The 63,027-nt window shown below is 41.2% G+C and overlaps 2 protein-coding genes across 4 annotated transcripts in view; one reads left to right on the top strand and one right to left on the bottom strand.

Annotated features, from left to right (window-relative positions):
* The first annotated feature begins 10,299 nt into the window (after positions 1-10,299).
* Positions 10,300-51,267, top strand: peli1b (pellino E3 ubiquitin protein ligase 1b). Its single transcript, XM_015944994.3, has 7 exons — positions 10,300-10,520; positions 36,776-37,055; positions 44,447-44,576; positions 45,396-45,497; positions 47,846-48,043; positions 48,299-48,487; positions 50,475-51,267. Exons 2-7 carry the CDS (start codon positions 36,973-36,975, stop codon positions 51,051-51,053), a joined length of 1,281 nt encoding a protein of 426 aa, XP_015800480.3. The 5' UTR covers positions 10,300-10,520; positions 36,776-36,972; the 3' UTR covers positions 51,054-51,267.
* Positions 51,268-54,482: 3,215 nt separating this feature from the next.
* ugp2b (UDP-glucose pyrophosphorylase 2b) overlaps positions 54,483-63,027 on the bottom strand; it is a 21,164-nt gene continuing 12,619 nt past the window's right edge. For all 3 annotated transcript variants that reach the window (XM_015944993.3, XM_015944992.3, XM_015944991.3), the window contains exons 5-10: positions 61,061-61,194; positions 58,805-59,102; positions 58,521-58,718; positions 56,382-56,624; positions 54,934-55,038; positions 54,483-54,751 (exon numbers count right to left, since the gene is read on the bottom strand). In XM_015944993.3, the coding sequence (XP_015800479.1) occupies positions 54,644-54,751; positions 54,934-55,038; positions 56,382-56,624; positions 58,521-58,718; positions 58,805-59,102; positions 61,061-61,194 (1,086 nt within the window). In that variant the 3' untranslated portion in view covers positions 54,483-54,643. The remainder of the gene's footprint in view (positions 54,752-54,933; positions 55,039-56,381; positions 56,625-58,520; positions 58,719-58,804; positions 59,103-61,060; positions 61,195-63,027) is intronic.

Genomic DNA, 63,027 nt, shown 5'->3' with positions numbered 1-63,027 from the left:
GACAAGGTTACAGTGGTGGATGGATGGGTGGATTGTATCTTTTGTGTGTTAGTACATTTTAGTTTTAGTTTATAAATTTCTGATCTGTTTTTGTGATTGTATTAAAGAGACAATATGTAGTTTTTACTGTTAATCTCTGGAAATCCATTGAAATGTCAAATGAATTAAATTATGTCCAGTTGTTGAAAAATTTAGGCGGCTTTGTAAATTATAACCATAAAAATCAGGTCTAGAATACATGGGAGCAGGTCTAAGGGTGTTTCTCAACATCAAGGCGCCTTGCTTACGAGGACACTGTCCTTCCTTGGTTAAAGAAAACGGTTACAGACTTGCATCACATGACCACGGCGGTCACGTAATGTCACGTGACATGGGAGAAAACGTTATATTTTATACGTATTAGTTTCAGTATAAATATTTAACGAACCTTTTTATTTTTTAATTTGTGTATAAATTTGTTAAATTAAATATATAAGCGAGTTACTACCTGGTAACCACCGAAGCTGCAACTAACAAAACATAGATAACTTCTTTGGATCTAAAAAAAAAACATTTTAAATTAGTTGACTTATTTTAAAACTTGAAATTTGCCCCCGAAGTAGCTGCCAGCATCTGATCCGCCATCCTTTTAAGAATACTACGGTGCATTCTGGGTAATTTTTGGCCAAGGCTAGGCTCCAAGACACCTCCCGTATATCCTTGCTCAGGTAGCTAAACGGCTAACAAATGGAGAACACACGTCTAGGTAGAACATGAACATTGGAACACGTCTTGGCGGCTCCTGATGACGTATCTCCTAGGCAACCAGGGCGGGGCCAAGACGTCAAGGCAAGGTTCCTTGGCATTGAGAAACACTCTGTCTCTCGCTGATGCCATAGTAGATACCATGTTTACGAGAGCCCATGAGGACAAAATGCATTTACTGATTTGTTACCGTTACAAAGATTTCACCATTCATAAATGTTGTTTTATTCCATCGACATATAAAGAAGCTGGCGTAATCCCGCGCATTGTGTTGTGGGGGGCAGGTTTGAAACCAAATATTTTCCCACCACCACCATTTTGGCCATGTCACACATCTCGTCATCCAAAAATGGGAATAGAGGTGGAGTTGAGGGTGGGACTGTTACGGTTGGAACAGGTTGGAACAAATGAGCCAATGTAGTTACTAGCTAGCTTAGCTAACCCAAGAAGCTAAGAAGGGGCTCCGGTGTAGTCGACTTACATGGCCACTTGGCTTCTGTGCAAGGTTGTAGTCATGCTGGTTGCATGTGGATCTCTAATATAGACTGAAAATACAAATAGAGCCTCCTATCGCTGCGACCAGAGCTGGGCTCCCTGGCCGTTCACGTGAGGTCATGCTCCACCTTGGTCCGAGCAGGTTGAAGATCAGCTGGAGATTAGCTAACTCATGCTAAAGGAGGTTTTACATGTGCTTTTAGCAAGAGAAGCAAGGTAAAGCAACTCTAAAATCAACTCAAATAGCAGCTGTGTTTTTGTAATCTACCTTAGAGAGGTTCACAAGTGAGCAGCACAACTAAAGTCTAGCATGGAAGCCAGGGCGTGGCACGTCTCAGCCAACTTGAAAGATGGGAGCTTGTGGCCGCCTGCGTGTAGCAGCTGTTCCTGGCTGGCTGAGATACAGGAGAAGCCGGGTGCCCGCCTCGCTGGGCTTCCTCTGCTAGGATGAAGCAGCACATTCCCAGATCTCTTTACGGTTGGGTTTTCCAAAAGAAGTTAACCAAATGGATGACGACTCAAATGAAGATTTACATTTTTCAAGATGTCCAGGACACTTGCCGAATTGCTCTGCTCTACTCGTTATTTAAGTGGGATTGAGATGTTTCAAATTAATTTACTGTATTGTTGTAGTCACCTGAGCAAGGGCATTTTGCTGCACTTTATTTTTACAAACTATTTATGGCAGCCTATGTTAAGTACCTAAGCTGTAAGTGGAACTTGGATGGCACTTTTCTTTCTTATACTGTACAGTCAGTGTTTTGCATTTTACTTTTGTCCAAAATGTTAAACTGAAGCTGACCTTTAATTATCTGTAAGATTTAGATTTTATGGGATTTACAACAATAATGGTAATGCTTATTAATGAAATTAGTCTTAAAAGGTTAACTTGAGTTACTTGTTAAAATATATTTCAGCTTTACAAATTTCAACAGAAAAGGCAACCTATTGGATCAGGATTCGAAATGGGACCAGATTTGAAGTTAAAAGATCCGATTGGGATCAGAAGAAAAAAATGCTGATGGGGACATCCCTGAGTTCAACCCATTTTGTCCAAGCAGAGTGATGTTAAATGCAGCATTTCCCTCTTTTCAGCCAGCGAAATAAAGTACAGAAATTTATTTTTACTTACTGGTAAAAGAGAAGCAGGAACTACTTGGATAATCTGTTAGTGCAGTCAATAATCACAGCTTGCCCTTTTTGTCCAAATGATTCTATGGTTAACATCCAAACACAAACACACAGAGGACACAGCTAAAGTATAGAGAGTCAAAATGGCTGAATATCCATTATGAGGCCCAGGCCTTTCCCTGGAGCTAGCTCCTATCATTAGCTCGTGGCTCTAATGTTAATTTATTATTCATATTTTCAATTTAATTTCATTTAATTACGCTTAAACTGAAGTAAAAAAAAAAACAATTCACCCCACAGAGTTGTCATGAATGTAAACTAGATCATCCATCCATCCATCTTCTGAACCCGCTTGTCCATGTAGGGTTGTGGGGGGGGGTGCTGCTGGTGCCTATCTCCAGCAGTCAACGGGCAATCAGGCGGGGTACACCCTGGACAGAGAGCCAGTCCATCGCAGGGCTACACAGAGACACACAGGACAAACAGTCACGCACACACACACTCACACCTAAGGACAATTTATTAACCTAACAGTCATGTTTTTGGACTGTGGGAGGAAGCCGGAGTACCCGGAGAGAACATGCAAACTCCATGCAGAAAGATCCCAGGCCGGGACACGAACCCAGGACCTTCTTGCTGCAAGGCAACAGCTCTAACCACTGCGCCACTGTGCAGGCTGTAAACCTAAAATGGTTTTTTGAACCAGGTTGTAAACATGTTTATTTCTGCTGTGAAATTGGCTTTTTTAACATAGGAGTCATTGGAAACTTGCTCTGTTTTGGAGCCAGCCCCTAGTAGATGAGAGTGGAACTGCAATTTTTGGCACTTCACTCGTTGCCAGTGATGTGTTTGTCATTTAGCTGGAGGTTGCACTCCAAGGGATTTTTGACCCTAATGGCCATCCGTTGGAAGGTCTTCCTTGAACACTAAAATACTGCTTGCTTGCAATGATTTAGGTATGTTCTGCCCCTTATTGCCAGGGAAAATACACATTGTCACTTTAAGCAGTTTAATTTTAGTAATTTCATTGTGCCACGAATGGGAAATTAGCATATCACTCCTCACTCACTTGGGCGTGGCCAGCTGCAGCTTGTTTTCTTAAAGTGACAGAGCTCTGAAATGGCTCATTCTGGAAGGTCCTGAAACTGTCAAGAATAAAACTGCTGAAATTACTTCATGTGAGAAGAATTTAGTGCGAAGAACTTTATTAAAAAATTTCGATACCGTAGAACAATTATCACTTAACATAAAAAGTCATATAATGTCCCATTTAGTGTAAATTTAATTTAATTTCTGCATTCTTTTATACATGTTTTGAGAAAATATCTTTAGAGCAACAGAACCAACTATCATTGTCTGCCTGTTTGTTGTCAAAATGTTTATCATTAAATAAAGAATTTGTGATTGAATAAAACCTCTCTGGAAAAAATCAGGTCTAACCAGTTTCAGAGGCAAACAAACGTTTGTGCTATAGAGAGAATTTTGGGTAAGAGGAATATTCTAATAAATGATCATGTTTGCTGTTCTTTGTGTTCTATGACGTAGATTTCAAAGTGTTTTACAAATTATGTAAGAGATGCTATATTTACATTGAAAAGAAAATAGTTTTAAAAATACTCTGGCACCAAAATGAAGTGGGACAAACTCTCCTTTACACAAACATCAGCGTAGATTTCTTCTGATCCTCAGGATCAGTCAGAAATGGGAGTCTGGTTGTCTGTTCAGTCAGTCACTGTTGTTTGCGAGCTTGGTGACAGCACCGTACCAAATTACAGTAAATTATGCTGTAATTATATGCAATGACACCCAAGAGTCTCAGGGGATTGTATTCCTGCATGCTCATGTTGTATGATGATGCAACACGGACAGAATGCACAAATAAGTTACAACAATGGGAGTTATACAGATTAAACCAACCCATGTGTTCACCACACTCTAATTTATGGGAATTCTGCAGTTAAATGCAATTTACAGCTGTCCACATCTGGCTTACATCATCCTCGACCATTTCAAGTGATGTCATGTTCTTTTTGTCGTCTTGAAAACATGTGTTGGGTTAGAGTGGCGCAAAATTAATTTATGTTCCATAAACAATGAGGCAGGAAACATAAAAAGTAAGTGTGTGTGTGTGTGTGTGTGTGTGTGTGTGTGTGTGTCAAGTGACACGCACACAAATGTTCATTACTTTAAAAATGTGTGTGTGTGGTTCACATGGTGGCAAACATTATAATGGACAGTGTTATAGGGATGATTTTATCCACTGAACATGAACCTCAAACTCAAGAGAAACCAAATTAAAGGGTTTATAGTGGCATCAGTCCTTGTAGATTTCAAGTAAACATCCAGCATTCTAGCATCCTGTATTGTTTTTATCCAATCCAATTTTATTTATAAAGCGCATTCACAAGGCATTACAACCAAACAAGGCGCTGTACACTTATCATATCATGCTATCATCTCATATTGTGGTATCAGAGGCCATAACATGTACAGTATCCAAATATGAAGACAAATATCAACTGAATATATCAACTAAAGAAAACCCTGTCGTGTAATAATGGTAGAGCTGAACAGGGAAACAAGGCCTTTTGAGGGCAATAAATGAATGAAGTGTTGCCAGTTCTAGTAAACATTAAAGTTTAATCTTACTTGTGGCACATGCAAAAGGGAATTCAAATAAAATTAAAAGATTCAGGAAACAAAGTTGCATTCTTGTGTGCTCAAACAATAACTGCCCTTAAAAAAATATCTAAAAGTGCCATATAATACTATTGGAAGATGAGTGGATTTGCAATTTACAAGCACAGTTTCTGAAATGAACAAATAAACAAATCAAAAAATTGACTTTTCCTCTGTTGAACCACATCTTGTTTAATTTCAAGAAAATAAATGAGTTAACTCATCTACCCACAAGCTCAAACTGGCTTACCCTCTCTAATCAACAAAATTTTCATTTAGTCATTACTAATGTACTATTTGTAGTTTTATTATTATTATTATTATTATTATTATTATTATTTTCTTTGTCCTGTAATAAAACATTTTTTCCACTTTAAGAAAAATAAAAAGGTTTGCCAGCTTTGAATGGCACCACCATGATTCATAGCAGCTGTCACAACGAAAGTTGGCCTACTTCAAACGTTGGTACAGCTTACCCATACTGCTGATTATCTAGTAAAAATCCACCTCTCATTTTGCAGTTACAATATTTTCATCAATAGCATAAACAGAAACATAGGTTTAGACCTATTTTAATACGATAAATGAGTAAAATAAAAATTCTGATTGCTGGTGCACAACTTGACCAAACTGTCACTGCAGAGAAAGTTGTCAAACTATTATCTGAAACTGCTCATGAACTCATCAGATATTTTAAGAGCTGAAAGACGTCCATGGTGGTCTGCATTTAACGTTCTGATGCTCGCAGGAAGTCGTAGGTATTTTGAAATCACATCAAGAAAGAGGCTGTGTTCCACACATCCCTCCTTCTGCAGAGGGATTGACCAGTGCAGCATAGCCGCCCTTTTTTTGTTTCTAGCAAAGCAGCATCTGAAGTAGGTTAGGATGCATGATCTAATACACATTCTGACTAATTAGAAAACATTATGCGTTAATCATCATTATTAGAGGCTTGTACTTTAGGGGAAAAGGCAACAGTGACAGCTCTACAGATTGTTACCAAAGCAGGATACACATAGAAAACAAATGCTGAAAACTGCCAGTTTACTCAGTCTAACACATACACACACTTACTTTTGATTAATTTGGTCTAGCCGCCCTGTGTGTCTGCTTTGTGATACACTAAACATTCTGTAAACATTAGCAGGGCATGGTTACCATCACCATGGCAGCATGACAACACTGCTCCGCTGGGCCCCTCTAACACGGGACAGTAGGGTTATTTAATATTTTGCTACTCATGAGCACAGCATGTTTGTATCACATAATCCTGTCACACCAGCAAAGGCTTTCTCTACGCGGCCCTCGCGGCTTCCTCGTGCTGCCGAGCACAGCCTAGCTGTTGCTATGTTTTGGTGTTATCGCACAACAACAACAGAGGCTAAAGTGTTGGCCGAGAACAGGTTGCCCTTCGTGCGATCTCTTCACACAATCACCCTGGCCACCGTCAGCATCACATGGGACAAAAGCAGATGCAGCTGCCGAGATTGAGAACAATTTCATAATTTTAAGAAAGTTTGAGGGAAAGCAGAGAAAAACAGATCTTTTGTGTGCATGATGAAATTGAGGATATTAGATATAAGGTTTTGTTATCTGCATTGTTTCAAAATCAGTGAAATCTCAGTGCTTATAAGTTTTTAATGACAAGTTGGTGTCTTTGAGCTGCTAAATGAAAGAAAATAGATGCGTGAGTCTCTGCAGTTAAAAGCAAACTTACACAAACGTTGCAACATGCATGTTAACATTACACGTAATGTTACTGTGCAATTTCAGGATGAAGACAAGAACATTTATTGTAGTTTTTGTGTGTTTTCACCTCTGCATCCATAAACAACATTAGTTCTGCCAAAATCCAGCAGGTGTGAGTAATATTGCCTTTTCATTATTCACATGAAATCAATCTTTGCACAATATTAATGCATCATTTTTCAGAATTACTGATGTTATTATGATAGGATCCTGCATTACAAGTCATTTTTGCTGGCTCATGAAAGAATAGTTTGTGTCTTCTCTTGCAAATGGACCTGGAAGATTCCTCATCAACAATCATTTTAATTCATGACAGAAAAAAGTTACCGAACAAGTTCCTTTAAAGCATTAATGCACCTCTTGGCTTTTTTGGAGGATTATTTCTGCATTGCTTCAAAAGAAAACTTTTAGTTCTTTTAAATGTTTTAATGTAAATTTGATGCGTCAGAGGTGTGTTTAGTAAATTTTAAATGCGTATTTATTTATTTGCTTTGCAGCAAAATGCAGAATTGATGAGACTGTTGAAAGAAATGAAGCTTATGACAACAACATCTATGTAAAAAGGAGGCATCTCAACAGTGTGTAAAGGCTCCACTGTGGAGCAGAGGTTTGTAGGAAGTGAGTGTAAAGCTGTCTGTGTTGCAGTTTCCTGATCCTTCTCACTGACGATAAATTTGTCAGAAATAGAACCACTTGTCCAAACATCCATCAGCGGGGAAGTGAACTGGCGGCAGAGCCTTCACCCATGCAATCAAAGGAAGGTGTGTCTGCAGCTTCCAGCCTTGGAAATGGCCAAGAACGGTGTTGAAACCATGGTAACGTAAACAGAATGATCCAAACACTGATTAATGTGCAAAGATTATGCAACACATGTGCTGGGAGGAGGTGCGTGCATGTCACAGTTATAAATGCAGACTCTCCTTTAAGTCTTTGCAGCTGGTTGAAAACCACTTGAACCTGTAACGACCACTACTCGCTCCTGGCAGCAGCATAGCAGCAGGCGTGTATTTTATTAGCAGATGTAAGTGTGTGCTTTACAACATCTCCACGGTATAAAAATAATCCTGTCTCCATGTGGCGGTATGAGTCTGAGATGTGTGAGCACCGTAAGGAGGGAAGATGAGATCTGTCTAATCTGTTCTTGGCATCGACTGATTTTTCCACTCATTCTCACGCTGAAGTGGATTTATCTGTATAAATACACATAATGCTTCTGTATAATTTATAATCTGACATAGCTACTTTTACTTTTGTACAACTGTCTTAAAATCTACTTCAAAATGTGCATAAGGTTCCTTATGTTTCACATGTTACAATTTTATTTGAATGTAAGTTAACACTGCATATACATTTTTTTTATTTCAAAGCAGATATAAGTGTGATGTATTTGGAATTACTTTATGGTTAAATAATTTTTATATGAAGAAAACTGCCTAGTAATTTTCCTGGTGGAGATTTCTACATCTTTTTGCTCCTGTCTAATTAAATATATGATCACTATCAGAATGCATAAAAGGAATGTCTCAACGTTTCCTCCGTGAACAACTAAACACAAAAATAACAGAGAATTAAAAAAAACTGCTTGAAAAGTAATTAAAGAAATACATTTCATGAAAATTTATGCTAACTCTTCATGCATTTCTTCAGGAGGGTGCAGACCAACTTCAGGTTGTCGCTTAAAACCTGCTAAAGTGATACAAATGGTTGCTAGAATACAAATCCTTCCAAACAGCTCCAAACCAGCATACAGTACGTGCCCACCCACATGATCTGGAGAAACAAAAAGAAAGTGGACATGTGCGGCATTACGGAGATGAAGATAAAAGATCAAGACAGCACAGTCAGTTACACAAGCCTGGTCTCATTCCTGTCAGGTCCACCCAGACTCGTGGTATGTAAGCTGTTTGTTAAAGCAGAAGGGAGTCCAACATGTCTGTCAGGCATGCATCTCACACACACACACACACACATAAAAGTGGAGCAGAGGAGCTGATGAAGGCCGTGCTGCTGTGTGTCATATCTAAACACTTTGAACAGATGTAACCTCTGATTTCACAGACTCACATTACAACGTGCCCTATAGGTTAACAATTGTGCATCGCTTTGGCAGTGGCGTGTCCAGATCTTTGAAAATGGGGTGGCCCAGGTGAGGCACAACTTTGTGCAAGGGTGGCACCAATGGTTATGCTTTTATTGTTTTACCCCCAAGTCTTTTGTAGACAAGGAAAAGCCTACTTAAAGGTAAATTAGTGTGGTGGCACCTGGGGTGGCCAATCAGATTCCAAGGGTGGCATGTGCTACCCCAGGCCACTCCCTGGACACACCCCTGCGCTTTGGATAACAGCATCTGTCAAATAAATAAACACAAACAGTGGCACTTAATGTTAATAAAAAATGTAACTTTGGCCACACCAAAATGCTACAAGGATTGCAATATAGTTTCTGTCCATGGAGTAAAATATTAACTAATTTAAGCAATATACAGTAAAGAAATCAAACAGGGTGCACAAGGCACAGACAGAAACAAGTTACTTATAAATGTCTGTGATAAATATGCCAGGCTACAGAAAACAAGACACAGACACACAAAAGAGACACACACATTACTGAACAATTTCATTTTATTTCAACCATCAAATTACTTCCAATGTGATTTGGATGTGGAGCTTTAACAGAAAGCTTTTACTTGTACACCAGGCTATGGGCAATTCTATCATGTCTGCTTTTATTATGTTTTATTGTAGGAATATATCCAGTTTCATGATGTTTAAATGCAATTTGGGTTATATAGGAAAGGAAGGACTGGAGCAAAAATCTAATTTCTAAAAGAAAGCACAAAATTCTAAAAGCCAAAAAGTTTTTAAACCATCAGGATCAGGATAGTCCACAGTTTTGAGGTTTCATGAATAATGTTTTTCCCTCAGATGATGGAAAATTTGCCCTTTATTTAATTAAATCAGGTGCTCAAGAAGTGGAATTATCTTGAAACATTTCATTTTGTCTGTTTGAAGCTTCCTACTGATAATGATCAAACAATAATGTCAGTGAGGCACTTTTAAATATTTAGATCTCATTACAAGAAAAAAAATCTACCCTTGCTCATACAAAAAAATAAAAATTCCAAAGGTTACAATAATAGCCTAAAGACAAGCAAGTAAATATCATACTGGTGATTTATTTACCTAGGGTACACTGGAAGAAAAAAGTGTTGTTTTATTTTATTTTACTTTATTTTATTATTTTATTTTATTTTATTTATTTTCTGACTGGGAATTTGGAGTTCCCAGCGCCAGCAGATAAAACGTCAACTCCCAGCATGCTTTGCCGCGTTCCCTCCCTAGAGCGCAGGCTCGCGCTCAGAACGGCTGCTCGGCTCTGTGTTTACGTTGAGATGCTCACAACAAAGGACAGCGCAGCGCCGAGACCTTGTCAGTGAAAATAACGTAACGTGGATACATTTTCTCTCACGAACAGCCTTTGTAACTCATTTCTCCAACAAGAGGAGAACAATTTACTCAAACCTCGCGTGTCTTCCGTTATTTATTTTTATTACGTGATTCGGTGTACATTTTTATTCCTGTACCAGGTTAGACGCGGAGAAATTTGCTGTGAAATATCATTTTGTTATTTTTTTGAGCTCGTGGGACGTTAGCTAGCCTGTTACCTTCAGCAAGTTGGTTGGAAATCTCGCAGCACCGGAGGACTTCATCATTTATATCGCAGTGAGTACGTGTTTACAATATAACCTGAATTATCTTAAAATAAAAACAGTCATTGGTGAGTGAAAACGGCTTATATTTCCTTCTTACTATCCAAATGTCACCTGCTTTGTCCTGCCAGCTGCTCTGAGACTGTGCCATTTAATAACGCTGTCTTACCTCATTTGGTAATGTCCTACCACACTGCTGGTAAGTCATCACAGCCAGCGCTGCTGCTGCAAAGTACTGGTCATGTGTTCGGCACGCACGCGCACACACGCACCTGCTTTGACTATTATTTATCAGTGGAAATCGTAATGCCCAGAGATAAAACGTCTATTCGGGATTGTGTCTTTGCGTGTGTGCTTATCTCCCATCCATCCTCTGGGTGCTGGCCGCCGCAGAGAGAGGGATGGGGCAGAAAGGAGCAAACACTGAGCAGGAATTAAAGCAAATGCATGGGCCAAAGCTTGATTTACAGTTAACGACACCTCCACCCCACCCACTTGCATCTCTGTCTTCCATCTCATTTCAGTGCTCCCACCCTCCTCCTCTCCCTCTCTACCTGCTACTTCCTCTGTCTGGTTCAGTCTGGTAAAGCATGACGATCTGATAAGTAAAGCTGATAGATCTCACTGCTTTCATTCCCCATGTTTGAAATGTCACCACCCCAGTGGTTGGGTTTTATTCCTGCTTGTATTCTGCAAAACCATCTGAAAGCTGTGATCTTTAAAATGCTTTTGTGATGCTGTTACTGTCATGCATCACTTTAATTACTTAAGAATAACAATAAATAAAAGGTGGAATTTAAATAAAAAGTAGACAAAAACAAGTTGTGTATTATTATAGTATTATTATAATTATTATAAAATCATTTGATGCATGTTCAGTCAGTTATATTGGCAAAAATAGTAAAATATGAAAAACATTTGACCATTTTCTACATTTAATGAAAAATGTTTTTAAAAGTCCTTTGGCATGGAAATTTTTTTTTCTGCAAACATAACTCTGAACTTGCATCAATATCACATTCATAAACATGACAGAACAGATTTGGATTTGTTTTATAAAGCTGTACAGTAGCTATTAAGCATGTGATTTATGATTTATTAGAAACAATGACAAATGTCTCAATAGAATGATTCATTTTACAAGGTGAAAGCTTTTCTGTGAAGGGCTCGGGTCACACTGTTTGTTGTGCAACTCGGGGAAGTGCAGGTGTTGTATGTGCACGTTTGCACATTTTTGCTGGGTGTGTTTTCTACAGGCCTATGTGTGTATCCACTGCTTGGTCTAGAGTCTCAATTTCTGCAAGGAAATTCGAGTCAATGTGTCGGTCAGGGGTGTAGAGCAAGCTCGAGTGTCCTAATGGAGGCTCAGTGCTGCACATATCCCTAGTAACCCAGTTTGTGGCGGTACAGAGAGAGACCCCACAGTCTAGTCTGGAAATAAATTAAAAAATACTCTTTTATTTAGTCAATCACAACTGAGTTAATTTAAATGAGCTTTTCTAAGGTTCAGCAGTATGGTTATTGCACCTACATACACATCTGAGTTGTTAAAGCAGCTCTAGAGTGATCAGTTTTTGTCTTACACACTAGCCTGTGATGAATAAAGACCACATTTACACACCTTTTCTGTTTCCGCAGAACAAAGATGCTTGCAAAGTCAGGTATAAAATACCTCAGCTACATTTTAATTTCAATTTGTAGAAATATTTTAAACCTGTAATGGGATGAAATCAACAATTTAATGAACAATATTGTTGTGAAATGATGTTTTTTCAATGAGTAAAGATAACTTAGAAATAGAAAAAAAATTCAGTTGTGTAGAGGCAGGCATAAAAACCAGTCAGAGAAGTAAAGACCACCTTTTAATGTCTCCATGACCACATTTAATCATGATGACAGGCAGGATGAAAACACTGTCATAGCTGATAAACAGTTTGCTGAAAATCCAGCTGTAATTTTCTCTGTAAAATAGAATGTTAAGTTCAAAACCTATTTATTTACTTAATGAAAAAGACACAGATGTGGCTTCTCAGTGGCGAGCATCTAGTTGTCTCTAGAAATGTTCTTTATTGAAACCAGAAATAAACACCTGTGTGGTGGCGTGGGACTTTTGCTGTAATCTTTGTTTTTGCACGTGCCAGTGATGTGTAGTTGCTGGGGGAGTGCTGTCGGGCTCAGTCGGCGGGTGTAATCGTCTGCTCCTGCTGCGTTAGAGAAGCTAGGCTCAGTCCTCCCGGTCCGGCTTACTTGGTGTTGGACTGGTAAACATGCTGGAGTTTGTACGGGGAGATTACATCTGTCATGGAAAGTGGGTCAGACAGTGGGCACGGTTTTATGGTCTTGGGGAGGGGTGGTGGTGGTGGTGGTGGGGGGGGGGGGGGGGGGGGGGGGGTTCCAACAAACAGACTCCAGTGAAGGTAATCAGAAGTGAGGAACAGAAAATGAAATAATTATTTTAATGTTTAGAGCAGCGGGCTGCGCAGTGGCTCAGTGGTTAGAGCTGTTGCCTTGCAGCAAGAAGGTCCTGGTTCGCTTCCCGGCCTGGGATCTTTCTGCATGGAGTTTGCATGTTCTCCCTGTGCATGCGTGGGTTCTCTTCGGGTACTCCGGCTTCCTCCCACAGTCCAAAAACATGACTGTTAGGTTAATTGGTCTGTCCAAATTGCCCTTAGGTGTGAGTGTGTGTGTGTGCATGATTGTTTGTCCTGTGTGTCTCTGTGTTGCCCTGCGATGGACTGGCTCTCTGTCCAGGGTGTACCCCGCCTGAGTGCCCGTTGACTGCTGGAGATAGGCGCCAGCCCCCTCGCGACCTTGCGTGGACAAAGCGGGTTCAGAAGATGGTTGGATGGTTGGATGGTTTAGAGCAGCAGAAACTCTGAGAGGCTGCAGGCGCATCAGTGAGTTTGCGGCGCTGCGCAGGGGGAGAGGGCTGAAGCAAGATGCAGAAACTACTGTTGTTAAAAGAGATGTGTTTCACTTAGAAAATGTGGACGCAATTTTAATTGTCAAAAACTCCAGCGAATCAACACCCCCCCAAGTGTATGAAGTCATCAATGACTAGTCGAAGTCAACTCAATTTGCATTATTTGGCGGTCGACTTTAAAAAAAATTAAGTCATGCAGCCCCTAGTGTGGCCTTGCTTAATCTTCCTAGATCGCCTATTTCCAATGTTTCAACAACACATTTATGAAAATGTTAAACACATGTGTTGTTTAGTGAGGACCACTACAACAGTTAAGAAATCTTCTGTACGTTTGTGAGAAAGGTGATCTTCCAAAAGCAGCTGGTAGAGAACCACCAGGCAAAAGCTTTCAAAGTCTCTCATTTCTAACCTTTAGGTGTGCCTTTGATCGTGTGTGCGATACCTGCAGCCAGACTCAAACCACGGCGTGTTTCTGTATTTGCATCATCAACATGTTTCATTTTTACACTCAAAAGTACTGATGATGAAATAAAAGCAGAAGGGTGTTGAGACTGTAACAACATCACATGTGTGGTTTTCTTGTTTCTTCAGAAAGGCAGATCTATTTGAGCACCGTCCAGCATACACATACTTGCTGACATACACTCAGTCTGCATTCTTCAAAGCTCCCGATCATGCCCGATAACCATTTCCTGCTTCACTTTTCAACCTTCCTGTCCCAAATTAGCTTGAGTGAACAAACGGTTGAGTGTGGATGATGCTGCTGTTGATTCCTCCATGAGAGCTTCTGTTTCTGTTGAGACAGAAAAAAAACTGTACACAATCGTCATATTTTACTTAAAATAAATAAAATCCTGGACTACTGAGGTGGAATTAAAACTAAAAAACTAACCCGAAGCTTTAATGCTAGCAGTACTCAATGCTAGCAGCTCATTTTATTTGCCTGGACAAGACTAATGATCACAAACTATGACCAGATGCACAATTAGACATACACAAAACCTCCCTGTTGTTCCAAGACAAATACAACCGTCATCCATGCTGCAAGGACCTAGACTGAAAAAGGAAGCTGAATAGAAACAATAGCTAGCTCTCTAGTCGGTAATGTTGAAAACCTTTCCCTTGATGTTCATTACTTTAAAAATGAGTCGGAACAATTTAATATCTCAAATGTTCCAGTTGCACATCCTCTAAACTATTAATTAAGCTTAGCAAAAGGTCCAGAGTGAGATTGAAACGTCCTGCTCATGCTGTGCTGTTTAAGAAGATTTAGGACTAAAGATCCCAGTGTACCAGGCCTGTCCTGCTGTATTTGACCTCAGAATTCCTTTAACCAAAAATACTTTTCTGTGTCAAATCAAACATCCTCTTAACAACAGACACAGAAAATTTCCCACGGCCAAGAAAAACAAAAGTGTACACATTCTTTCTATTACTGCAGAATAAGACAGCTTTCAGTTTTATTGAGTAAAAAGGCAGAAGTAACAGAAAGTGGTTCAGATGAAAAATGCTGCTTCTGTTGTACGCCAATGCATTATTGAGTGAAATCTGTATTAGACAAGAGCAACATATTTCAGTAACCCCTTAAGTGCAGATTACAGACGTTTCCTGGACCATTTGTGACCATTCTAAAATTAAACCACTCCACAATTTTGTGTAAGAAATCCTTAAAGATGTATTAAGTATTTTTGGAAGGATTGGACTAAACATAACTTATACAGATGGAGATCTGTACAATGTGAGTGTCTGCTGTCACATTCTCCCATAAGGCCATGTTGCATGTTTTATATGGTCCAAAGTTGACATTTGGCTGTGTAAGCACTTGGTCATGTTGTGGGGACATGCATCTGTTTATACAGCATGTGAACTTAAGCATCTCATGCCTCTTGTTTGTTTTTCCCATCGCTAAGTTTCATGGAGGAATGAGTAATCCAGCATGGAGTCCGTCATTGTTCCATCTGATGAAGAAATAATTCCCCAGAAGTGTATTTGAAGTGATGGGACATGCATGTTTAGAAATCTGTATCAGTTAAATCACGTTCTCGGTGTTTGCATCATGCCTCGGCTTAATTGTGGCGCTTCTGTTTGGTGTTTATATGAGTTAATGTATTTTTTGCTGCTTGTGTTGAAGATCTTGTCGAGTTGTTGCATGTTCGCCAACAAGACTGTTGTATGTGTGTGTGTGTATGTCGGTCTGCATTCTTCCCTCTGAATCATTAATGAGACTGTAATTCGAACACCACCCTCATATCCCCACCCCCACCCCACCACCACCTTCTGTCATCAGTTTGTCTCCTCCAGGGCAGGCGCAGCTCACAGGAAAAGCAGTGGGCTGCTCAGCCAGACCCGACCACAGGCCCCCAAAAACTGAAACAGTTTATCATGAAGTGGACCAAGTAACCACGGACAGAAACTCTAAACTGAAACCTTTCAGGCCACATTTGAACTCAAACTGAAACAAATGTTACATATTTCGGCAGTTTACAATCCCATAATGCCTAGTTTATTTAGCATTTAAAAGTTGGACTTTCTTTAGCCATGGCTACAAATTTAAAATAATTTTTTGGGCAAATCTGCGTTGGCTATTTAAATGTGAATTCATTTTCTGGCTTTATTATGACAGCAAGTGAACGACTGTAGGGTTTTGTTCTTGGCTGGTTTCATCATGATTTGTTTGGCTTCTTTTTAGGGATGCACTGTGTAGTATAACCCCAAAATGTCTTCTTGGTTAGTAGACGCACCAGTAAAGTTTTTGTTAATTTGCTGTGAAAATTTTCACTGAGTGAGAAAAACTCTGTTATAATTATGTAAGATGGTTAAAATAACCTAGAAAAACAAGAGAACACATCTTGCCTGCAACTCATTTCTAATGTTTATACATTTGAACAAAGGTGACCTAACGTGTTTGCACATTTAATTTGAAACAAGCCTGTAGAAAACTACTTTATTTCAGGAAGCTATGGATACATTTAGGACAAACAAAACACATTCATTGGTTCGGCTACTTTATTTCCTTTTCCTTTCCCACTGTAGGCTCCTAAGGCAAACCAAGTTTGTTTTTCGGCAATTCAATTCAAATCTTTCCAACATTATTCGTAATAAAACCAGAATCGGTACTGTTTTTAATTACTCTTCCTGGGTTCTTAATATTAGAGAGCAGAGCAGAGAGAGGGAAATGATTAGATGAGTCAGACTTACCTCTTTGCACTGTGTGTTCTCATCCACTTAACTTTCATTCACCTTGATGATAAGCACCAGTCCGATGGCGTTCTGGCCTCACACCAAGAGCCTAGTGATGGTGGGGGCCATCCTGCATCCTGGAGTCTGGGAAGATGCCAGTCCCACGGTGGCTCCACAGCAACCCGCAGTTTGTTATGAAGAGTCAATTTAATGCCCAGCAGGAATTTGGTGCCAAAGGGTCCGACTCCAGTCTGTTGTTTAAGGAGTGGTGGGTGGAGATGTGACTGGTACCACTGAGCCCTGGGAAAGACCTTGTCCTGGTTAGGTCTTGGTTTTTTAAGCAGCGGTAACAGAACATTTCTGAGTGGCGTTAAGAGGCTGAGCAGATTTTGATGCCATCCACGCAGTCCTCTCATCAGCTTCCAACAGCACGACTCGGGTTAACATTCCTCACCTTGCATCTAATGTGCGAGACCTTTTCTTGACCCACTCCACATATTTCATGTCTGGCTGTTTGGAATATTGTTGTGGCAACTCTTCCTCTGGTCCAGTGTCTGGAATCTGGCTCAACGGGATTATTCTAATCAGCTTTCTTACAGACACCTATTTTCTGACATGGTCACAGCTAGGTGAGATCCAATGAATAGTAAACCAACATGGGCTAGTGTTGATTACAACCATGTCTGTGTTTAGCTACTGTTTTGGTGACACCACAAAGGGAAGTGGTATGCTGTTCCTTAGCGTTTATTGGATGTCTGATGTAAGCTAACAGCTACCCCAGAGAGCCCAGATACCACTTACTGTGACGTCCTGCAATGCTGTGTTTTCATAAAAGGGAGGAAACCTAACCTCCACCTCATAAAACCAACAGATCAGTGAGGCTAATTAATTTTTTATTTGCCGTATTAGAGAACATGTGTGCACCATCAGGAGCATACAGGAAGTGCATCACTCATTCTACTATTTTTGGCAGATTTTCTTATAAACAATTCATAGCTCAGCTTTTACAATTCATACTCAAATTAAACCCTTAGATGTATATTAGGTTTATAAATCATCCCTGTGGTTAAAATAATCCCTTTTCCTACCAGTTACAACATCCAAAATAATATATTGAATAAATGATCAGATATATTGTACTACTGTGAGGTAAAGAACATGTGGTGTGTTTGCATCCATGTGGTCTGACACCACCCGCCAACAGCTTTTGATGTAATGTGTTTTCCTTGGACCTCAGAGCTGCAGAGACTAGGACTAATGTTGCATCTGACTTGATTGTGTTCAAGCTGTAAGTTGGAAAACCCCACACAGGATTTGTTTTGCACTTTGGCAAACATAGGAGCACCATATCCACTGATAGAGGTAGTGTGAACTGGACTTTCTGAGTCTATGTTCATCAGCACTTTTTGTGTGGGAGGCATATGTGTTGTGTCTAGGGCCAGGGCTTTCTGAGCTGGATGACATTTCAGAAGATTTTTCCTTCTGGAAACTAGGAAATCTTAGCTTTTAAATTGAAATCAAAGCTTTAGCTATTTGATTTTTGGACACTAGTAAGAACATCTTCAAGAGAATGGAAGCCATCAAGAGTGATCAGATGGAGCATGAAGCGTTTATTTCCCCAAGTCACGGAGGTGCCACTTCAAAACTTTAAAGATTTACAGCAAACGCCTTGCAGGAATGTCTTGATGTTTTTCCTAAATGCCTGCTGTTTTGTATAAACAAAATTTATGGAATGCCGACAAAACCAAAACAAACTGCTGCCGTCGGAAAATTGTTCTAAAGTTCAACAATTCTTAGACTTATTTGTTTAAATTAATTTTATAAACCTTTATATCTCCATCAACAGCAGAAAAATTAAGGAATTCCTGACCTGACCCGTTGCTAAACTGGATATGTTGTGTTTGGCTGCTGGAGATATTTACACTTGTAAAAAAAAACTAAATAACCATCAAATGTAAAATCATGTTTTAAGATAAGCTTGAATGAACTGCTATGACATTTTGGAAATTGACATAGTTTTAGGCTGGCAGCAACATGCAAACTCTATTTCTCCAAGAAAAGGCAGTTCCGGTGGATATTTATGAGTAAAATAGTACATATTTGCAATTTTTACATGGAAACGCAAGGAGGTAAATACAAGTCCCTTCAATTCCAGAAACCAGACAAACTGCCGTTGGCTTAAAATGCAGGCATTGTAATATGCTTCCCTCTGTTAATGAATACATACTTTAAGTTGTTGTTACATGTTTTCTGCTCCTGATTGTGTCGAAGTAATTGTGATAAATGTTTGTCTTGTGACACAAGATGAATCTAAAGCACAACACCACCTGTAGCCTCCAGCGCCAGCTGAACTGGACGTTCCTCTTTGTTCTCTTCAAGTCAAGTACAATAGGACTCCTGTACAGGATGTTTCCATCCATCAGCTTGTTAATGGAAGACCTCGTATATCTCCACAATCAGAGATGCATAGGAAAACACCTCCAGGAACCAGTGAGCATGAGAGGAGGGAGTGTGTCTGAGAGTGGGCAGGGAATTGGGACTTCCTGTGTGCATCGACACGTTGACTCTGTAAATCACCTCGGAGTGGGCTGAGCTACAGGCAGGCATGTCTGGTTAGACAGAAGTGTATTTTTTGTCCTCGAAGTTTCACCTCTAGATGAAACACGGGAATAGAAGACAAATTGAAATTATGCACACTCAAACATTATTTCATTTTTAGCTGCCGCTCAGCAGCACATGTCAAGAATTCACACTCTGGTTTTGTCTTGGTAATGAAGTCTTGTCTCTGCCCACACCACACTGAGCTCCAGGAGAATGTAATTCACGCTACATTCATTTACTGTAACATTGTCTCAGCCAGTGAATTTTCACTTTATGAAGTCGTTGACTGGTCTAGATCTAATTTCTTTGTATTGAAAATAATTTGCTGCCAGTTCTTATCATCTTTAAGAGAGAAACAGATGATCTGATTAGAAAAGATCATACCACCTCTGGATTTAACACAGCAACTATTAAACACACACAAAAAACAAAAGCAAACATAAAACCATCTGATTGTTAGAAAAGAGGAGGTGTCGCAGTCATTCTTCTGAAATCCATTTCACACCACCAAGAGAAAGTGTGAGCAAGATAAAAAATTTAACACGAGGTTTTTGCCAAATACAGAAAATCAGTTAGGCAATAAACCAAGAGTCCTTCAGAAAGCCAGTTTATTCTGGTGGTAAAGAACAAGAGTGTTCCCTATTTTAAGTGGGAGAATCATTTTAGCAATTTGCAGTTTATTTAATTACTTATATCAACTAAAATCATCAAAAACTTACTTTAAAGTCATCTAAATCTAATTGGGTACAAATCATGTACAACTTCGATCAAAGAGAATCCTAATGACACTGTTGAGTTTTGTCACTGTTCCAGTTTTAACTAATTGTTTTTGCTTTGAATGCTGTTAATTTAGCTGTTTACCAGGCTAAAAGGAGTTCCCTTCTTCATGATGATTTAGGTTAATGCAACTTCCTGCTCAGAATCAATAAAGTGTGTCTCTTTCTTTGGGTGTGTCCTCAGATTTTCTTTCTAAGGAAAGTGCTGACACTTCCTCCAAGTGTCTAATGAAACACACACACACACACACACACACACACACACACACACGCACACACACACACACACACACACACACACACACACACACACACACACACACACACACACACTCACACACACACACACACACACACACACACACATTTTAGTGTCACTGACACAGCTCATAACAAGCCTTTAAGATGTAGACAAAACATTCACAAGCAGCATTCCGTGATCATTTTGGTTGGACAAATAAAATCAGTAAAAATTGTTTAGATTGTTACATGTTTAAACTCCCTCCAAGTGACAGGTTGTTAGAAAAATAACAAAAGCCTTCTAAAAACTTCTGAAGTTCTTAACTTTTTTGGACTCAAGCCTTGAAGCACATCCTCCCTTTCATGTCTCCAGAGACTGATGTCATTGATTGGACAGGCTAGACCATGATGGAGACAGAATGGGAGATAAAAAAGGAAAGAGAATCTAGCATCACGTTTGCCAACTCCCCCCACCTCCTGACAGATCAGTTTCCGAGTCATCGGTAGTCTAATCCTCACAGTCTGTAAAACAATCCCTCCCTCCTGACCAAGCCGTGCAACCCTACACACAGCATCCAGACCCAGGCCGTTTGAAATCAAGCTACACAAATCCTCACACACGTCCTTTGTACCCTAAATACTCTCTTTGTGTGTTCTCGTGTACACGCGCACACACACAGCCTCCTACTCTTAAACAGGGGGAAAAGACTTGACCATAAATTGTAGGGTTAGCACACGATTAGACTTGTTTCAGAGTGTTGTTGGAATAAAACTTTTTAAGATCAACAGCAGGATTGAGGTTTGTGGTCAAACCTTTTAGGTCTGCAGCTTGATGTGTTGCATAATGCTCCAATTTAGCCATCTTCGGAAAAGCAATGAAACCTGTTCCGAGAGGCTGTAGGAAAAGCCTTTAAACAGATGTCTGCTTTCCTGATCCATAAGTGTTGCTCGCTTCTGTCTGTAACATTATGTTCAACATGTGGTCCCAGTCCATTATGGGTTTGGTCTTTTAGCTAGCAGCACTTTGACCCGCCCTGAGAACCCCAAGGAGGAGGTGGACAGGGATGTCCGGCCTTTTCTTCCTGACAGAAGTAATAATGCATTTCTCCCAGAATGAACCTCCAAATGCTTTCTTTTATTGGTGCTGCTGATATTTATGCTTGTAAACAACCACAACGCCCCATGTAACATGACCATGTCGGTGGTGTAAATGTTTATAACAGAAGTTCCTGTGAATTTAGATGGCTGAAGCTGTTCAGAGACGTCAGCGATACTTTGGTCTTGGCTACATTTGGATTCTCTGCCCTTTACAACAGATGAAATAGTCATTCTTTATGACGTCTGCATACGTAGGAAAGCAATTCTGAATTTCCCTCTCAAATCAAAATAAACCTATCCTGATAAATGTGCTGCCATACAACTGTTTACAGGTTTGCCTCTCAGGTGACCTTTGCCCTCCAGTGTTCGTGTGTTCTGAACAATCACCAGTTTTTCTTGAGGGCTTGTTCTTTGAGGTTAAGCTCATGGAAATGCCTTTTCTGTTCCACTAAACAGACTTATTGTAGTTGACAAATATGACCTGAATCAAGTGGGCTGGAGCTACGGTTGGTGAGGGATATCTGACAAAGAAAGCTTTTGTTAGAAGCAGTGAGGACCGTTTGATTCCGGTGGTGTTGTGGATCAGCAGAACAAGCTCACTTTTCCATCACTGCTTCACTCTGAACTTTACAGAAGACCTTTTATCATCCAAATTACTAGGGCTGAGGGTAAACAATTATTTTTAAAATGATTATTCTGAAGATTATTTTATCGAATAGTCGACTATTCTAATGACTATTTAGACGATTAATCTAGCGATTATTTTCTTATTGCACAATTAATTAAAACAAGAAAATCTCAAATAAATTCCTCAAAAAATTGATAAATTGTTACTCTAAGAGAATAAACACTACAGGCCTTCCATTTTGTATAACACTGCTTTTATTGTATTGTGGTTGGTTATGTTCTGGTAACATGTAGAACTTGGGAGTGCAGGCTGCTGACTGAGAGGTGGTTGGAGACGGAGTGTCTCCATGCTGATTTGTTTTGGTCACTTATGTGTGTGAGGCGAGTGGTGTTACGACCCTTCCTGGGGAGTTTGGCTCGTGTGCAAAAAGGAAGGGACAATAACGGGATTTAAAAGTAAAAATGATGATCAGGTTTACTTACAACTACAAAAAAATCATAAATCTTTCCATCCACAGGTTGGGAATAATAAAACTAATTCTGCCAGTGGGGAGTTAAAACAAAAGTACAAATAACCTGGGATGTCCCACTGGGCAAAGATTACTGGGTTCTGGACCAAAATATGGATCTCCAAAGGTCCAAACTCTAAACTGGGTGGTTAAACCAAACTCAAGGTGATATTTTAAACTAAGCCGAAAACCCACAACACTCTAAATGTCATAAAAGGGAGATCTACACCACAAAATAGATGAACTCTAAACCAAAATGTAACAGCTTATCCAAACGCAAGAAGCTGTTAGCGAAAATGCTAACAGTAGCTTTACCAACGTTAAGTTCAAGTTACCAAGTTTAAATAAATCAAAACCACCCAGCAAACAGACCAGCACGGAGGAGAGACTGCTACCACCAAAACAGCTCTCCTAATGTCTGAAAGAAGCTCCTTTATGAAGGTAGAAACGCTCCCGGTGATTTTCTACATCTGCGGTAGAGACGAAGCAGCGCATCTGACCCCGGAAGTTGTTGTCCATTGCCAGGAGACGAAGGCGGGCAAAATAGGAAAGGAATCTAGTAGTGGACAGACATTGTCCCGGGTCTTCGGTATTTGGCGCAGATGTTAGTGAAGGCGGAGAAGAGGGCGAACTAGAGGAGGAAAAACTTGCAGATTGCTCCTCTATTTACAAACTCCTGGGGATGCAACAAGTGGGCGTGGTGCGTCGACTACCGGATCTGACGTCAACGAATTTTTAGAATCGACCCGTCGACATCTTCGACGCTTCGCTACAGCTCTACAAATTACCTAATATGACCATACTGACCATTTTCTCTAAGCATCAGTTTCTAGCAGATAACGGTCTTAAGCGTGTTTGTTTGGAATCTTTCTTACTTGTAATTTCTAGGCTCATTGATTGTTTTAATAAGTTGTGTAAAAGTGCAGCAGACAGTTAGCAGCACAACCCTTAGAACCTAAATAATTCATGTGCTTGCTTATGAAGGTCATGTAAGGATTTACGGTCCTCAGCAGTCACTCAACACTGAGGTGTTTTATCATGGTAGCCAGCACCGTCTGCACCTTCTGCTTTATGAGGATGCAAAGGTTTCATTTTAAGAGTTCTAGGCAGCGGCTAGAAGAAGCTCTGTGCTGCTGATTGTTTGGACAGGGTTTTAGGAGTGAGAGTGTTTATAGACCATTGAAATTTGGATGAGAATTCGCTGAAGAGAAACGGGTTTAGGGCTGCTCACTCCTCAGTTTCCATCAGTCTTTTCTTTTTCCATTACAGCGATTACGTTGGTTTTGTCCAGGCACATGTCAGCAAAGCAGATGTTTGATTTTAAAGACATGTGAACCTCCAGGTGAACCGTGTTTCTTACCATTCCCTGCAGGAGCTGGATTTAGGAGAGCCAGTTTAAAAATCCAACATCATCTCGAACATTTTGTTCTGTTCTGCACCAAAGAAAAGAAATCCTGAGCTTGCTTTGTCACCGCTGCCTTGAGCTGAGCATCACAGTGTGGGGTGAGCTGTGGGCAGCACAAAGTATGACAGCCTCACTTGAGTTTTTATGTGCATCAACTTCTCATCAACCACTTGTAATAGCAGGAACAAACTGATAGTCGAGGGACGTAGAGTTGAAAAGAGTGCAGAGGAGGGAAAGGTATAACCACGCTTTCTGTTTTTGGAAAGTTGTTGCTTTGAGCTTTTGAAACGCTTGTGATTTTGCTGCTCAGCATGAAACAGCTGGGGAGCTTCAGAGCCTCGCGTTAGCATGACGCACGTTGGTAACATAAAAGGTGCAAGATGCCTTAAAGCCGCAGCGTTTGAGGATGTGGTGAACGCCAGTAATTCTGGGATGATTTGATATCTGATGATCTTATTCATAAAGTACTTTGATAGAGATCACAGCAACCACAACTCATGAGATGAGCTTATTTTTTCCTGCTTCTGATTTTTCCTTTTCACACTTGCATTCTCACTCCAGCGCAGCTGTATCTGCTTTTAGCTTACATTGTTCTGGTACAGAATTTTAGCTCAGCAGGCAGAATTTCAGTGGCTCTTTGAGTGTTGTAATGAAGCACATGGAGGTGACAACCTAACCAGCAGGTTACCCAAGAAGTGTAGCTGCTGACATGTCAGAATGAATATGAGATGACTCAAATATTAATTTCAGAAAGTAATTTGTTCAAATCTTGGCACTAGACTCTAAATGAAGGGGCACGTTTTGTTCAAAAATGTTATTTTTCTTTCACAAATAGTCTCAAATCTTTGATTTTTGCAAGTTAAAACAAAGGAACTGACATCACTTTTACATTAATTTTAATATTTAGTATTTTTCACATCGCAGCAGGTATGTTTGACATTAAATTACCCCTGCATGTATTTTCCAAGCATCTGTGATTATTTATTGGTCACTCTTTAACTGGAGGAAGTAATTACTACACCATGTAGAAGTAGAGGATTTGCACTGACTCTTGTTGCCTCCATCCTTGTTGTTCATCTACATCTGGTACTCACTTTATGACAAAAGTTGAATGCTGTTTTTTTCTGTTAACTTATTGAAGAAACTGCACAAATTGGTCATAAAATAAAAACATGGAAACATATAATTATGTGTGTGGTGTTAGTTTAAGCAGACCGTGATTGTCTATTGTTGTGACCTGGATTAAGATCTGATCATATTTAATGATCAATATGTGTAGAAATCTATATATTACCAAAGGGTTCACAATCTTTTCTTGTAACTGTAAGCTACAGACATTCTTATATATATATATATATATATATATATATATATATATATATATATATATATATATATATATATACATATAATGTTGGCATCATTACAATATCTTAAAAAAATCAACAAGGTGTGGCGGCTTTTATTTTGCTGTGGTGGTGCGATGTGATCAATTAGTATAGGCTTTTATTTTGAGCAATGTAGCAGGGAAAATAACGTATTTTGATGCCCATTCTGATTGGTTAGTGAGAAGCTACAGTAACCCCCATTAAGGCATTTCTGTAGCCCAAGCAGAAATGCGCCGCGGCTGGCTGGACCCTGCTCGTTACGTCCCTTCTTCCTTTGTTTTGAAAGGAGAAAAACTTACAATCCCCACAGCCAGCTGGATATGACATATGTTTCAGTATAACCATCCTTCCAAAATAACTGAAACATTAGTCACATTATGAATGAACATGAGTCTTTTGGGAATTTCTAACTTTAAAATTTTAACTATATTCTTACATACTGCACCTTTAAGTGATAATTCAGTCAACAGCAGAATATCCATGTGGAAGTTTTTACAACCAGCAGTTTCAAGTTAATCATAACCTGAAAAATCTATGTTTTATTAGTTGATATGAATAAACAAAAGTGATATCAACAGGTCAGCGCTGGAATAGAATAAGGTATCTGCTCTCAAACAATCTTTATTTATGTGTCACAGGTGGAAGCTTTTTACCTTCAATTCTTGAACCATCATGGTGTTTTAGTTCATGAACATGTCATACAAATACTTGATGAGCCATTGAAGTGTTCATGGTAATATATGCTACGACTGGATGTTGACTTCCTCCTTTTTGACTACTAAATCTACATGTTGAACCATGAGGCAGATGGGCTACAGCAAAATAAGACCACACTGGGTGTCACTCCTGTCAGCTAAGAACAGGAAACTGACCAAATTCACACAGGTTCACCAAAATTGGACAATAGCAAACTGGAAAAATGTTGCCTGGTCTGATGAGTCTTGCTTTCTGCTGCAACATTCGGATGATAGGGTCAGAATTTGGTGTCAACAACATGGAAGCATGGATCCATCCTGCCTTGTATCAATGGTTCAGGCTGCTGGTGGTGTAATGGAGTGGCAGACATTTTCTTGGTACACTTTGGGATCCTTAGTACTAATTGATCATCGTTGCAACGCCACAGCCTACCTGAGTATTGTTGCTGACCATGTCCATCTCTTTATGACCACATTGGACCCATCTTCTGATGGCTACTTCATTCACCATGTCATAAAGCTTGAATAATCTCAGACTGGTTTCTTGAACATGATGATGAGTTCACTGTACTCAAATGGCCTCCACAGTCACCAGATCTTAATCCAATAGAGCACATTTGGGTTGTAGTGGAACTGGAGATTTGCATCATGGATGTGCAGCTGACAAATCTGCAGCAACTGCGTGATGTTATCACGTCAATGTGGACCAAAATCTCTAAGGAATGTTTCCAGTACCTTGTTGAATCTATGCCACAAAGGATTAAGGTAGTTCTGAAGGCAAAAGGGGGTCCAACCCGGTACTAGAAAGGTGTACCCAATTAAGTGGCCAGTGAGTGCATGTATGCAGCCTTTGCAAGCATTATACACATTTTAACTCTGCATGAACGTAAAGAACCCTGTAAAGAAGCTGTGTGCCGCTCAGCGTGGCTGCAGTGTTACAGGATAGTTTACCACGCTGCGTAGCCAGGTTTAAAAAAGTACAGCTGCTGTTTCATTCTCAACTTGAAGAAGTGTGTCCTGCCCTTTGCCAGTGATTTGTCATGTGTTGAGCTTTGCTGGCAGCCAGCCGGAGTGGCAGGTGTCACTTGTGCCTCGTTGCAGTAAGTTTTATGAAGGTCCGCTGGTGTGAAGCAGCTCTTTGTGCTGTCAGCAGCATGGTGCTACAATCTGTGACCCCACGTAGCAGATTCAGCTCACGGAGCTTCCTGGTTCCTATTGTTGTAGCACTGTGTGTCTCGGTAGCTAAGCAGCAGTTGGCAAGCAGCCACGTCAGGCTTTGTGTCAGGCAGATCAGAGGAGGCCGAACAGCTCAGCCACACACACACACACACACACACACACACACACACACACACACACACACACACACACACACACACACACACACACACACACACACACACACACACTCACGTAAGGCGGTAAGGCGTTTCTTGTTTTCAGTGTTGCACTACGTGTAGCTGTTTGGTGTTTGGGGCTCGCTAAAACCGATTTAATTTCTCTGTACTAGGATATCTCAGAGTTATTGTAGCACATAAGCACGCTAAAACACACATTTTCTGTTGTTCCACCTAGCTTTTAGGGAACCATTTGAGTTCGCACGCAGTTAATTTGGTGTTGAACAGTTTGCTCGTCCAGTTAGCTTAGCCTCAGCGCAGCTATGGCTACTTCTGTCTCTGCTTGTCCGTCTCCTATCTCTTGCTCTCTGTGTCAGATGTTTAGTTACTCCTCTGCCTCCTTTAGTGATAATGGTACGTGTAATAAATGTAGCATTTTTGTAGCTTTGGAGGCAAGGGTGTCGGAATTGGAGGCCCGGTTCCGCGCTGTTGAAAAGCCCGTAAACAGCCATAGCTACTTAGCTAGCGTGGGGCTAACTAGCTCAGAACCACCCCGTAGCGACCCTCCAGCAGAACCTGAGCAGCCGGGGCCTCAGGCCGGCTGGGTGACGGTATACAGGAAGCATAGAACCCAGCCCGTGGAACACCAGCAACCCGTCCACGTTTCTAACCGATTTTTCCCGCTCAGGGACACACCCACTGACAAGCCGACTCTGATCATTGGCAGCTCCATAGTCAGAAACGTGGCATTAGAGACTCCAGCAACCATAGTTAAATGTTTACCTGGGGCCAGAGCGGGCGACATTAAATCCTACCTGAAACTGCTGGCTAAGGATAAGCGTAAATACAGTAAGATTGTTATTCACGCTGGCGGTAACGACACCCGGTTACGCCAATCGGAGGTCACTAAAATTAATGTTGCTTCGGTGTGTAAGTTTGCCAAAACAATGTCGGACTCCGTAATTTTCTCTGGCCCCCTGCCTCATCGGACCAGTGATGACATGTTTAGCCGCATGCTGTCCTTCAACCGCTGATTGTCTAGGTGGTGTCCTGAAAACAACGTGGGCTACATTGATAATTGGAAAACTTTTTAGGGAAAACCTGGTCTGATGCGAAGAGATGGCATCCATCCCTCTTTGGATAGAGCAACTCTTCTTTCTAGGAACATGGCCAGTTTTATTAGTCCTCCATGACAACCCAGGGTCCAGACCAGGAAGCAGAGTCGTAGTTTAACCCACCCCTCGGCAGCTTCTGTACTGTTACCCACCCACTACCCCATAGAGACTGTGTCCTGCCCACGGCCAAAATCACACAGATTAAATATCAGGCTTAATAAAGCAAATCATGGAAATCTCATAAATATTAGAACAAATTCAACTGAGCAGAAAATTAGAAAAATTAAATGTGGGTTGTTGAATATTAGGTTTATTTTTTCTAAGACTTTGTTAATGACTTGATTTGTGATAATCAGATTTCTTTGCTCTCTCTCACAGAATCCTGGCTGCAGCAAGAGGACTATGTTAGTTTAAACGAGTCGACTCCTAATTATTTAAATCATCATATTACTCGAAGTACAGGGCGAGGAGGAGGAGTAGCAACCATTTTTCATTCAAACTTATTAATCAATCCCTTACCAATTAATAGCTATAGTTCATTCGAACATCTTATTCTTAGTTTTCCTGATCCAGATTGCAAAACTGTAAAACCACTCTTGTTTGTAGTTTTATATTGTCCACCTGGCCCTTACTCTGAGTTTTTGGATCAGATCTCTGATTTTTTTTAATCTGATTTGGTGCTAAATACTGATAAGGTCATTGTAGTGGGGGATTTTAACATTCATGTGGACACTGAAAATGATAGCCTCAATGTAGCCTTTAGTAATATCTTAGACTCAATTGGTTTTACTCAAATAATACATAGCTCCACCCACTCCTTCCATCATACATTAGACCTTGTGCTGACTTATGGCATAGAGTGTGAGGAAATAACGATCTTTCCACATAATCCAGTCCTCTCGGACCACTTTCTGATAACCTTTGAGTTTTTTATAACTGAGTTCTCGAGACATGAAAGCAAATTTCACTATAGTCGGTCTATCTGGCAACGCTGTTGCAGCTTTTAAATTAGGGCTGCACAATATATCGAAAAATTATTGTCATTGCGATAACAGGACGTGCGATAGGCCCATCGCAAAGCACATCAAAAACGGCGATAAATGTTTGGTTCAAACGTTTCCATCCGTGTCATACATCAACTTTTTATAAACCAGCTCTGTTTTTTACACGTAAGTATTATTTGACCAATCAAATGTAGCCCTTCTGATATGCGGCCAGTCAGATGGGTCCGTTCACGTAATACGCCCGCCCCCTACGTGGACACTTAGGATGGGTAGAACGCAACACCCGAACTGAGTTAGCAGTGCCGTTCCCTTGTTCGTCATGCTGGCTCAGATTAACGAACGCACTTTGTGATGATGTTTCTGGAATCAGCGCTGCTTTCAAACGTGAACGTGAGTCCGACACGTGCCGGTGAACCAACCCACCTTCATGTCGCTAGTGTTCCACCGGGTGGTGATGTTAGCCCCTGGCTCCGGTTAGCTTCCAGCTAAATGCAGCACTCTCCTCCCAGTCCCACCCTGTTAAAGAGGGTCTGGAAAAGTTCCCCCACACATCAAAGTGATTTTTCATTTATGAGCTTTTATAACCTTGTTAATCAGGATAGTTGATTTGCTGCTGCACATAAACTGTCAGTCAGAAGCTCTGCTAGCCGGTTATCTTAAGAGGAGCTAGTTCAATTTGTTAGCTTGTTATCAGAATCATAGTTGCAGTTTCATCATCTGAGCTGCTTTTTAACATCTAGGTAAACTTGTTCAATTTGGGGTTAAAAACAAACATTTTCACATATTTTCCATGTAGTTTTTTTGCTAGTTCCTCTTCTGAAAGGTAGACAATTGTTTTTCTCTTTCCCTCAGAAAATCTTAATATTCTCCTAGTTTGGCCCGGCACAGTTCACTTCCCAATTACAGCAACAGCCTTATATCATAACCACAGAAGTGGAGAAAATGCTCAGTAGCAATGAGAGAATTTGCTGTTGCATTTAAGTGATGTTGACTATTATTTAACATTTAAACTTATTTTCTGATTTTTTTATTTATTCAAAAATCCTGGTAAGGGATGTTTTTCTGTATTTGGAGCATCAGAAAAAGTTTTATGGTAGTGGTGATGTTTTAAAGTCACTGAGAAACTGCATGCATGCAGTTTGTTGTTTTGCTGCTAATACAGTAGCAGGTGCAGCTGCATGTTTTTGCAATAAAAACGTTATGTTGTAATGGAATTCATGCATTAGTTTTTGTTTGCTTTGAACCCAGAGCAGATGTCACACGCCAGACGACATCAACACTGCATACTTTAGTATTTGTTCATTTATCGTGAGTAATATCGATGTCGCATTATTAAGCACTGTTATCGAATATCGCAGGTTTTCCTAATATCGTGCAGCCCTAGTCTGCTCTGTCTTCTCAATCCCCAGTGAGTTGTGGAGGATGGCTGCTTTTACTGAGCCAGGATTCTCTGGAGGTTTCTTCCTGTTAAAAGGGAGTTTTCCTCTCGACTGTCGCTTTATGCTTGCTTAGAATGAGGATTGCTGTAAAGTCACTGACACTAGTCAGTGACTTGATGCAATTTCCTGGGTTCCTTATATAGGAAACATTATTTTTGATTGGCTTAATGAACTGACCTGGATTGGAATGTTTATTATGTGAAGTGCCTTGAGATGACTCTTGTCGTGATTTGGTGCTATATAAATAAAATTGAATTGAATTGAATTGAATATGCACACTCAAACATAAATTGTCTAAGAATATTCACTTTCTAGTTCTATTTACCTCGGAAGTTGGGACTAGTAGCTGGGAAAGACGTCACACCAGTCTTGTGGGGATTCCAGTGTGGATGTTTGCTTCGTGACTAAATAGGATGAAGCTGTTAAAGACTTGGACACATCAGAACCACATTTATTTGTAAAAATAAAGACAGCTGCATGTAACCTTGATTTATGATGCACCCACAGGTGTGTCGTGTAAAAAGCCACAGCTCCTGTTAGGGCTGGGCGATATGACGATTTTAGACCGTTTTACGATCTACACATCTGACGGTCTGTCATTTTTGAGAGACCATTTTATCACGATTCACAGCTCTGCTGTTGAATTTCTGCCTCTGAATGAAAATGGAACTTACCCCAGGCGAATGACACGCCTTTGTTTGACCCAATCAGAGTGAGTCATAGTAATGCATTAGTGCCCCGCTTGTTTTCACTTGTGTGTGAACAAACATGGCTTCGGCCGCGGCTGAGCGACAACGAGGTTTTCGTTTCGAAGAGGAACGCAGGGTTTCCTTAGCGCGCGGCGCTAACAACTTAGTGACGTGACATGTCTCGGAGAAAGCGTAAAAACACGTTGGACGCTTCTTCTGAAGCAGGAAAATAACACCGCTTCTTAAGCAGAGCACGACGCCGCCTCGGCTCGTCCACCCTCTGCCGAGCCGGTGTCGGTACCGGACTGAGCTCGGTCACTGGGTCATTGGAGCTGCCCCGTGACTGCCTGATGGAAAACCAGCGGGTTTCATCAGACTCGTAGTTTCTTGTTTTTGCTGGGACCCCCTGTATTTTACCGCTCCCCCCTGCAGTCTTCCCCTATTAACATTTAAAATGATTCTGTAAACTCCGTGTATCAATAGAAACAATCTCTGCCTCTGCCAGCTGCAGTAAATGTAGTTTCCAAATAATAAGAGGTGCATTCATCTGTGTATCTCCTTTCATCCGCATTAGTGATATTTTCAGCACCAGAACAGTGAAGCAAAGAAAGATTCCTGAGTTTGTTAGTAATTTTATTTATTAGGTGCATCTAACCTGTTCTATTTTTCTCTGAAATGAGATCAAATCAGTGCTTCTATGGGTTGTCTCCAATCTGCACTGGAAAATTTTACTTTATTTAGAGACTTGTTGCAGAAAATATTCAGAATGTGCAGTTATTTGCTACCACAAGCGATCTCTGGTCCAGCCGCACATCAGAGCCGTATTTGAGCTTAACTATCCACTACATGAGCAACTGGGAGCTACATAGTATTTTGAACAAGTTAATGTTTGCACAATACGTTTGCAATTGACATGTTTGCACTTTAAATATGTTTACGATTTTAATTTATGTTAAGTTACTTGAAAAACGAGAAAAACTGATTTTTGTAATTGTTTCTCTCAGGGCTTTTATCATCTCTGGTGTGAGTTTAAAATATAAGTGTGTTAGCACTGTGCTGATTATCCCTAATATGAATAAATGTTTATTTATTGAATGTTTCTCTTCTTTAATACGCAATTGAAGTTATGCTATTCATGGATAAAAAAATCGTGATAAAATCGAAATCGTGATAAAATATTGGAAAAATCGTGATATTCTATTTTTGCCATATCGCCCAGCCCTAGTCCCTGTTGTGTGGAGCTGCTATATTCAACCTTGAAGTTGGAGTAAGAATAATTCTCTGACTTTCCAAGTGGAAGATCCAGCTTTGGGTGGCGTTCCAGTTCATTTTTCCCATTTGGATGTTGGAATTTCCAAGTTCTGAGTACAAATGGAACGCATCATTAAAACAGAGGTTGCTACACCTAATGAGTTTTTTTTTATTACACTCATGGCAAATGTTTTTTGTTTGATGCACAGTCAAAACATTTTACAGGTGTTTGGCTGTGGCTGCACATAGAAGTGTTATCATTTCACATCTTGTGAAGAAAATGAGCAAAACGTGCAGATGATAAGCTCATGCATCAGTTTCCTCTGACCTGCATTCTTCTGTGATAATGTAGGTTATCTCAAATGTACATGGAATGATGTCAGCACATGAGCAGTCATCAAGGAGCTTAACCTGTCATCCTCAATGTGATGCCAACCACACAGAGACGCCCACAGTGGACTTTTTGTTCTTTGTTTTGTCCTCCAACCGTCTGCTGAACTCTGTTATAATATGTACCATTAAGACTTTGGTAGCTGTGTAAAACTCTGGTGTAATCTCTCTGCCTTTGTGTAATCTGTCTGATTATAGCTCAGAGCTCCTTTGTGTTTTAAAATAGATCATAGGTAAAATGAGAGGTGCAACTCCCTGTACTGCTTACCTGGTGTATGCTGGGATTGTAAGAGTACAGAACAGTCTGCATTATGCCAGACTCTAAGTAAAACTGCATTTATATTTATGAAAATATACTTACATGCTACAGAGATAATCTTTGCACAATATGTTTCTTCTGCCTTGCTCAGTAAGAAGATTTGAAGCAAATGTATAGGGATTTATTGACACACCTCTTCTTCCTAAAGTCTTTGGATCCCATATTTTATTATTGTTGATGTTAATCATGCACATTAATGCATTAGTGCACAGATTTTTGGTTGTAATTATTGTGCTCTCTTCTTTTTTTAGTTGTGTTCTTTTAGCACACAGTTTAGTTTGGGATGCTTAGATGGGAGAAATGCCTTTCCCACATCTTTGTGCATCCATGTAGGCAAAGAGGGTTTGGTAAACATTTCTAGCATGTTGAGTCTTGGTGTTATGATAAGGGTCTGTTTAGGTTATTATCAACAAAATCAACAAACTAGTCTTTCTCCTGTACCCAAACGGCTATGATGCCATAAAATAAACTAAACTTTGGAACGCTTTTTCTCATCAGTTTACTACTTTTGTAAATATGTTGTAGCCACAGGAAACGGAAGCAGGAGTGTTTACCACAATTTGTCCTGGTTCCCTTTTCTGTACTCATATTTACTCGCCCTCTGTAAGTTATGTGCTGCTGTCAGCTTTCTCACAGCAAAACATTTGAAAGTTAAGATATTTTTGCTGCAAAAACCAAGTGAAACTCAAGATTGCATCTCTACTGGGCAGCCCAAAAGCAAGGCTGTTGGCAGTATCAGCACCTATAACTTCCTGTATTTGTGTGGGAGCCGTTTGCAAAGAGGTGTGAGGGTCTGATGAGGCTATGGTCAAGTGTGGGCTGATGAGATTTTCATAGAAATTCAGACTGTTCTGATACTGTTTATTTTTGCATTAGATCGTTTTTAACTTGCACTCAAAGATAGAACTCTACCATGAATAAGAATGCAACAGGGCCAGCCTCAAATATCACATTAAGTTACTATTTCAGGCAGAGGTTTAGACCAGTGTCTCACTGGGCTGCAACAGTTGGGAACAAATTTCAAATTGCATCCACAAGAGAGTTTCTAAAACATCTCAAAATATTCACAAGATTTTCTGTTTCTGAAGGCCCTCACTGAAAAATCCATTCGGTAAATGATTAGAAAATCTAATGTTTTCTGGAAATAGTTCCTGAGTCACCACATGCATCGAGAATTCACATCAGTTCAGTTTCGGTGGTCCAGTAGTGCAAGAAGTGTGAGGCAGGCGAACAAATTATGAATATGATTAGGACAAACTGCAAACAAATTGAGATGCTAGTAAGACACTTTGTGAATAAAATAAGGCAAGAAAATGTGTATCTCAAGTTGTATTATTACCCAGCCATTACAGAAACTGTCTTACATACCAAGTCAACATGATTCCAAGTCATAATTTGTGTATTTTGTCAAAGTTTTGTGTCTCCAGCTAGTCGCTAACAGTTGCAGCCCAGTGATATACCGGTGTCAGTACCAGATCTGCCCATGCAGCCAGATCGCCTCGGGGTCCTGCATCTGCAAATTACGCCACAGCAGATGATTGGCTGAATGTAAGACTTACAGAAGTTATGGTACCATGTTTGTAAAAGTTACGTTAGCACGTTGAGAATGAGGATTTTGATTGGTCAGAACAAATTTACTGTGGTAGTCTTAGCGGTTGTAGTCCTGTAGTCTAAAAACCAACACTTTTCAGAGAAAATTTGTTTGAATTTCCAAAGTAAATGTAAAATAAAAGCAAAGATATCAGCTGATAAACGGTGACCCTCAAAAGCTCGATTTAGATGAAATGGGGCAAAATAAAATATTAGAACTTTATTGAAAAGACACCAAGAAACATTCTGGATGAATGAATGAATGAATGAATGAATGAATGAATGTATTTACATAACAACTAAGGAAATATACCAACAAATTCCACATTAATACAAACAGATATGGCTTCACATATAAGAACTGTTGTCTTTTTTTGCAATCCGATGTTGCTTTTACGTAGTTTCACATTCTTTACAAAACAAAGAAAATATGGTGTTTTACTAACAAATTACAATTATAAAGTAAACATTTAGATGGTAACAAACAAGAATTTATTAACAAAACTGCTGATGTCTTTCCAAAACTTAAGTGTGAAAGCCGAATGGATTTGCCGGAATGTGACGTCATCAGCAGGCGCAGGACCCCAAGCCGATCTGGTACCGACACCAGCTTTAGCCTTGCAACTGGATCATACATGCAGACAGTCACACTTATAATTAAAAACATTTGTAGTCGATCTGCCTTTGTTGCTTTTAATAATAAATTATAAATGACACACACTTGTGTAGCGCCTTTAGAGTCAGAGGACTCCAAGCGCTGACACTGAAAGTCATCACCATAAACAATCTTGTGTTGTTTTAAATTACTGAAGGAGCTCTTTTTATGATGCAGTTCCCAGAAAGTTAAATAAATTATTTATTCAACGAAAAGAGCTTGTGTTCAACCAGTAAAACTTTCTTCAGGAGTAAGGGACATTGAGTCCAAATGGATAGCTGCACAGCTAAGTGAGATTTGGTGGGTTAGGGAAAGATCTCACTGATTTGAAGACATCACATGCACTTACTGTAATAAGGCTTCTGTTTGATATTATCTGTCAGATATGTATATTTGGAAGACTTTTGCATGAATGTCTCCCACTTGTTGTAGCGGGAGCGGATCAGCCTTCATCAACACGTCCTCCACATGATGCATTAGTGGTTTCTGATTCTCCAGGCAGATTGTTTCTCTGGGAGTTGTAGGGAAATAACGTGCTTCATATAATGTTGATAGGCAGGAAGTGAAGTAATAATGTTATTGTTCTAAAAGGAAACTTAAAATAAGTACAATATGTTTAGTTTGGTTGTGAGAGAGAGAGAGAGAGAGAGAGAGAGAGAGAGAGAGAGAGAGAGAGAGAGAGAGAGAGAGAGAGAGAGAGAGAGAGAGAGAGAGAGCGAGAGAGAGAGAGAGAGGGCAAGATGTAGCAGCGGGGTCGCGAGTTTAACCATGATGATCTGCTTTAGTTTTCTGGAACAGGAAGTTCAAGCTCTACTTTTCTCATACTTATTTCCTGTGTAAAAAGAAAAATTGCTTGAGTATAAATTCTTACTTCACAGGATGACTCAAATAACAGCAAGCATACCGTCTCCCAGATTTGGAAGATGTGAAAAATAATTTAAACTAGATTTAAATGTATTTAAATCAGGCATTTGCCTTTTGGTTGGCCTTAATAAATGATCTAATTTATACCTTTTTCTGCTTTTGTCACTCTGCAGGGGAGAAAAAGCAAAAGGTGGATGCATGAAGCATGAAAGGGTGGAGCTGAGGCTCAGCTGACCCCGCCCCTTCCATCTCCTTTCCCCTTGTCCTCCAGAGGATCAGCACCCCCCTTCCCTTGTCCTCCTTACCCCATCCTGACTCACTCTGCTGGGTCTCACTCATCCTTCCCTGCCTCCTAAGTCAGCAAAGCCTCATGTACTCCCCGGAGCTGGAAAACATCTCCACCACCTCCTCCACCAAAGTGCCAGTGAAGTATGGAGAGCTCATTGTGCTGGGGTAAGCAACAATCAGGAGACAGTTTGACTGCTTTATTTTTTTTCTAACAGAAATCATTTTTAATACTCTGCAATCCTCAGCAAACCAAGACACAAAATGAATCAAAATCTTGCACTGTCTAACATTAAACACTTCTCATTCCTAATGTTGACTGGTCAAAGGGTAAGTCACCAATTATAAAGCACAAATATTCAAAACTTGATAGATCCATCATCTCTGGTGTTTACTTATTACTTTTATCATCTTTGCATCAGGGTTAACCCTTCCATAGAATTGCTACCTTAACGTGGTGAAGGGGTTTGAGTACCCCGCAGATCTTGGCGGCTGTGTTGTCTGGGGTATCAGCCCCTGGTAGGGTCTCCCATGGCAAATTGGAACCAGGGGAGGGGTAAGAGCGATTCGAAGACCTCAATGTAAAGTCACCAGAGTTGGAAAACCAACCTCGCCTGGAAGAGGGAATGCCATTTTGGAGCCAGGCCATGGGTGGGATACGGGTGGAGCTTGGTGGTCAAGCTTTAGCTAAGCCCAAGAACCCACATGATGCCTCATTTACATGGGTACCACCTGTGGGGAGGAAAACTGAAACTGGTTTCTGTTAGAGCTGGATGGCAGCCAGGGCCGACTTATAGGTCACAAACTAGCTCTAGGATTGAGGAATGTCACTTCACTGGTGGGAAAGGAGACTGAGTTGGTGTCAGAGGGAGACTGGACCATCTACACTCTGCACAAAGGGAATGGCTTTGGATGGGTATGGAGATGGTCACAGACGTTGTTAAGGCAGGACTGGGGGACTGTCAACAAATGTAGGCACAAGAAGTAAGACAGTAGACTGCATTGCTGGCAGAAGCACATGCTGATGTTTTACTCCGATGCTATCACTTTTAGTATCAGAAAGCTTTTTCTGCTGGGCTAACAATCATAGCCACAGATGTTGCTAATCTTATTTGATTCAAGTCATACACGGCTTTGTGGTTTATAATGCCAGGTTTTGCATAAATGTGTTTAGAAAGACCATTAGTAACCAAACATTACATCCACATGTAATCACTGTTTTGGTGTTAAATACCAGAGTCATCCCACTGAGTTTGTGCAACACTAGTTGCATTGTACCTACATAAATCAAGACTCACATACTTGGAATGACAGCCCAGCTCTGCTGATAAACTGTAGCAATAAATACAGAAAACAAAGCTGTTACATGGTGTGTATTATTGACAAAGACAGTGATGTAAACATTATTTACATTAATGCATTTTAGAAAACAGCCTAAAAGACCCTGATGGAGTCTCTTTTTGAATGTAATGCAACACATAATTATGTGTATATTTGGCATGACTTTTGTATTGTTCTTTTGTTTACTCTGTCTGCTAAAGACGGCCCAGTATGATTTCAGAGATAATCGCATGTTAAGAACAATAGAGGGTGTGGGTGTAAGTAAGACCAGATACAGCAAAGTAACATGTAAAAAGTGTCCCAAAGGAACAGATGTGTCTTGTTTTAGAGTCGTCAGGTTTGGCAACCCTCAGATTTCCTCTAACGAGCTTGGCAGAGTAAGCCTCTTAATTATTCAGCTCAACAACGAGTTGGAAAGTGGAATGTGTTTCCAAAAAGCAGAATCAGCACTGTGAATGTTTTTGTCCAGTTGCTGAGAAGTGCTTTTGCATTTGATGCAAGATGAGAGAAGCTTTGACCGACAGCCGCAGCGGACATCATCTCACAAACTCCCTTTTCCATCATAGTTTCCTTTTTAATCAACTCCACTCAGCTTTAGGGAAAGCCCTTCCAGAAGACTTTTAAACGCATGGCCACAGAGGAACAGACTCACATAGATTCTCACATAACAATCAACTGTGACCGACCTCCACTATCTGTCTTCAGTTTAATCCCGGGGGATGTTGCACCGTTCTCCCCATACCAGCCCCCTCCTCAGAAGCATACAGATGTTAGAAAGACTACCTACAAGCACCACGCACTCACCCTTCATGTCTTACACAGTCGATATCACAGCTGACTCACAGTTTGTTGTTCAGGGTTGTGCTGGAGCAGTATTGTCAGAGAGCTGACCGTGGAAAAATTCCTTAGTGGAAAAAACACATTAAGCAGTAAACGCAGTTCCATGCCTTTACAAGGGAGAACCCCAGTTTTCCGTTTGCTGTGCTTTTTCCATTCAATTTTTGCTTCTAGGTCAGGGAAATTCTTCTTTATATATAAAAAAAAAGATCAGAATTGGCAAATTTAGGCCTGTAACAAGAGGTGTCACTCAAGCAACAAGCAGGACTGCTTTTTAAAACTTTGAAAAGGGTTCACTGACGCTGTAGGAGTCAAGCACCCTTACCCTGACCTCTATTCTCTCACCTACTATGGGGAAGCAAATACCTCGCGGTGGTGATGATGCTGTGCAGTCTTTGTTGTCTGATATATAAAGCCTAATTAGGTAGTGGAAACTTGCTTAGAGAGCTTCACCACGATCTGAAGAAAAATGAAGACAGAGTTAGGAATGTATGTCGCTTTGCCCACATACAGTAACTATTATATATGCATCTCTGCCCACACATGCAGAGGGACAAAAAACCCACTCAAATTACCCACTCACAAAGGTTTCATAAGCACCACTAAACTCACACTGCCATTACTGATTTAGAACAAAATAACAAACTAGTACAGCCAGAAAGCTTTTAACCCACGTAAAAAATAATACTAAACTATTTCATTTTCGTCATGTTTTGGACATTTTTATTTTTATCTTGATAAAAATCAGACAAACTGACCATTTAACACAGGGGTGTCAAACTCAAATTCATACTGGGCCCAAATGAAAAACTGGGACGAAGTCGCGGGCCAAACTCAACATTTTTTGAAAAAGTGACAGCAAATGTGCACATTTTCCTTTATCTACCGATATGTACAGTTGAACCTTTTCATTTGGAAACAAACTTATTTGTGCAGTAACACTGAATGTGAAATAACCAAATTACACATGAGCAAATCAGTTTGAATTAAAGCACACTCATCAGTGGTATTCGTTACTTATTATGCCTCATTTTTATTTTTATTCCTTAAATTGTGTATATATACAGCATATATTTTTGCATATATTTAGCTTCTTTTAAGTATTTCTATTTTATGTTTTCCTATTGTTTACTCTTTATTCTTATATTTTTTTACTCTCTATTTATGCTCTTGTAATGAATGTTATTGCTACTGGGACACCAAGTTTTTCCCACCGAGGGACAATAAAGAGATTTTCTATTTTATTTCTATTCTATTCATGTCTTTTCAGTTCATACAGTATCTTAAAGTGGGTTCAATATTTTTCACAGGCCAACAACAGAATAAGATAAACAGTAATTATCTTAAATGAAAATGCAATATTTCACCTATAAGTACCGGCAGTCCAAGGGAAATGCAGCTGGGGTGGTTGCGGAGGCAAAAACCCCGGCATTGGAGGAGTTCAATGAGACCATGGAGCAAGACTTCCCTATGGCTTCAAGGAGATTCTGGCCAACCATCCGGTGTCTCAGGAGGGGAAAGCAGTGTGCTACCAAGACTGTTTACACTGTGTAAACACGGTGTGCTGTTGACCTCTCCTCGGGACGTTGTGGATCGGTGAGGAAGTGAGGAAGCAGAGTCTTGTGACTTTGGGTTGGACCTTCCATTTTTTGGGGCCAAGGTCACTGAGGTGGTCAAAAACTCCTTTGTGACAAGGCCCTGAGGGTGGATGAGATCTGCCCAGAGTTCCTTAGGGCTCTGGATGTTGTGGGGCTGTGTTAGTGTACGCGGCTCAGCAGTATCGCGTGGACATTGGGGGCAATTCCACTGGGGTGGTGATCCCCCATTTAAAAAGGGGGAGCACAGAGTGTGTTCCAACAACAGGGGGATCACACTCCTGAGCCTCCGGAGTTCTGGAGAGGAGGGTCCGTGGGATTGTGGAACCTCAGATTCAGGAGGAACAAAGTGGTTTTCGTCCTAGCCGTGGAACACTGGATCAGCTCTATACCCTTAGGGGGGTCCTGGAGGGTGCGTGGGAGTTCGTCCAACCAATCTACATGTGTTTTGTGGATTTGGAGAAGGCGTTCGACCGTGTCTCTTGGGGGGCTCTGTGGGGGGTACTCCGAGAGTATGGTGTACCAGGCCCTCTGATACGGCTGTTAGGTCCCTGTATGACCGGTGTCAGAGCTTGGTCCGCATTGCCGGCAGTAAGTTGAGCTTGTTTCCAGTGAGAGTTGGACTCCGCCAAGGCTGACCTTTGTCACCGATTCTGTTCATAACCTTTATGGACAGGATTTTTAGGCACAGCCAAGGTGTTGAGGGGATCTGTTTTGATGGCCTACGGATCAGGTCTCTGCTTTTTGCTGATGATGTGGTCCTGTTGGCTTTATCGGACGGTGATCTTCAGCTTTCACTGGAGCAGTTCGCAACCGAATGTGAAGCAGCTAGGATGAGAATTAGTTCCTTTAAATCGGAGACCTCGGTCTTGAGTTGTAAAATGGTAGAATGCCTTCTCCAGGTCAGGGACGAGGTCCTGCCCTAAGTGAAGGAGTTTAAGTATCTCAAGGTCTTGTTCACGAGTGAGGGAAAGCTGGAGTGTGAGATCAACAGGCTGATTGGTGCTGCATCTGCAGTGATGCGGGCGCTCTACCGATCTGTCATGGCAAAGAGAGAGCTGAGCCAGACGGCAAAGCTCTCGATTTACCGGACGATCTACTTTCCTACCCTCACCTATGGTTACGAGCTTTGGGTAGTGACCGAAATAACGAGAATGTGGATACAAGTTGCTTAAATGAATTTTCTCCGCAGAGTGGCTGGGCTCTCCCTTAGAGATAGGGTTAGAAGCTCGGTGTTTCAGGAGGGGCTTGGAGTAGACCTGCTGCTCCTCCACGTCGAGAGGAGCCAGTTGAGGTGGCTCAGGCATCTGGTCACGTCCAACCGGGAGGAGACCCAAGGGAAGACCCAGGACATGCTGGAGGGACTATGTCTCTCGGCGGGCCAGGGAACGCCTTGGGATTTCCCTGGAAGATTTGGCCCATGTAGCTGGGGAGAGGGAAGTTAGGGCTTCTCTGCTTGGGCTGCTGCCCCTGCGACCTTTCTCCGGATAATTGGCTGAAAATGGATGGATGGAGTAATGATTTACGCTACAACAGGGAGCTGAGTGACAAAACTCTACTTTAATTCACAAGATTGTACATGACATGTACATTGTAGCTTCTGTGTCTTATTCTGAACACTGAGCAGAAAGGACTTGAGCAGTACTTACCCAGACAGCCTGGCTTTATTACTGAATACTTGGTTAGCTTTTATTCTCAGTCTCAGTTTAGTTTTTTATCTTTCTGTTATTTTTTAAAAAGTGAAGAATTCAGTCTGTCTCTCATTCGATCAGTTTTGTCTGACTGTGGTCCCCTATTACTTGACCTCCTTACTGAGTACTCAGAAGTACTCTAATTCCTTGTTAACCTTTGGGCTCTGCACTTTGGCTTTGGGAATATTTGGTTGCATGTACACACACGCACCCATGGGAGCCTGGTTTTGAACTGCCTGCAGCCTTTTGAGCTCTCTCCAGCAGCCTGCCCTGCCCTTCCTGTGGATACAGGCTAAACATCACCATGGTTACGCTCTTGCCATGGTTACTCTTTCCAAACGTTGCTGTGGCTCTGTTCTCTCACTATGGTTACGCACAAACCCTCACAGCGTTGTTTGATTTTAGTGCTTCTGCTCTCTCAGAGTAATGTTTAGGCGTAGACTGGGCATCCTCACAAGCATGTCTGAGCCGTCTTTACTGGACTCAGGACAGAGGGAGGGTTTGTTTCATGCCTCTGATTGGTCAAAGACATGCTCCAGCTGTACTGAGGCATTACTCATGATGACTAGGGCTCCTGTGCTTGTAAATGTTAAACCTGCATGTATTACAATACAGTTAATGTATATTGTGCTCAACTAATTCTTGACATAATTTTGCTGATTTCACTAATTTAAGCTTTCAGTAGGTTGAAATCTTGATAAAAATTTGTTAAACAGTGTGTATTTTTCTCTACAAACTTTGAGGCTTAGTTTGTATTTTTATAAGCTGTAGCTGTTTTATATAGAAACCAAAGTTTCCTAACTTATAAACTCTTTTTATAGTTTAAATCATTATTATTCACAAACTATTATTTAATTATTTCAAGAAACAGCAGTCAAGTTGGACACTTTATTGTGTTTATCAGTTACTTCTTCAGAAAAGGAGAACTTGATTACATTATAGAGCTTTTATTTGTATAAAACTAGAAACATTTGCTTATAATTTTTAATAGAAGTAATATAGTTTGGATTTTATTAGAAACATGATGTATGTGCTCACAAGTAAAAACAAAGTAATAATAATTTTCTTCTTTAGAAAGTTAAAACCTAAATGGATGCTGGTGGTAGCTTCTCTAAGGTTTCTGCAAGAATCATGTTTGGATATGTATGCATTATTATTATTATTATTATTATTATTATTATTATTATTATGTTTTTAGAGAGTTAAGGTGAAAATGTCAGCCTGTTCTATCAGTAAAACACCAAATAAAAAACATTTTATTGAATGAGTAAATGAAACAGAACATTGGTTATAATCCACAATCCTTTCAGCCTAGCATGCCTGCAGCTCCAGATCAGCATGCACCCACCCATGTTTGCTGTTAGATTTTAGTTTGTGGATCTTATTTCTACTTGATGATATGTGTATGAGTGAAGTCAGAAGAGTTCCTGGCCCTGGTCTCTCCCGGGTGTCACCGCTGCGTTTGTCTGTTTTAAATGAACATCACAGCTGATTTGCAACACGTCTGCTGTAAAACATGTAGGTTCAGACGCAGTGCTCGGCCAGATTAGGCATGTCTGCAGGAGGACGACGTTGAATGCTTTCTGAATGTTACTTTAGGATGTTGAACAAGATAAACTCTTACTCACAGAGAATCAGCAGTGCGGTCAAAGAGCAGCTGGGAGCCACAGAGACTCCTCTCTGATGGAGGGAACACCTGTGTTTATTCTCCCTCCTTCAGTTGCTATCAGGCTAAATGAATCTCTCTGTGTGTGTTTATTTTCCTCAGCCTTCCTGGGGTTATGTTTGGAGGAATTTGTTGTTTGCAGGGACACTATGTGCTTCTGTTTAAATACTTGAATGAAAAGTATAGGTTTCAGATTATGGATGTTTGTTATTTTAGGCCTGAAATTCTGAAAGATTTTCCTCAATGACTGTTATTCCAGCTAGACAATAATGCTCTATGGTTGTTTTATGTGTGTGTGTGTGTGTGTGTGTGTGTGTGTGTGTGCGTGTGTGTGTGTGTGTGTGTGTGTGTGTGTGTGTGTGTGTGTGTGTGTGTGTGTGTGTGTGTGTGTGTGTGTGTGTGTGTGTGTGTGTGTGTGTGTGTGTGTAGGTATAATGGCTCTCTGCCCAATGGGGACCGAGGTCGACGTAAAAGCCGGTTTGCACTTTATAAGAGACCGAAGGCAAACGGGGTGAAACCCAGCACAGTACACATCGCCTGCTCTCCACAAGCAGCCAAGGTAATAAAACACACACAACGCTGCATTGTTTAGGCTCTTCAGTTGTCAAATAACTAATTAAACCCCCCTCTTTTATTCTCGAGCCAAAACACAACAGTGTTTTCAGAAATGACAGTCTTTACTTTCCTCTTAAGACTGATCGTATGTTTCAAGGTGCGATTTAGTTTCCCTGACAACCTCAAATAAAAGCACCCAGTCCTGTGGATTTGGCTGCTCCACCAAAGACTTTTCCGAAGGTCTGCTTTTTGTTCTGTGATATTAAAATACAGCACACAATGAATCACACACACTCCATCAAACAGACAGGGAACAGAGAACAAAAAGCTCAGCAAAGGGAGAACAGGACAACGACTACAAGCAGGTACGAGGCTTAGTGGGGATTTTAAGAGTGGCTGTTTTTACACGGTGTTTAACTGGAACACGCTGAAGGATTTATTAGAGAAATAAGAGTGAGAAGTTCAGTGGACAAGCCTGCTCTGAAACCTGTAAAACGGTCTGAGAATTGTAAAATATATGTGGGATATTCTTTTATTTTTCTGGTTTTACATCTGTGCCCGATATGTTGTCTGGGAACTTACACCTACTGTCTATTATGGGCTGTATCATGAAGAGTGATTGTCCTTCTGGGGTGCTCCCTGCTGCCCAAACGACGTTAGAGACTACACAACGGAAACCTTCACCCACTCACACCTTTTGAAACTGTTGTTCTCTAAGCAGATGTTTTACTCTCCCATGAAGTCAGACTCAGTCTTTTTGTAGAGGGTTTGAGTGATTAGTGTTTATCTTCTCTCTGGTCTTCCTCTCCTTCTGTCCCACCAGGCCATAAGCAACAAAGACCAGCACAGCATCTCTTACACTCTGTCTCGAGCCCAGACGGTGGTGGTGGAGTACACTCATGACAGCAATACAGACATGTTCCAGGTAAATACGGGCCTGGAGCTCTACATCCACGCCACTGCTCCTCTTACGTGATGTTATTCAAAGACTTAAACGTGTAAGAATTATTGGCAACTTTTCTGCTCATGAAAAACCTCAGAATCCTTTTAATTAGTCATGATGATGAAAGTCATTTGTTATGCAGCTTCCATTCTAAATTTTGTGCTTAATTCAAGTATAGATCTAGAAAATAGATGTTTCTTTTAACTCTATAGACAACTCTCATTTACATATGAACGACTGAAACACGTGTCCCAGTTAGTGGGACTGTTTTTACTGTATCTTGTCTGCTCTAGATCAGTGGATCCTAACCTGGGGGTCCCGACCCCCACAAGGGGGCGCCAAAGCCTCTCAGTGGGTCGCCAGGACCTCTCCACTTTAAGGGGTTAAAACTTCATTTATTACTTGTTTATAGCCTACATTTTGCTCACATTTTTTATTCATGAGTGAAAAGTTTACTGATATTAAGACAGGAAATAATTAGTACAGAAAAAGTAACACACTTTTAAGAACAATTTGCTCAGCTCATTGTTTTATTTTCAAGTGTCAAAAGTTCATTACAGATAGGAATGGTTGATCAATCACAGCCTTTACAGTAAATAATCTAGTATAAACAGTAATATACACATTTAAGTACATTTTGCTCAGTGTATTTTTTATGTGTCAAACGTTTATTGAAAGGAATGATAGATTTATCAGTGTTTACAAGAAACAATGTGTTCAGAAAAGTAATACAAACTGTCAAGCACATTATGCTCTGTTTGGTTTTGTTAATGACTTTGTTCTGTACTGGAGCCTACTATTACTGTTATCTATTGAATCAAAGCATATTAAAATGTGCTTGAACAATTTTGTCATTTCTTAATAATGTTTGTACTGGAAGAGAGAATGGGAGGGGGTCGTCAAAAATTTTACTGGTAAAAAACGGGGTCCCTTGGGAAAAAGGTTGGGAACCACTGTTCTAGATAATACTTTGACTGGTTTCAGCTTAGAGGAACTGAGTAGTTTTGATAAGTTACCAATTAGCCACGATGAAGCAAGGTAAAGAATGGATTACTGCCATTTAAAAAGTCTAATTTCAAATATGTCATGGCAATGTATCTCAACAATACTTAATAAACCTACATGGTTATTTAAAATAACAGAAAAGCCCTTTCTGAGTAGTGTAACTAGCTGTTAGCTCATCTATCTGACTAGAAGTAACCTTTATTTACACCAAATGGAGTCAGGTAAAACCTTTTTCACTAAAACTTGCGGAAAAGATCTGAACTCTAGCTTTAAAGAGATGGTAGGCAACGTTTTAATATTTTTAAATCTTTAGCCAGTTTGTGCTAAAATTATCTTTTCCAGGGTCAGTGACATGTCACTCAGACCCCCACCGCCCACTGTGGCCAGAATACAGCACTTGCAACATCAGAGTTGTCAGTCACAGCTGGTTTGTTTAATTTAGTGATTAATCACTCCTGTAGACGCTATAGGGCTGGTGAGATGTTTCAGCTGTTAGATGAAGCTGTTAAAAAAAATGAACGCACAGTGAAGATATATGTTTGTTTATGTTTATGTGCTTAGCAGACGCTTTTACCCAAAGCGACTTACTGTTTACAAGAAACAATGTGGTGAAGAGATACCTTTTGCTTTTGGCTCTAATAAAAAGTCACTAGGGGGTGCTAAAAGCAAGCTAAAACTACCTAGTCTCCTTTTAAAGAAAATCTATGTAAGGTTTTCATATCATTACTGCATATTTTAGATTTGTTCGATTTGGTGATGAACCACTCCTGTAGACACCAATGAAGGCTACAGAGACATTCAAGCAGTTAGATTAAGGTATTAAAACACAAACGCACAGCGAGGAGGACATTTTCAGTTTCAGTGATACAACAGTGAATTAAAACGAACTCTAGGGGGTGCTAAAAGCAAGCCAGGACTGCAAAGACTTCCTTTAAAATCAGGAAACAGCACATCAGAATCACATCAGAGTCCCCACATTGTTATTCTTAGTGTGACTTGAACACTTCCTGAATATCTAAATTTATTCACACAGCCTTTTCTAAAGTTACCCAGCTCTGACATTAACCCCGTGGGAGGCTGAGTGGTGCTGTGATTTCTGCTCAGGGGAGGTGCAGGCGGCTGTCGGGGGCTGCTCAATAAAAATATTCTCAAGGTTATCATAACAATAGAAATACAGCAGGTTTCAGCAACCTGCACCTTCTCTCATATTTACTTCTCTGCAGCTTGTGTAAAAAACATTATTCCTCTTTTTATTCTTTCAAGTTCTTATTCCTGTTTCCTCAGAAATAAATATATGACCTGATAGCTGGATTTCTTTTCATCAGATTGGCCGATCCACAGAGAGTCCGATAGACTTTGTGGTGACGGACACAGTGGCCGGCAGCCAGAGTAACACCGACACCCAGTCGGTCCAGAGCACCATCTCTCGCTTCGCCTGCCGCATCATTTGCCAGCGCACGCCACCTTACACAGCTTGCATCTACGCCGCAGGCTTTGACTCTTCCAAGAACATCTTCCTGGGGGTGAGCAGGGTTTCAACCCAGGGTTCAGACAACAAGAAGGATCAAAGACAGGAGAACGATAACAGCTTTGTTTTAGAGTCAGAAGCAGCCTTCTTTCCTCTGATTCATTAGTCCTTGACAAACACGTCCTGCTGGTTAAACAAAATTCACAGAAAAATACAGTAGAAATTGAAACTAGATGATTTACTTTCCTGTCTTAAACAGCTTCTATCTGCTGTAAAAGTATGTCATTTTCTATTTTTCTGCACACACCAGGAGAAAGCTGCTAAATGGAAGACGCCTGATGGTCAAATGGACGGGCTGACCACTAATGGTGTTCTAGTGATGCATCCACGCAACGGCTTCACACAGGACTCCAAACCTGGAGTCTGGAGGGAGATCTCCGTCTGCGGCAATGTCTTCACTCTACGAGAGACGCGCTCAGCGCAGCAGCGAGGAAAGATGGTGAGAAGATTAAATTCTTCTCCGTTTTTACCAGCTTGGTTTTCGTGCTGACCAGGAATTTCAAACCTGCAAAAAACCCAGGAAAAGCAGACCACATCAGTTCAACTGTCAGCACATATGAGCCTGAGACCAGTCAAACCTCAACAGAAGGCTATCCAGATGCCATCTCCAAGGCAACAGTTTGTCCATCAAAGCTAACAAGACCTTGGAAAAGATCCCTCACTTGTCTCTCAACCAATCACAACACTCCGCCTACCCCGCCACCACACGAATCATTTGTCTGACTTCATTCAGGACGCTAGTGGTTTGTTTAACTAGGTCATAGTTTTTTTTTCTCCTTCTGCACATCATCGACCCACGCTGACCTGGCACAAAGTCAGTGTTTATAATAATGATTTGTCCCTTTATCTGCTGTCCCACCTGTTCTCAAGTCTCTCCGGAGCAGCTCATCCCTACAGCTCCTCTATCTCCACACAGTGCATCATGCTTCACAGTAAAAACCACACAGTAACTCACGCCTGGTTGAGAATTTAAATGATCAGCTGCTTTTATTGTGTATGGTGACAGAGCACTGTGAGGTAAAGTTATCAGACTGAATTCACTCTCTGTGAGGTCAGATTTACAACTCATCGTTTTTCTTCTATTCACATTAATTTTTATGTTTTTAACCTAAATCATTTTTGACATGTCATTAAAAAATCACAAAGATTGGTGTGAAATATCAGCCCAAGCAAAAACTGCTAAAACTAATGTCTAAATATGCTAACAAAAACCCGACTCATCCCAACAAATGAAGGTTTTGTTGATTACAGATTTCAGTCACACCCACCTATAGGTGACCTAATGACCAGAAGAGTCACTGTGAGAATAAAACAGGTGCTAAGCAATGACCTAGCTTCCTGTAAAACATAGCTACCTATCATATTTCCCAGTTAGATACATCATCATGTTAATATGATCGTTAATACATGATGTTTAATCTGAGCTGACATTCATGCAGACATGGTTAGTCTGTTCTTGAGATGCTTGTAGCGTCTGAGCTCCTGCTTGTGTCTGAACAGGCTGAAGAAGGATCTACTTCGGGGTACCCAAGTAAATGTGTGTAGAAGTGGATCAGTGCAGGGATTCAGGTGACCTTCAGCACTCGTGTGAAAAGGCTCTGAGAGGACATGGTGATGACTGATTCAGAGGAGGGACTTGTGGAGAGGTTGTGACAGGTCTCAGATCAGCTGTAAGTTTGGTGAAAAGTGTTGTTTGGGTTGACTCTCCAGCTTCTTGTGGCTATCAGCGGAAAGTCTGTGGTATTACTGGGCATCGCTGACACAAAGACATGTGTGCTCATCAAACTTTACCAGGATACACAAGTGTTACCAACGAACACGTCAGCCTTCACCCAGACGCTCAGCAACCTCAGCGTCAGCATCAGAAAGCTCCCTGGAATATGCTTCTCACATCACACTTTCTGTAGTGTTTCTGGCCTTCCCCCTCTCCTTCCTTTGGTTTTCCCTCCTGATTCACTCCGATTATCTAAACATGGAATTCCCCGCTTTGTCTGATCTCACCATATCCCTTCGATGGCCCTGTCTAAAGACCAAAATGTTGGGCTGTGCTGTCCTCTGCCCTCTTGCAGCCCGTATGTCGGTTTTCTGATGTCATCGTGCCTCCAGCTCTCAGATGACCCCACCACCACCCTGTATGGCAAGCACACATCTGTCTGGAGGAGACAGGGTTGTCTGTGTTACACTGCCACCTGCTGAAGTCAGAGTGGTACTGCAGAAGCCAGCGACCTATGAGAGACAGGCACCAGATCACATGCGAATCTGACCTTTCTCTGATCTGCTCAGAGGCTTCTGGGTTGATGGATGGGGGGGGGGTGACCACAGTAAAGGTCACCACTAGCAGAACTCCATCTTTTAAACTGGGCCTTAATTGCTGATGAGTGTTCTGAGGTATTCAGGGTTTAAGCTGCTGTTCTGCTGTCTTACAGGTGGAGACCGAGTCTCAGGAGCTTGTGGACGGCTCACTCATTGACCTTTGTGGCGCTACCCTGTTGTGGCGCACTGCTGAAGGTCTGGCGCGTACCCCCACTCTCAAACATCTTGAAGCACTGCGGCAGGAGATCAACGCCGCTCGGCCACAGTGTCCCGTCGGCTTCAACACGCTGGCCTTCCCTTCCATGCGCCGCAAAGACACTCCGGACGAGAAGCAGCCATGGGTCTACCTCCAGTGTGGCCATGTACACGGATACCACAACTGGGGCAACCACCGAGAAGAGCGGGAGGGTCGGGAGGGCCGGCTCAGGGAGTGCCCCATGTGCCGAGCCAAGGGCCCGTATGTGCCCTTGTGGCTGGGCTGTGAGGCGGGGTTCTACGTCGACGCGGCTCCGCCCACTCATGCCTTCAACCCCTGTGGACACGTCTGCTCAGACAAGACGGCGGCCTTCTGGAGTCAGATCCCGCTCCCACATGGCACTCACACCTTCCACGCCGCCTGCCCCTTCTGCGCCCAGCAGCTGAGCGGCGAGCAGGGCTACATCAGACTCATCTTCCAGGGACCCCTCGACTAGCAGTGAGAAAACTTCCCAGCATGCTTTGAGGGTGCAGCCGGAGGAGGTTCTGCTTAGACAAACTAAACACAGACCTGTCCAGATTTTTTTTTTCCTGGACTTTTTTGCCTCCTTCTCATTTTTAAGTGACCTTTGTATTGCTTTTTCACAAATAACAACAAAGATTTCTATATTTTCATGTGAAACCAGAGACACAAAAACCAAACAAAGAACACTGCTGAGTAAACTTTGTTCCATGGAGGACTTTCAACAGTATTTATCTAAATTTCTAACACACCGTAGTGTGAACGTACGTTTTTTATTCATGTATTTGTTGCAATATACATGTGTACATCTCTTAAAGCTTATTTAAAGAAATGTTTATTTATGTCCCAGGACATCGCTTCATCCTTTATCTGAGGGAATTCTAACTTTGACTCTATTTTGTGTTTTCTTTTGACAGAGATCAGCATATTGTTAATCAGACATGAAGTTTCAGGTGTGTTCTGAGGGTTTTGTTCCCCCCCCCCCGCCCCCATGTGTCCCTCTCAAGGCCTTTTGTTGTGTTTTAAACCCATCCGTTGGTGCGTGCTCACGTTGTTATCTGATCCTCCTTCCACTCTCATAGGGCATCATTCTGGACGCCGAACATTCAGAGCAATAGATTTGCAGCAGAAACCTCCTGAAGCATTATGGGAGTTTGATGGACCGCCTCCCTCCCTTTAACGAGTGTTATAATGCAGCCATGTAGCTAAAAACACACAACCCAGACCTGATTTCTGTTACTTTAGATGAATGACAGGAATACTGATGTTTAACAGATGTGGACAGACACTAGTTTTCGGATCAGTATTAATTTTAGCCCAGAGGATAGACACGCTGTACCCCTGCCAACATCTGAAACTATTTTTGGCTTCTCCACTGGCGGCGGAGGAACGCATGTTTTATAATGAAATGCACAAAGTCACAAAGGCTTTGTTTTCATCCTCTTTTAATGATGCAGAGTTAAAACTGATGCATTCAAGTCATTTCCTCCTAGCCTTACCCACAGGTACAGAACTCCTCTTAGAGAGTGTGGCTCATTAGTGCTTTGCAGACCGTCTTAAAGTGATGTAGCATTTTCTGGAAATGCAAAAGTACAAACTCTCCGGGGCTGCCGGATGGTTTCTGCATGGAAACTGAAAGAATAGGTTTAATTTTAAATGATAGCCATGAATAACTCACTTTTATGTGGTACTTTATTAGAAAATGTCAGGAGTCATTTTATGTGCAGCCAACCAGAGACTGTGCAGTTCATCTATGCATTCACCCTCTTCTGGCTACCTCTTTAGCCTCACTTAGGATTTTTAATCATAACAGCATATATTCAAATTGATGTAGCACAATAATCAGACATATTTTAAGTTCAGCTGCAGATTTCTGCAGGTTATCACTCAAACTGAAATGAGAAAAGGAAGTCCTGGTGTGTGAAAGCACAGATTCTCCCAGACTCCTGCTGCAGCACACACACACACACACGCAAACTGTAGAAATTTAAGCATCTCTTCCAACCCACTCCCACAGATCCTCAAGGTCTGAACACTTGCAGGTATACTTTGTGACAAAAAGAGAGATTGTAATTTGTTTTGCTTGTTTGTCATCCACACTAGTAGCTCTCCAGTATCCTCAGACTGCGACACACTAACTCACCTCAGGGAGACAACGATGGCCTGTGCACACACTCGTACACACACACTGCTACGGTCATCTGAGGATACGTCACAGATCAAACTGCTGCCTCTCCTTCAGCCAGTCTGGTTTGGTTTAGTTTCATTAACTCTGTGTGTGTGTGTGTGTGTGTGTAAAGGGCTTCCCTCTGTCTCTGTACTGTTACTTCAGCCCGTTTTTACACAAAACTCACCATCCGGTCCATCCAGACGCCCCTCCACTCACTGTCCTCCTCCTCCTGTCGTCTCTGTGCTTGTAAAAGGCAAAAATCTAAGAATGTTTCCAGCAAACACTTTTTTGTAATAACTTTAAACAATAAAGTGTAAGTGACACATCTTCGTTGTTGGGCTTCGTGTTATTGGATACAGTTCAGTAACAGACACAGGTCTACTGACGGGATGAATAATGAAGTGGTGACTTTTTCTTATTTCCACGTCTCATCAGAGATGAATAGACAACATGCTCGGTTCTTCATATTGCACTTTATTCAGTTCTGGGCGGAGACCTGGTTACCGTCACAGATCAACACTTATTGCTTTCAAGCTTCTCGTACAACACCGGTCAAACCCTGAAACTCTTCTTTACGTGTTTCAGAAACTGATCTAAACCTGTGTGAGTAAACCAAAACCTCCAGGAAATACTGCACAGCCTGACGTTTGGCGTAAAGATGAGGATGATGGGAAAATGCACATATGTGAGACACACTAGAATCGAACAAAAATAATGCTACAACATTTTTACCACATGACGAGTTAAAAGTAAAGAGTTTCGATCTAACACGATACGTCTTCACTAACATGTTAAAACAAACCTTTGAAAATGGAAACAGCAAATCAAATGTTTTCCCTTCTGACCTAACCTCCCTCTGAAGGTCTACAGTGGAAGTACACGCAAGTTCCTCACAGTTTAAAGGCTCTGGAGGCAAGTCAGGTGCTAACCTCAGTTATGATGTCGTGGTTAGCTGCCACGGTTCTAATAAAGTTACGTAAAACGTGGCAGCATGGACTAAAGCATTTATGGTTTAGTATGTTGTGGCTCACAGTTTTAGCATGTTTCACATTTACATTCAGATAAATATTTAAATAACTTCTTTATGTCTCACTGATCATCCACTTAATTCCATTTTTACTCTTGATTTCACAGATCACACAAAAAATCTACAGACCAAATTACTGTTTGTATGCAAAAGTGTATTTGTAGAAACAAGCCGGTTGCTAGAAAACTAAAACTGCCCTCCAACAAACACGGGGAGTAAAAGATCTATTGGAGAGCCTAAATTAGCTTTCTAGTGTGTGATCCAACATTTGGATTTTCCACCAAATGTCATTAAATTCAGGCGTGTTGCCTTCAAGAGCTCAAATTTAAATCTGGTATAGATACAATTTCCTGTTTCAGCGAGACAGAACCAGAATTAAGATTGCTTCCGCCTGCCTGTGTAATCTGACTAGGATGGAACATAATGTTGAATTCTGTGGTCCAAGTTCTTCTACGTTGGTTCACCAGGAGATTACGTTAACAGTTCTAAACAGAACCATCAGATTTAATACATAATCTGTGATCAAATTTATTTAATGCTTCTAATCCCATTATCGTTCAATCTACTCTGGCAGGTTATAGTCTCTTTACTACTAAATCACTACAGAAAAAAATAGAATAGAAATCCATAATAGTTATTTTTAGTTAGCTAGTTTCCTAATGATTCAGCTTTTCTGTAAGCAACAACTACTGATGAACACTTAGGAGGTTGAACAATAAACCACCAGTAGGGGGCAGTATGCCCCTGCTGCTCTCTGCACATGCAACCCACAGTTTTCAGGCAGGAAGTCGCTTCCTCTCACAATCTGCTGCTGGGAACAAACGGGTCACATGATAAGGGTGTGTGGTGATGAGTGGAGGTGGTGGCTTCAGTGGTCCAGGATACGGAGGTTTCCAGATACGATCTTGTTTTCCAGCATGGAGCCGGCTGGAATATCGATCCGATCTCCGTGGTTGGCGATGATGATGACGGTTCCCTGTTGGCAGGATAAAGCGTTTATTCTTTTGGTCCAAAGAATGATGACGATGTCATCACTTCCACATAAGTAAATAGTAATATCAAATCCCAGCCAATCACATAATTAATGCAGCAACACATCTCCATTACCACCTTCAACAACAACGCTCTACTTCAGAGTTGGTCTCCAGAAAACCTCACCTTGAGCGACACATTTTTCCCAAATGTGACATCTCCAGAAACCGTCAGGTGGTCGAGCTCCAGCATGTCGGGGATGCTCTCGAAGCGGGTCAGGTACTCCTGAACCTGAACGGGAGAAAATGTGTTCATGGCCAAGTCTTACAGACCCAAATTGCAGGTTAGAGACTCCCATGAACCAATGTTTAGAGAAACATTATAGAAACTCACTTTAAACTTTTTTTTTTTTTTTTTTTTTACACATCCATACATTATTTAGGCTTTAAGTGTCATTTTTGAGAGAAAATAGTTTTTTTTTTTGTTTTTTGCCAAACCAAGTGACGTCAGCTGAGGGAGTCCTGCTAGCTTAATCCAGAGAAAAACATGGATTCTAATGTCGGCTCTGACACAGAGGAAAATTTAAATGTTTACAATTCTACTTATGATGGACCACAACCATAAAGTTATGAGTTTGCTGCACGCCCCAGAGAGCAAAGACAAACCAGAGGGAGAAACCATCGGCCAAAGCAGAGAGACTGAAGAGAAGCAGGGGGAGCAGCTTGTGAGTTAACGATGCTAGCCTAAACTCGTGTGCTAACATCACAATATTGTACAGATTACTATCATGTACCGGATAATAAAAAAAAATAGTATTGGTCAGTTACTATACTATTAATACTTGACAATAATAAACTAATGCATCTGTCAGCTGTCTCATACTCGTTAATATCCGTTCACGTAACGTAGTTTAGTGCTTAGAGAGAGGGAGAGAGACGCCTGCTATCGGTTTCTGGAGCTCATGCGGGATTCAGTGAGCTGGATCCGACCCAGACACCAGTGAGCCAGTCCAAATGGTATTTTTAAAAGCTAAACATGATCCTTTCTTGGAGGTCCGCGGCGGTTCTGATCTGGTTCCGACCCAGAAACCAGCTTGAATGGCCCGTTGAGCCGCACGTCTCTTCTGGTAGTCGGTTCTGACAGTGATCTGAGCTACAGAAATCCACATTCAATTCAGCTTCTAACTCCCTTTACGACAGAGGTTAAAGTTTAGCAAAACAGAGCGTTTTTAGAAGCTTTGCTGAGAAACGCCACTTTTTACTCAAAAAAACTCTGCCGTTATGCATTTTAAAATGAAATATCCACAATAAGCATTTCAAATAGAATTTTTTGGACAGCATTTTATATTAATTAGAAAAAAATATGTAACCTTCAATTTGCTCTTTAACCACGCTACTCTAGAGGATTCATGACTGATCAATAATTTTCATTATCACGTGTAACTCTTTAAGATAAAGGGATTATTCATCAAACTAGGATGATAAACACATAAAAGGTAACAAAAAGCTTCTAAATTCAAATTACAGAGAAACTTCAAGAAAAATAAATCCCTCCACAAAAAAGCATGAATGTCACAGAAAGTGTCAGAAAAAAATATCAATGAAAAACAACCCTCCCACTGTTGCCGTGGTTACCTTGGTGAAGGAGCTGCCCAGTTTGACATGAGGCGTCGTTGGGAACTCCCTCTTGGGGCTCATGGTCAGCGAGCCGGCATCCAGGCTGTACAGGTTGGACATGACCAGCAGCAGGTCCGACGTGGTTTTGACAGGCAGGAAGCGGCTGCGGGGGACGTTAATTCCCAGAGCATTGTCGAAGCACTTGATAGCTGCGCCGACCGCCGTCTCCAGTTGGATAACGTTCAGCCCTCCGTCGAGTGTCTGAAATGGAGGAAAAAAGATTCTGCTGATTTAGCAGCAATTTGTTCTTTGTCCGAAAAGAAAAAACTATACTGATTCTGCTAAAATAACTGGTCCGGATCAGCTGGCCAGAAACGCCGGTGGAGAAAATAGACCACGTCCATGAGTTTTAAAGTGGGGGGGGGGTGTATCTGGTGATGCGGGGTACACAGGGGAGACGATACGATAGACTGTGATCCTAAAAGCCACGTGACATTTGTCATTTTTTAAGACTGAAACTAACTGGAAAACTCAGGCCGGACTTTTCAAAGACACATCCAACGTTTTCGTGAGGTCTGGGTTGTTCCGCCAGAATGAAGGCGGTAAAAAGTGATGCCACCTAGCTGTCAGAGTTAGAACTGCACCTCACAAAAGAAATACTGGAAATGTTTCTCTATAAATTCTCACTAAAATGTTGATGAACTGCTTTTAAATATCAATTCAGTATCATAACAAATTCAGTGCACTGATATTTTTTTACATCTCTATTTAAAAAGGTAAAACAACACTAACAGGAAGTCTGTGTATGAAGACGAGCACGGGAGGAAGGCTTTTGCTATGGGTTAGGGTTCAGTCTGTGTGCATCACTATAAACCTTCCAGTCATCGGACACATAAAAAGATTAAAGCTCCTCATCTAAAACATCTGGGCCCGCCCACACACACCTACACACACACAGATGTGTTGAAACAGCACCACATCTTACCTTGTTCTGACCTTCATTCTACCCTAAATGGAACAATTATACACAAAAGACTTTGTCCTCTAATAAATAAGATACAAGACCAATGATTAGGACCATTAAGTCCATTAAAATGTTTACAGGAGGTCACAGATACTCAGAAAAGCCACTTACTTGTACCCACGAGAATGCTAGTTGGTGATTTTTTATGGAAACTTTCTTATCGCTGGGATTTTGACATCTTTTAAACTTCCATTTCTAAGCTTCTCTAAAGTAAATGAAAACTGCTCCCCACCTTCAGCCTTTTACCTCTAAATGTTGATGCAGCTCTCATAAAGTAATTTGTACATTTGAGAATTAAAAGCATTTAAAATTAGCTCAAGAGGTTTCTGTGATGTAAAAAGACATTCGGGTACACATCTGTAGGAGGCAGTTAGGCAACACCCCCACTCTGAGGCCCTGGAGTGGACATGATTTTAACATGCACGGGGCTGGAAACGGAAAAAGTCACGCAGCTCTACACCTTTATTACTTACATAACCCTGTTTGGTCACGGCGTGAGGCTTTGTGCAGCTTAAATCTATTAACTCTGTTTGGGCTGAGATGGGCTTCGGTGGGAATTTAGTACATTAGTGACATATTCTCACATCCTGAGCCAATGTCTCTGCAGAGGTGTGTTGTGCTTCACACACACAGAATAAGGTCACATCAGGTTGTGTTTGTGGGACGCGTTGGGTTTTAAATGACAGGTTTTTAAGAGCTTTTATCACACAGGACACAGCGTAAGAAAAGTATCCAAGCTTCAAGTGATTAAGCTAGAAATGCTCATGAAGGCCATAAAAATTTGGACGTAATGAGTTTCTTGTTTCACCTAAAAGACCAGGCCGTGTGGGGAAAGTAAAAAAAATAACCTGTTGGTGTTGGTATTAAGTTTCTGTCCACTTTATTTGCTCTGACTCATCTTCAGTGTCTCTACGTGAGCTGGTTTGGAGGAGCATTCAGAGCTGATTGATCCTGGCTGCAGGAGGACAAGCGTCTCCTATTTTAAGACCCTGAAGGAATGCACAGATTGAACGCCTTCCCAAAAATAGACCTGTGGGAGGAGCCTCGTGTGGAGCAGAAGACGTTTGGAAACAACTGCGGCTGACGAAGAGTTTAAACAGGAAGATGTGTTATTTGGGTTCCTCCTCACCCACCTTCGGGTTGACGATAATCTCCATGTCCATGGCGTTCTGCTCCTGCAGCCTTTTGATTGCAGGTAAAGAGATCCACAGGTTGTTGGTGTTGAAGATCTTAAACTTTGAAACCGACTTGAACTCGTCCACGTGGGCTTTGGGAACCTGGGCGATCTCGAGCAGACGCAGCTTCCCTTCATACTGGATCAGCGTTCCTCCCTGGGAACGACAGTCAGCACATTTACAGCTTTGTTTTAGGAGGCAGAATACAGCGGACCACGTCCAACGGTAACCCTGTCCTCTACCTTGACGTCAGCGCGCGTTTTATCCGTCACCTCCATGACGAACTCGCAGCGTTTTCCGTTGGGCTGGCTGACCAGGTGGTGCAGGATGTTCAGGTCCACCGTGGCTCCCAGGTTGTCGATGTTGGACACAAAGATGTACTCTTTGCCCTGCGTGATCAGCTGGTCCAGCAGACCAGAGTTGTAGAAGCTGGCGTAGATGTCTCCGTGACCGGGAGGGTACCAGCCATCAGCGCTTTGGCCGGTCATGCTCAGGTTTTTGGCCACGGGGAGGAGAGACTCTTTGTTGATGCGAGGATACCTGAACAAGGCAGAAAAATCTCAATATGGTTTGGCTCCAACAAAGATTCAGATTTAAATGGAACGTTTTATTCTCTCGAGCCCTCTTCCAGCTTAAACAACCAGCTCATAAAAACAAAAGAAATCTCTCTAAAAGAACTGAATAAAGACCTAAAGTGTAAACGCTCAACCCGGTTTGGTGCAAAAGGTTGAATTCATGAGTTTCCTGTGAGTAAAGAATAAATGCACCTAGGAATTTTCTTCTTGTTAGTTTTAAATGCCATTTCATTTTTTGCATTTAAGGGAAAGACAACAACATTCATGTCTTCCATAGTTTATTATTTCATAGATTTATACAGAAATCAGAAATCTCGACTTCTTTACATCCGTTTGTCAAACGGTGAACCTTGTATATTAAACCTGCAACATTTGCATAATGACTTTTGCCTAATTCAACACGATTCTTCATTAGACATTTTAGTCTTTTGGTTCAAGTCTGAGGTGAAACTAGCCAGGCACATCATTTATTATTGCTGTAACTTAAAACGACTCCTTAGAAGATCTTTTCTTTACTCTTTGTCGAGAAGGCCGAAGATGAAACAAGACAAACCACCAGAGCCGCCATCGCTGAGCACATGAAAACCGACCAAAGTGTTTCCCATCCGGACTTTTACCAAATCTGATCACCGAGCGAAAAGCGACGCAGCTTTTGGAGGAGGAACATTCTCAGCAGAGGAGGAGCTGTCGAGTGAAGAGATGAAGTCTTTCAAATGAAAGATTGTTTAAAATCTTAGCCAACATTTGAATTTGTTTGTTCTTATAAATGTTCTTGTAGATTTTTGGATTGAAAACACAACAAAAATCTTTAGACTATTTCATCTCATCAGCAGCTTTCTTGTATGATTCTGTTATTATTTTGTGCCTCGGGGCCTTAATAGATGATTTCTTGATCCTGAAACTTGTTTTTGGAGCAGAAATCCTCGATGTGTTTGCTCACTCTGGTGTATTTATCAGGATATTAGACTATTTATCAGCAGTGAAGCAGGAAGTTAAACTTCTAATATTTGTTTGCCAGGACGAGCTGCAGTAGACGGAAACTTGGAGAAGCCTCCTAACTTGTCAGACCAAGAATAGCCCCTTCATAAAAAACAGGATTATAGATTACAGGGAAAAAAGTACAGATTAGATTCAAATGTTTATTAAACCGTACCTCCTGGTGGGGACCCATAACTTTTTAGTTGCTGTCTGAGTTTTTCTTTTATATCGAGTCCACCTAACTCCATTAGCAGCGTTTCATTTTGAATTAGCCGTTACAACACAAAAGCTGGATTTTCTCCATGTTTTGGGATTTGTTTCTAGAATAATTCTGGATTTTCTGGCCCCTTCCAACCAAAAGTCGATGTTTAAAGCATAAAGAGACAGGTTCATTTTCCCCTCCCAGGAAGTCTGTTTGAGCCTAAACACGATCAAAGAGACTGAACGGTTTATGGATTTGTCTCCCGTTTGACGCCAATTGTTTTCCTTAAATTAACTGGAACAGCAGCCAGCGTGACACTGAAGCTGGCTTTAATTGGATTTTCATGAATTACCGTTATGACCTCAACTTTTCTTTGTTCCCACGTTGATTGACACTTAAAGCTATTCAACCACTTTCCCTGTGATGACAATAAATCCTGGAGCTAGCATGTTGCTGTCCCAAAATGCTTTGTACTGAACTCCCAGGGGCACACAGCACACACGAGGGCTATGAATAATTCAGAGGAAACGGTAAAAAGCAAGTTCCGCTTGGCTGGCGAGCTGGAGACACTACAGCATTAATTATGTACAAGCGTTTCCGTAGGCTGCAGGACGTTTCCTGTCCGAAAGCTGCAGCTCTGGCCCGTTTGAGATCAGAACCAGGAGCTGCACACCACAACTCCAGCTAACCGACCAGAAAAGCATCGTTAGGATTTACGCAGCCATCTGACTTCAAACACAGACCTGCTCTGGTTGAAGGTGTGGATCTTCACTCGGTGGTGCGTGTACTTCTGCAGGATCTTCTTTGTGTCTTCATCTGTGTTGAAAGAGTTCATGAGGACCAGAGGAACGTCTGTGTTGTACGTCTTGTTCAGGTGCTGCGGAGCAACAAAAACAAACGTATTCAACTCTTTTTAGTCGGCATTCACTGGAGAGCAGAGAAAACAGGACAAAGTACAAAGCTGACAAACTAAACTCGTTATGATTTTTTTTTAAATAAAACAGAGGGTTGCGCATTATAAGGATGACATTCCCAATAGACTTTCCATAGTGTCTCAAAGTCGTTGCAAGACTTCTGATTCCATCTCATGAGCTGAAGGGCTTCGCTCAGTGTTTCTGAAATTATTCTAATGTTTTTAAAGATTATGAATAAAAACTGTTTTCTGTCAAAACAGCAGCAGTATGCTATCTTTCACGAAAACTTCTATTTTATATTCTATTTTCATAAAGAGTGAGAAATGTGAGACAGCTGTGTGTGTGTGTGGGGGGGGGGGGGGGGGGGGTTTGATAAACATACAAAGGAAACTGAATGGTGATGAGAAATGTAAACAGATGTTAAACTACCATGGGGTAAAAAGTAGAAGGAATCTGAGACAATTTTGAGAAACATTTGATACAAAATTAGGATTAAAAGAGTGAAAATCCAGAAAAATACGAAGATTTTAGACTGAAGGGCAACAAATTAAAAAAATTGCAGCTGCAAGCATTTGTAGCCTGGCCTGTCAGACTCGTCGGACAGAGAAAGTTTCTCTGTGCAGAATTAGACAGAGGAGGAGTCTGACAGTCCAGGCTAAAGCACTTGTACCCTACACTCCCTGTGACCTGGCCAGATATAAAACTAGAAGTTTCTCGTGTCCCAGCCAGCAAACGTTCAGGAATAAAGAGAGTCGGCTGTTTAGGAACGCCAACGTGCAACTTCCCTCTCATAGCGACCTCCATAAGCTGTAACCTGTGTGTGCATAACGGTGGGATTATTAAAAAAAAAAAAAAAAGCTGTTTTACCCGACACACTGCTCCTGTTCTGCACTGCAAACACACACTGAACAAAGAGCGGATTGACAGCATTGCTCTGCAGCGTGTTGACTTTAGGTGGAACGCACGAGGAGCAGCGTCTCCACACTAACCGGATCCTTCTCTGAGATGCAGGCTTTAGGTTGTAGGGTTTAGGTGTGATTAGGGATGTAGGAGACCGATTTAGAAACCTCTTCCCAAATACTCCCAAGTGAGAAATCACAATACAAAGAAACCATTTTTATGACCGTGTAGATTTTTTAACTGAAACATCCTTTTAGATATGTAGAAATGCATCAATGAGGCAATTTTCCAGCTCTGCAGGGTAAATGCTCTGTTGATATAACAGCGGGAACGTTTTAGGGTTAACGTTGTTTTTTGGGAGGAAAGCGGGTGGCTCTGAGAGGTGTTCCCACACAGGATCTGGTTTCTTCTGCCCTCTCAACACACTGTTTGAGTCTGCAGGTAATCTGACCTGAGAGGTAAAGTGCTGGAAAGCGAGCAGAGCCCCAGGAGACTTTTAGACTCTAGACAGAAACGCACCCTGAATCAGGTGGTCTACGTCACATTCATGTGGAGACTCCAGATACTCCCAAAGCTTCATCTAATTTAGATCAGGTTTCTCCAAAAAGCTGCTCCAACATCTGATTCTTTTACTTTACTAATGCGCAGTGGTTCTAAACTGATGGGGTCCAAACATCTGCACGAGCACACAGCCCTCTCTGTTTCCCTGCCAGCAACCCCCCCCCCCCCCCCTCTAGAAAACCTCAGCTCACTTTCAGAAATATCAAAAGGCCAAAAAGAACAAATCCTCACCGCCAGCACATGCTTGTGATTTTTATCTCAACACATTTAATTTTTTAAATTCAGTGTTTCTGTGAGTTCTTCTGTCGGGACGAACAAGCGGAGTTTTTCAGGAT

This window comes from Nothobranchius furzeri, chromosome 12 (genome assembly GCF_043380555.1).
Source record: "Nothobranchius furzeri strain GRZ-AD chromosome 12, NfurGRZ-RIMD1, whole genome shotgun sequence".
Taxonomy (NCBI): Eukaryota; Metazoa; Chordata; class Actinopteri; order Cyprinodontiformes; family Nothobranchiidae; genus Nothobranchius; species Nothobranchius furzeri.
The sequence above is the reverse complement of the archived record's forward strand: the minus strand, read 5'-3'. Positions and strand labels throughout refer to the sequence as shown.

What these genes read in the sequence shown, in the direction of transcription:
- peli1b (XM_015944994.3), top strand. Translation starts at nt 36,973, where the DNA reads ATGTACTCCCCGGAGCTGGAAAACATCTCCACCACCTCCTCCACCAAA. An exon ending in GCAATACAGACATGTTCCAG is followed by an intron (nt 45,498 to 47,845) that starts GTAAATACGGGC and finishes TCTTTTCATCAG; the next exon opens with ATTGGCCGATCCACAGAGAG. An exon ending in CCAAGAACATCTTCCTGGGG is followed by an intron (nt 48,044 to 48,298) that starts GTGAGCAGGGTT and finishes TGCACACACCAG; the next exon opens with GAGAAAGCTGCTAAATGGAA.